The following is a 72,089-nucleotide window of genomic DNA, read 5'->3' as shown; positions in this document are numbered from 1 at the left end:
TACATATAAATATTTAATATCCAGAACAAATACAAAGAAAATTACACTAGAAATATATTCAAAAACACTATAAAATATCAGGATGTGGTCCTAAAAATGTTTAAATACCTTCAGGAAAGTAAGAAGAGAGAAGCAAAGAAATGAGTAATAGAAAAAAAACTGTGAAAATATATTAAAAACAAAGGCTTCCCTAATGTGTCCCATGACCAGTTGGTTTGAAGCTATTGTACTTTATACATTTCTACAATTAGTAATTTTCATGTTATGTTGAAATTCTTTACTTCACACAAAGTTGCTATGCTTCTAGAGGGCAGAAGCCACTTTTTTTTTTATCATCTCATTATTGTAAATGTGTGTCACATAATACTATTTGATTTATGTGTCTAGCAAAGTGACACTGCCAAAGGGTAGCTCTAGAGGGAAAGATTTAGTCTTCTCATATCCCTATCATCCATCCACTTCCAAGCCCAATTAAATTAATCTAAGTTGAAATGTTGAGAGTAGTATTCAAATGCAACTTAAAGAGAATTCCCCTAGCTTTTCTGTTAAAACAAAGTGTTAGTTTCACAATTCTTCACACATAGAATTCACATATAGGAACTCTCAATATGTTAATGAAGTCTTTTTTTTAAATCAAAATGCATGATTTGGGGTGCTTTTCTCGTGCCTAAAAATTAGGTAATTTAAAAAATATTCAGTTAAAAATTTTCATATGAGATTCATAAATCAAATGATAATCTTTCTATTATCTATTACAAATCAGAAGTATGTTGTCTTTGTTCATCAGTTCTGGAGGCTGGGAAAGTCAAATCTCAAGGGTCCCATATCTGGTGAGGACCTTCTTGGTGTATCATCACTTGGTGAAAGGTGGAAGGGCAAGAAAGCACTTCAGCTGTCAGAGATCAAGAGGAAGACAAGCTCAGTTTTATAACAAGCCCATTATCTTAATAACTAACCCGCTCCTGGTATAAGGACAGTCATCTAATTACCTCTTATTAGGCTCCACATCCCATTAGGGATTGATTTACCAACACACGAACTTTGGAGGATACATTTAGACACACGCACACATACACACATACACACACGCAAACACAGGTATACATAAAACATGAAAATTCTGAATTATATTGCTAAGTTTGGTTTGTGCTTTGCTAATCTATCAGCAAATGTGTAATTTGTTCCCACAGATTTCATAAAGTAGACTTTATTAATTTATGGTGTTTTTCTGATGTTTTCATATAGGCAATTAGGTGAAATAAAAAGACATTTTAAAGAGGAAAAATGGCAATGGAGCAGATATTGCATAAATTTGGAATGACTGCTATTAATTTTTTTTGTGAAAGGGTCTTTCTAAGGGATTGGAAATGCATTTTGATATCTTCTATCAACTATTATTTAACATGAATGGCATGATGTGCTGTTGTCTTTATCTTCAAGATCTTTCTCTTTTTTTCATAGCATCAGGGTTCGTTTCATTTTTCCTATCGGCACAAATTTCTATATAGTGTTATATCTCTTGTCTACTGTTGTGAGGCTTGAATTTGGAATAGGTCCCTTTTAAGCTAAATTTTCTGTTATAGTTCAGTATATTAATAAGTTATTTTGTCTCAATATTTCAGATTTAGAATTTTCTATCTTTTTAAAACATCTAAAAATTCTCTTTCCTCAAAGTTGATATTGCTATTTGAAGTCTAAATCTACTCAATATTCATTAATACATTTGACAGTTTCTTTGATACATATACATTTTTAACTTCTTTAAAGTTAAATGAACAAGTCAAAAATTTTAATGTTATATTATCAACAGATGAAATAGCAAAAACAAAGTTTGAGTTTAAAATAATTTTGTGAAATAAATAATTAAAATTAAAGACATTTATTTATTTTTGTTAATGCTGTAATTGCCTTTGGGGACTTCTTCGTAAATTCTTTCCTTAGGCCAATGTCTATAAGAGCTTGTCCAGCATTTCCTTCTAGAATTCTTACAGTTTCATGGCTTAGGTTTAAGTCTGCTATCTGCAATGAGTTGATTTTTGTGAGAGGAGAAAGGTGTGGATCCTGTTTCAGTCTTCCATATGTGGCTATCCAATTTTCCCAACCATTTATTGAATAAAGATTCTTTTCTTCAGTGTATGTTTTTGTCTGCTTTGTCAAAGATTAGATGGATATATGGGGGTGCTTTTATATTTGGGTTCTCAGTTCTGTTCCATTGGTCTGTGTCTCCATTTTTGTTCCAGTACCATCCTGTTTTGCTTACTATATATATCCTTGCTGTATAGCTTGAAGTCTGGCAAATTGATGCCTTCCAATTTCTTCTTTTTGTTTAAGATTGCTTTTGCTAGATGGGGTCTTCTCAGGTTCCTTACAAGGTATAGAATTATTTTTCTAGATCTCCAAAAATCATGTTGGTGTTTTAATAGGGATTGCATTGAATCTGTAGATCACGTTGGGTAGTATAGACATTTTAACAAAGTTGATTGTGTTGACCCATGAGTGTGGTGTGGTTTTCTACCTTGTTGAATTTGTTTATCAATTCCAGTAGTCTCCCGGCAGAATCTTTGCAGTTTTCTTGATATAAGATCATATTGTCAGCACAGAGCAATAGTCTGACCTCTTCTGCCCCCATTTGGATGCCCTTGATTTCCCTCTCTTGCCAGACTGCTCTGGCTAGGACTTCCAGCACTAAGTTGAAAAGAAATGGTGAGAGAGGGCAACCTTGTCTGAATCTAGTTGTGAGTGGGAATACTTTCAATTTTTTCCTATTCGGTATGATGCTATCTGTGGTTTTGTCTCCTATAGCTTATATCATTCTTAGGTAAGTCCCATCCATGACTATTTTGTTAAGCATTGTTATCATAAAAGAGTGTTTAATTTTGATCAAATTAAAAAGCTTCTGCACAGCCAAGGAAGCTGTCATAAGAGCAGAAAACTTACAGAATTGGAGAAAATATTCGCATGTTACACATCCAATAAAGGGCTTATAACCAGAATCTATATAGAACTCAGGAAAATCAGCAAGAAAAAATCAAACAATCCTATTAAAAGTGAGCAAAGGACATGAACAGAAACTTTTCAAAAGAAGATAGACTAATGGCCAACAAACATATGAAAAAATGCTCAACATCTCTAAATCATCAGGAAAATGCAAATCAAAACCACAATGAGTTATCACTTATCCCCAGTGAGAATGACTTTTATCAAAAATGTCCAAAACAATAAGTGTTGGCATGGATGCAGAGAGATAGGAACACTCATACACTGCTGGTGGGACTGCAAACTAGTGCAACCTCTGTGGGAAGTCATGTGGAGATATCTCAAGAGATACAAGTAAAACTACCATTTGATCCAGCAATCCCATTTTTGAGCATCTACCCAAAAGAATAAAAGTTATTCTACAAAAAAGGCATTTGCATTTGAATGTTTATAACAGCAAATTCACAATTGCAAAGATGTGGGAACAACTGAAGTTCCCATCAATACATGAGTGGATTAATAAAATGTAGTATATGTATACCATGGAGTTCTACTCAGTTGCAAAAAAAACAATGGTAATCTAGCACCTCTTGTATTATCCTGGATAGGGCTGGAGCCCATTCTACTAAGTGAAGTATCACAAGAATGAGAAAACTGGCACCACATTTACTCACCATCAAATTGGTATTAACTGATCAGCACTTAAGTGCACACATAGTAATAACATTCATTAGCTGTCAGGCAGATGGGAGGGGGGAGGGGATAGGTATATTCACACCTCATGGATGTAGTATGCACGGTCTAGGGGATGGACATGCTTGAAGCTCTGATTTGGGTGGGGGAAAGGCAATATATGTAGCCTAAACATTTGTACCCCTGTAATATGTTTAAATAAAAAAATTAAAAACCAAAATAAAAATATAATAAAATTAAAGACATTGTATAATAGTCTAAGTAGGAGAATGAACTTGTATTTGCTATTTGATTACAGCCTTGGTGCTGTGACAAGAGGCATAGCAAATCCATTTGTCACAGTACTCTATCCACAATACTTTTTTCTTTCCATTTCTTGATTATACTTATCATGTTCTAAGCTTGGTAACTTTGCATTTAGTGTTCTCTCTTTCCCCATATATATAAATTGTTCCAGTCCTCACTTCTTTCAGTTATCTGGTCAAATACCAAGTCTTTATAGGTGCTATCTACTGATTACCTTTTAAAAACATAAATAATCCTCTCTCTCTCTCTCTCTCCTTGCTTTATTTTATTTCATAGTCATATTTGATATATATTTCTGTATCATATGCTCCCTGCCAGTTAAACATAATTTGTTTGAGGTCAGAGACTCTGTCTACTTGATTCGCTGTGATGTAGTGATGTAAAGAATGAGTGACTGACAGGTATTTGATAAATAAATTGTCCTGTTGACATTATGACTTTTGTAGTTCTATGAATGCAAATCATTTCCTAGTTCTCCTTATTTTGTCTTTTTCTTTTTATAAGAAACTGTTGATCAATCTTGAGGAAATGTATGTCTTATACATTTATCAATTTGTACATACATACATTTATGCCTCAACTATTTACTAAGTATATACCATGTGACAGAACTTGTACGTGTGTAATTCTTAAAACTAGGATTTTTGTTTTTCCTGCTATTTTGTTGAGATAGTGACTGTGAATATTCAGACATGGTTCATGCCATGTCACCTTCTAAATAGAGACCCTTAGTAAAACCTTCTTGGTTGTTCTGTGCATAACTAAAGGGGCATTTTTCATCTACCTATAATGTGTACAACCATACACAGTGGCTGTGCTGTAAAATGTTCCTTGGTTTTTTCATTTTATTTTGATACCATTTCTTCATAATCCCACAGCTTCTTCATCCAACCTTCATCATAAAATTTACTTTAAAGTATAGAAGTTATGTGTTCATTTATTTATTTTCACCAATATGATATGAATAGTACATAAACTTGAATTTGGTTGTCTGTATCTGATTTCCATTGTCTTGCAAATTGCATAGTAGGTACTTTAGAAATATTTGTGAGATGAATAAATGATGTGTATGATCAAATCATCTGCAATAAGAAAATATATATAATTTGAACTTATTTAAAAATATAAATAATATTTCCAGAAGCAGAATTTTAGTCTATTATATTCCATATCTGAATTGAATATAAACTTAAGTAAAAAGAAAATCTCATTGTTGTATTAGAAGCATTATAACAATTCAAACTTAATTTCAATCCGAATCTCCTATCTTCTAACAGTTACCATTTACATATTGTTATAAACTGAATGTTTGTGTCTCTCCAAAATTGATATGCTGAAGCCTATCCCACAATGTGATTGTATTAGGAGTTGGGTTCTTTGGAAGACAATTAGGTTTAGATAAGATCATGGGAGTCCTCATGATGGGATTAGTATCCTTATAAGAGGAAGAGAAGACATGGCAGCTTCTTCTCTCAATCATATGAGGATACACAATCTATACGCCAGGTAGAGGGCTCTCACCAGAACTTGACCATGTTGGCACTCTAATCTCAGATTTTCAGCCTTTAACATTTTGAGAAATAAATGCATGTTGTTGAAGTTATTGGCCTATTGCATGTCATTATAGCAGCCATTATATATCTACTGCAACAGTGTTTCTTTTTCCTTTTGTAGAGCTATTCCAGGGTAGTAGTATATTTTTCAGTAGTCTTGCATCTACATTTAGTCAAGAGATTAGTTCTAGCTATCATCATGTAACTGAAAGTGGCATATGTGTCTTCTGGGCCTCAGCATTTTAAGAAACAGAGGTGTACCTCCCACATTGTGTATTTCTTCTCTTGTAATTTGGTACCCTACAACATAGATGTGTTTTCAGGCAGATGGTTTATTTGGGAAAATTCTCAGAAATACTTATAGGGGAATACAAATTGAGGATGGACAGAGAGGGGAGTTGAACATTTCTCTCTGCAACAGAGGAATGCATCTGCAGTGGAGACCTCAGCCAAACTCACAGTAAGTTCTCAGGCTAGAATGGCCTTTCAGAGATAGTAACACCTAAGGCAATGGGATGGGGTTTTGTAACTTCTTACTGACCAGCCAGCCATTGGTTATGAACAGCTCCTGGGGAAAAGAGTAACTGTGGTGAAGACAGCTTTTTTTCAGGCAAGGGCAAAGTCTGGGAGGCACTCAGCTTTGAGCCTTAATGGCCAACATTTGTGTCTGCTGGAGAAATTTCAATCCTGAAAGGGCAGCACGCTGCAGCATTCACTGTGTATCCCCCAACAACGTGCAGATTGTACAGGGGCTCCAGCGAATAGTGGAATCAGTAACAGGAGGAGTCTGGGTGTCTGGATTATTGTGTTAAGGGAAGCTATCCAGGAATATCCACTTAAATCTAACATGCTTTAGCTAACGGAAGTTTAAAGTATAACTGTTAATTCGATACCCACGTTTTAGAGAAATTTTGTCAATTTTGTTCACAGTAATCTGCTTCTAATGTTGTCTTTTTTTAAGAAAAAAATTCTACCTTTTGAGTTACAGGAATGAAAACTACATAGACCAATTATACAGATGGTGCAATGTTTACCAGTGTTTCCAGGAAACTCCTTTGAGAGGCTGTATTTCACAAGCATAATATCCAATGCCATTGATTTAAAATTATTCACCTCTAAGGGGTCTTAAACTACACAGCACTCTCTGCTGCAACTATTTTCATGTGAGCCATTAAAATCCAGTGATTCCACATATGTATTCATTATGCTAGTGGTGTTCATTTGCAGGAATAAATGTTTATTACTAAACACAACTTTTTAAGCTTAAAAGTTATGATTTAATCTAAAATTGCTCTATGTTTCAAAGGGAGGCAATATATATAGGTATACATAAATGGTTCCTCTTGAGAAATATAAATTCTTATGATTTTGAGTTGGAGCTGTAGAATAAAAATCTATGACTAAAGGAATGAGGTGTTCTTCAGAACCATAGTTTACCACACAAACACAATTCAAGGATCTCAGACAAATAATCATCTTGCTTATGTTCAGATATAATTCAAAATGTGGAATGTTCCTACATTGTAGTCCAAGTAAATCAAATGATTCAGAGATGAGCCTTTATTACATACATTGATATGTTTGGGCATTGGGGAGGTAGAGTGTGTTGACATTAACATTTATGCTTTAGTAACACCACAGATTTTCTTTCTGACATAAATTATATGATTTAGGGGACTAAAATGTCACAGTCCACTTCCTAGGAGAAATTTGGAGGTTTAACTTAATCTTCAAAACTCAGTTTAACCCCCAACTGTAATATAGTCAGAGAAAACAAAATGTACTGATTAGTGTTGGGATTAAGCATGTGGCTTCTCAAATAAGAGTAGTTCTGGACTGGAATCCTTAATAATTTCATGTGACTGTGGATTAGTCACTGAATAAGATTTTCTTATTAATAAAATGGTTTAAATAATGCATATCTCCTGCTGGTTTTATAAAGATTCAATGGTATGTATAAAATTATTTTAACACAATGAATCCTAGTAAGGAAACTTTCAAGGTAATTGGTATTATTACTTCTATTATAATACATATATAACTATTATTTAAGCACAAATAAGTACAATGCTTCTTTGGAGAGTTTTTCAAAAAATATCATATGCTTATTTTTTTTAACTCCACTGTTTTTTATGATTTTATTATAGTTTAGGAATCATTATCAAACATGAAGTAACTAAAGATTTAATCATCAGGTACCAAGAAACAAACAATTATTGACATTGAAAATATATATAAAAGTGATTAGAAATTGTTGCCTCATTTACATAATTCAAAAAGAGCATTTAATTTGAAATAATTTTTCTAATATTGTAAAAGCCAAATGATTAAAGCTATCTAATATTCATGAAGGGACAGACTAAAACATCTGTTTCCTAAGACACAAATATTCCTAAGACACAAAATAACTAAAAAAATAATAGTACATAATAAAGATGGGGACTGGATAGATAATTTAATCATTAGTTTTGACAAAAATATTTACTATTTGAAAGAAAAATAACATTAAACTTCTGCTTCACTGCTATGGTATGAATATTTAAGTCCCCTCAAAATTCATATGTTGGCATCCTACCCCCTAAGATGATGGTCTTAGCAGGGATTAAATCACAGGGGCAGGGGAACCCTTATAAAGGGAGTTAGTGTCCTAGTAAAATGGTCCAAGGGCGCCTATATGTCTCTGGTGCCATGTGAGGGGACAGTTACAAGGCATAGTCCATGAGCCATGGAGCAGGCCTTCAACAGACACTGAATCTGCTGGTGCCTCGATCTTAGACTTCTCAGCCTCTGAAAACTCGAGAAATAAATTTCTGTTGTTTATAAGCCACCCATTTTATGGTATTTTGTTATAGAAGCCTGACTGAACCAAGACATTTGCCTATTAAACAGTTGCAATTCTTTCAGCTTCTTGAACCCTAAATTGCTAAATCTTTGAATAAATGTTTTCCCGGTTAGGATATTCCTTTAAGTCCTTATACCTGGTTTATTCCTAAATACCATTCAGATTGTATCTTGTTTGTGACTTCCATAAAAATGCCTTTCCTGACCCCTCTTGAAAGCCTAGTCTATCTTTTATATTTCTGGCAGTGACCTTGATCCCCCTTCTTTGCAGCATGTGGAAATGGGATTTTCCATGCATTTTAATGAATACATTATTACTGTATTTCTTGTGTATAATTTCATCAAGATATCACCATTTCTATTTTAGCACATGATTTTTCCCCTTGGCCCCTAGCACAGTGCCTGGTATTTATTTGAGTATCAGTAAATATTTATGGACTAGTTAGATGAATAAATAAAGGCTTAAGAGTTAAAAAGAATAAGTTAGAAGAAAATAGTAAGCAAAATGACAGATAAATACAGAACACATTGACAATAATTTATTTTAAAGGTATTTGTTCTTTGAATTGAGGCCTTTTATAATGAAAAATAAAAGTTAGAATCTGTTACAGAATTCAATTGATTTTCCAAACAATAAATAATAAAATGTTTATACTAAAAGATTAATATAAATATAAATAAAACCTTGAAAAAACATTTACAACACATACTACAAGAGTTAATACAATTTATAAATAAAGTATTTTAGTTTGGGCTAGTATAATAAAATATCATAAGCCAGGTAACATATACAGAATATAAATTTATTTCTCAAGTTTTCGGAGACTGAGAAGTCAAGAATCAAGGAAGCAGCAGATTTAGTGTCTGGAGAGGACTCATTTCCTGGTTCATACATGGCGCCTTCTTGCCATGTCCTCACAGGAAGAGACAAGGCAGTTCTCTGGAATCTCTTTTATAAGGACACTAATTCCATTTATGAGGGTTTCCCCATCATGACATAATCAACTCTCAAAGATCCCACCTACTAGTACCATCCCCTTGGAGGTTGGATTTCAATGTATGAATTTTTAGGGGAGATAAACTTTCAGACCACAGCATAAAGAGTACTGATCAACTCTTGAGAAAAACAGAAACAAGTGAAACAAATAAGCAATTCACTGAAGAAAAGACATAAAAGACCAACACATATGTGGGAACATAACATCTTTAAATTTATTCCTGTAAAAATACCAGTAGAAAGAAATAATAAAATTGCTAAGTATTGAGGAAAATGATATTCTGGTACAAAGATTGTGTTATTATTGCTCATTTTCTCAAAAGCAAGTTGTCTATGTAATAATAAAAATAGTAAAAAGGATAAATAATCATCCACATTATTTAGTCTAATTTATGAGCTGTTTTTTCAAAAGGAACACACTATATATGATACCAAACTTTATAAGATGTGCATATCTGAAAACCAATATACATCTTTATTAAAGATATATAACATCAGTGAAAAAGATCTTCACCAGAGAAGTCTTTTAAACTGCTAAAGTTGAATCATATTTATCTTTTCTCTCTCCTCTATCTCCAGCTTTATGTCTCACCAATCAAAGATTTCTTCTCTGTCCATTATATGACAGTAGCCATTCACCCTTAACTGTAACTTTTAGTCCACATAACCTTCTTCATTTCATTCATGGCATTTATCACTTCTTGACATATATTGATATATACAGACTTCTGTCCTCCACAACAAAATATCAGTTCAAACTCTAAAGGGAGAAAATTTAGTTTATTCCAAAATCCAACTCCAGTGAGTTCCTAAATATATAATAAAAATATAAATATTTGTCAAATAAATGAATATATTAATTAATAAGGGAATGTTTATTTATATCAAGACAAATTTTTGTGATGGAATTCCAGGCAATTTTTATCAAAATATTTGTTAGAAATGTCCATGGAAGAGAATTGCTTTATAAAATGTTATCATCATGATTATTAAAAAATTTCAACTTCAAATTTTGTTTTTTCTATTTTTCAATTCTTGAATAAACATGTTACTTTTAAATAAATGTGTATACTTTAGATTACTATATTATTTTTAAATATTTGTCTAAATATTTATAACTAGAGTCTTGGTTGAACTAGCAGATAACCTAATACTTGATAATTAATCTGCTGAAAATATAGGATTATAGGATATTTTCTTATTCTTTAAGTAAAGCAAAATTATATCATATTCTTCTTCATACAGCATATCTAGTTTTATCACCTTTATCTTGATTTTGTGGTTTTCTGATATTTCTTAGTTTTTAGATGTATGCTGTAATTCAGATTTGGATGAATATCAGTAGTTTAGCATGTGACATTTGTGGTCCTGATTTTATTTAAGTGAGATTGATAAAGTAGACAACAGAGTTATAGTAAAACAAAAAAGATTCAATGCAATCTGACAATAACATGGTTATAAAATTAGAATCCTGTCATTGATGCAGTTTTTTTTTATTTTTATTATTTACATAAGTTACCATCCTAATTCAAAAACCACAATTGCTGCTCTTTTTATTATTTTCTTTATATTATAAAGTTTAATACATTAGCTCACAAAATCACACTATAAGTGAAATGAATAGTATAGTCATATTTTAACAATATTAGTCAGGGTTTCTCATCCTCAGATTAGTGACGTTTTGTGCTGGTTAATTCTTTGCTAGGGAGAAGGGACAAGGCTGTCCTGTGCACTGCTTGGCAGCGTTCCTGGACTCCGTCCAATAGAGGCCAGTAGCAACCTCCCATTCCCACCCATGCAGTTGTAAAATATATCCAGACATTGCCAAATATCCCCTGGTGGGAAATCACTTCCAGCTGTGAATGACAAATATAGGTAAGGGAAAAACCCAGTAAATCCAGTCAATGTTTTATTTTGGAAGAAACAAAATAAGTGCTTGTTTATAAATATTTTATGTGTAATTTTTAATCATGTAAATTGAAAATATTAGCATTGAAACACTTTATCAACCTTCCAATGTTTATGATTTATTCATTTATAATTCATATGCACATAGACACTCTTATTCCTCTTAAAATGTACTTCAATTCATGGAAAATTGCATTTTGGTTCTATAATTCAGCTTTTCTTTGATTAAAAAAGATATCTGAAATTTACGAGTTTCCCATAGAGTCAATAGAGTTCATTAAGTAGACATTTTATTTTCCATTTTCTCAAAATAAAGTGCCAATGAAATGAGAAGTTTAATTATGCAGCACACTGATACTTGGGCAATTTATTATTTTGTTTGCTTGCATTTTATTTAATTTTGTTTTACTACAACATAGACCACAACCTGTACTTCAGCATGGAACAAGTTCCAGTACCTCAGAGGCCCTTTTTTTTGTCCTTATTGTAAGCCTGTCACATTCATTTGAACACCGAATGCTTACTTAGAATAGAGGATTTTGCTTCTTACTTTTTGGGCTAAGCTGATAAGAATTGAATATATTTTTTGCCTGCTAGCTTGCTTTCAAGGAAGATTAGGAACACAGAGAACATGTTTAATGTATTTTAGCTGAACTCAGGGATTGAGTCAACTGAATCTCAGATACATCCTATGTCTAAAGATTGCCTCACTCCATAACAAGTACTGATTCAGTCAGAGAAAGGCCACCCTCTGACCAGGTTTGAATAGCTTGTAAAGAATGGAAGAAGAGATTTAAGATGAGGAAAATAATTATAGAATTTTACTATGAGAAGAGAATCCAAATGATTATATAGAATCACATCTCATGTTTCAAATTTTAATTTAAAGCAGAGAGAGATTAAATGGCATACTGAGAGATTAATGACCCACAAAACTAATAAATTGTAAAACTGGAATTTGAAACATATTTCAAAATTATAGGTCATCACCACCTCCAACCAATCCAAAAAGGAGGTTGTAAGTTGCTAAGATTCATTGTAATATCGTTTCAATTTCAGTGCTTAGATGTATAGGCAAATATTAATACTTAGAGGAAAATTCCCTTAATCAATTTGTGCAACTTAGGAGATCAAGCCACTGAATAGCAGCTGATATGACTTAGTAAAATCACAGTCATGCTAGTAATCTTACATGGTTACAGGCCTAATAAATCAAGCATAAGGAACATATGTTTATGTATGTACATGTAAAAATACATATATCGGTATACATATGCACATACATATTTATATATGCTTATGCATATATATGTATAAATATTCTGTTATAAATGTCAGAAGACATTGATTCCACTATGTGTGAACTTACTTTAAATAGTGGAATTGGCTAGGAAGGAAAATAAAATATGCAAACATATCATTAATAAAACAAAGGCAAAAATCACAATCTGAATTTTAAAAAAAGAACCTGAAACATGCAAATAAATGACTCAAAGTAATCTTTTCATTTTGTTAGGTTACATTCTGTCTTATCTTGTTATATATAATACTGTATTATTGTGTTTTACATCTATCTTATCATAATGAATAAATAAACAATTGTAGAGAGTTGGAAAATAGATATCTTTTTGTGTCCTTCAAGTTATATCATAAATATCTATAACTGCTTTTATAATCAACTTTGTTTACAAAATTTTTCACAGAACTGCAGATTCCTTTAAGAGACTACATCTTGTTTCTTTTCACAGTGCTAAAGTGAATAATTGATAGAACTATCACTGAATGGCAATAACCAATGCAATAGGAAGAGAAAAAGTTAAAGTGTGCTCTGGTGAAAACTCATAAATGAAGGTACATGCATTCCCTAATTATCCTAATAAAGTTTTTCTCAATAACATTAAGGGAATTTTGAAAATGCTTTTAAAATCCTTCAAACTAATTAAATTATGGTCTATGTTAAAGGTTATATAATTAAATTTAGTAAAGTTATCATCTAGAATAAAAAACAAACAAAGGAATACATACATTTAACTAACTCCTCTATGCTTCAATTTTCTTACTTATGGATAAGAGAGTTGAAATTATGCTTTATGATTTCTTCTAGTTCTATACTACTTTATATATCTGTATATGAAAATGATTGTTTACACCCTGAAACTCTTTAGCTGTTGCATTCCAGGTTAATGCTAATGAGTTTAATTTAAATTGGATATTTTATTACCTCCCTTTATTATGATAGGAGACTGGAACTTTTGGAATACCTAGATGTGCTGTTTCCTCTTAGTCACCAATCGCTTTTAACTGTAGCACTGTGCTATGAAAAAACTGGATTCCCATTGGAGTTGGAATAAAACTGAAAATCCTTATCATCACCTATGTTATTCATTTGCTGCCTAATTTTCAGTGCCCATGCCTCACTACTTTTCATGTCACTCAAGATTTTCATTTGCAATGGCTTCCTTTCTATTCTTCTGCAGCACCAAGCCCTTTTCCACTTCTGAAATGCACTTGATCCTTTATTTCATTATCATCCTTCAGGTCTTAATGTAAATGTCACCTACTCAGAGAACATTTCCTATATCAACAGAAAATAATTAGTGAGAAAATGGGAAGTTTATTTTGGTTTGTGAGCTACAAATTTCACTGTTAGTCTTTGAATAACTTTATTTCTTAAACTGAATGTCAATTACTGGTGCTTTTCTCCAAATAAATCTTAACATTTTTAGGTAATAGATTATAATACATAAGAGAATTTGATGTGGTGCCAAAAAATGAACCAGCTGAAGCTTTGCATTTACTGGAATGGAAGCTGTAGCTTTTGTAAATCATTATTACATAGATGCACTTTGCTTTTAAATAATTCAGATAAAATCATTATTAATTCCTTAACAAAATATTATCATAGCTAAATAAGGACTAAACACCTATTTCAGAGATAAATCCATGTGAATTTATGACTGTTGTTCAAAAATACTCTTTTCCTTATTGATATTTGAAACTATGAGCTCCGTTAACATTTATTGTGTGATTACAAAGCTTCCTGTATATATAGATGAATTTTTGATGGAGTTTTCATATTTTATTTTTTCACTCAAGTAACACATTTATGTTTGCTTGATGTATTTCAGTTTTTTAGTCAAATAATGAGATCCAAACTATCACTAAGTTGATTAAAAAGCTAAAATATTGAAAACAAGTTTTATGTTACTTTTCATAATAATTCTAGTACCATATAATATTAATTTTAGCTAAATATTTCTGTGAATTAATTTATTACCTTATACCTACTCATTTAATTAATTTAAAATAATAATAACAATGTTAATATTAATTTGTGAACTACACTAAGTATACAATTTGATATACTTAGAGAGCTATCTATTGATATAACAAGAACTATGACAGTTTGCCCTAATATTTGTTCCACTGCCCAGGCATCTTCCCTGAAATTTTGGCCATTGACAAATATTCATTAACATTCTTCTTTTGAATCATTCTACATCAAACACACACAAGTAACCCCCGAAAAGATTTTATGTTAAGAATTAACTAATGTATATTGAGAGCACACTATATGCCAGCTATTATTTTTGGTGCTTTCAGATAAGTTATCAGATTAACATTATCACATTGAAAATAACCCATTGTGAGATAAGAATTATTTTTCCTTTTTATAGGATTTAAGAGATTATACAGTCCATAAGACGGAGAACCAGAGACTAAAAACAGACTCTTGATTACAAGATCATTACTCATTTATTAGTTTAATACTCAATGTTGAGAAATGAGACAATCGGTGACATTACTATTGGTTAGAATAGAAAGACTAAGATTATCTCAAACATGGAAGGAAGGCTACAAAGGAGGGGAGGCACAGATGGGGTACAAAACTGTAGAGATCTAGGCAGATGTTTTATTTGGATTAGAGTTGCCCAAATAAACTTGACATAGGTCAGACCTTCCTGAACTGTTAGTAAATACAGTGTTCTCCCATTGTCAGCCACCTTACCAGATATTTCTTCATTAAAGCAGAATTCCAGGCAATACAACTTGACTATGTGTTTCACTACAACCCCACAGGAAGGTAAAAAACATTTTGCCTATATTAAATTATTAAAAAAAATATTTTTACTCAGAGCATACAATTTTTTAAAATCTTTTTTTGCTTCAGCATATTATTGGGGTACAAATGTTAAGGTTACATTTATTGCCCTTGCCTCCCTTCACCCCTCAAGTCAGAGCTTCAAGCGTCTCCATCCCCCAGATGGTGTGCATCGCACTCATGTATGTATATACCCATCCCCTCCTCCCCCTCCCACATGCCTACACTGGATAGTTTTTTTTTTTTTTTTAAATTTCGGTTACATTTTATATCTTTGCCTCTCCCTAGCAATGGTTAGAGGTTTGCCCTTCCCCTCCCCAATGCTCACCACCTCCAGCAATAGCATTATTAGGCATCTACCCAAAAGAGCATAAGACATTCTATTATAAAGACATCTGCACCCGAATGTTTATGGCAGCACAATTCACTATTGCAAGGATGTGGAAACAGCCCAAGTGCCCCTCAATTAATGAGTGGATTATTAAAATTTGGTATATGTTCACAATGGAATATTACTCAATTCTAAGAAATGACAGCAAATTAACACCGCTTATATTATCCTGGAGTAAGCTTACGCCCATTATCCCAAGTGAGGTGACACAAGAACAGAAAAATGGGCTTCACAGGTACTCACCATCAAATTGGTACTGACTGATTAATACTATGGTGCTCAAATGGTGGTGGTGTTCACCAGGGATTCAGGGGTGGGGGAATAGATCAACATCTGAGAGCATACAATTTAAATGTACAAATTAGAAATTGTCATTTCACTATCACTAGTTAGGTTGATATTTATCTTTTTATCTCCAAATCAAAACTCTTCACTGGAGCACTTACATGTCATGGAAATAGATATAAAATTAATTTTTCTATTGATCAACTTGAAGAATTGTTATTAAAATGCCTCCATATTTTAACATATTGACATGATTATTTATTATTGCTATTTATCTCAGAATTTACCTTTTTCTGTTGTCAGATAGACAGACTTGGAGCACTTGATAGCACTTGAATTTTCATGTTTATGCTCATTTACTTTGCAAAAGCAAAGCATTTAACCCCACATAAATATAGGCCACTGACCTTTGACAAAGGAACAAAGGCAATAGAAGGGAGGAAAGACACTCTTCTCAACTATGGTGCTAGAACAACTGGACATGCACACACACACACACACACACACACAGAAGCTACTAACTCAGAGAAAATAGCTACAAAAGACGTATCTAAGAAAGGATTGTTATCTAAAATATACAAATAATTTGTAAACTCAACAATAAGATAACAAGCAATCTCATTAAAAAATAGGCCAAAGACCATAATAGACAATTCAATAAAGAAAACATACGAATGAAAAATAAGCATATGAAAAGATGCTTGTTATCATATGTCACCAGGGAAATATAAATTAAAACAATAGTAAGATCCCACTACACACCTACGACAATGGCTAAAATCCAGGATACAGACACCACCAAATGCTGGATAGGAAGGGGAGCACTAAGAGCTGTCATGCCTTGCTAATGGGAAAGCAAACACTACAGACATATTGGAATAGTGTGGCTGTTTCTTACAAAACTTAACATACTCTTATTATACGATCCAGCAATAATACCACTTGGTAGTAACCCAGAGGAGGTAAAAACATGTCCAAAACAAAAACCTACACGCTGATGTTTATAGAAGCTTTATTTAAATTGACAAAACTTGAAAGCAACTAAGATGTCCTCTAGTAGATGAAGAAATAAAAAATTTAATCATATGGAAGTGAAATTTGGCTTTCGCTTCTCATCGATCTTCACCTTCTGATAGATCAGATGGTGTTTCTCTGCCTAAGTTCTTCCTTTAAAAAGGAAGAACATTCTCACAATTTTTTTTCTGATATTTCCCTCCGTCCCTTTCTGTAACTTATACCATACCCTTGAAATAAATTACATGTAGCATGTATGAAACTTGCCACAATCATGCCACTCTTAATAGTATTTATCATTGAACTTAAAATATTCCATTAAGTATGCAATCTTACCTGCAAAGAAACAGTCACAGAATCCCAAATACAAGCATTTTCCCCAAATGTAAACATCTTCAAAACTTAGCATTAATTAATAATGTCTGGATTCTCAGTTTAATTTTTTTTTTATTTCGACATATGATGGAGGTAAGATTTTAAGGTTTCAATAAATGCCCTTTCCCCCTCCCCCCACAAGTCTGAGTCTCCAGCATGACCATCCCCCAGACGGTGCACATCTCACTCATGTATGTATATACCCACCCCCCGCGCCCCTGCCCAATACCCTATTACTGTAGTACCTATGTGTCCACTTGCTTATTCCATCAGCAAGAAAAAATCAAATAACCCTATTAAAAAATGGGCAAAGGACTTGAACAGAAACTTTTCTACAGAAGACAGAAGAATGGCTATCAGTTTAATTTTTAAGAAGTAAGTGAAATGAGATGTCTTTAGTCATTTAAAGATAAATGGATATTATAATTGAGTAATTTTTTTCTAATTAATGGGCTAAATGCAATAAATCATTGCAATCATGTTAGCCAAAATCACAAGTAAAGGCCAAATTGACCATATGCTGTGCTCTTGTGTAGTAAATTTTTTCACTATTTCTCATCTAAATATAATCACCTGAGAGTGATGTTTTTATTGAGCCCCCTAAATTATTTATTGTCCTCATGTCCATCCTTGGAAAGCATGTGATCCCATCACAGATTATATCTCTGCCCTAGATATCTTCCTAAAACCTTTATCCCTCTCCTTGTTGACTTTTTTGAAACTAGTAAATTCCTGATAATGGTATTACTCTTTTAAAATATTTTCTCCTTGAAAGCTTTAAAAAATATATTGTGCAATCAAAACAGATAATACTCTGGTTGAAGAACTATAAATAAGATCAAAACAAATTAACAATTAGATAATTGTTTGGATCCTAATGAGTATATCCTTTCAGTAGAGGAAGCATGAACTCAAAAATATGAGATTAACCTTTATATAAAGAATGGTATTCAAAATGCTATTAAGTCATTAACTTTGGTAAATAGGCATTTAACCTTTGTCAAAATGCACCAGTGTTTAACCTTTGTGTTTAAAATAGTGATTCTATTAGGTATGCTTCAATTGCTGCAGATCAAATAGGAAGCAAGTTGCCTCTTGACCTGAAATTTAAACTAATCCTGATGTGACCTTTGCAGGAAGTTAAACCAAAGTTTGTTGAACTTTATTTTAAAAATAACAGTTTTCCTTTTTGTTTTTTTTTTTTTTTTAGGTTTTCAGACCTATGCATAAATCTCACTTCCTGCTGGTTGAGGGTGATTCCAAAATGTTGCAATGAAAAGCTGTTGCTGTTGTATTCGCAGTTTTTTTGAAGGCTGTGAGCAAATAAAATTCTCTTGAGAAAGTATGTTTTAACAGTATTTCCAGACCAATTTTGCAAACTCAAGAGATTCAGATTAACATTTATACTTTTGCTATGGAAAAGTACAATTCTAATGTCTTGCCATTTATTCATTGTTAATTTACAGTCATGAAGAGGAAAAAAAAAACATAATTTGATTTTTCTATTATGAGCACACCAGTTGTGTACAATGCATTGTTTCAAATAGAAAACTGTTTTCCTCTGCCCATTTTCATCAGCCACTCTAGTGATCCACTGATACATTTCAAGTAATTTTTCCTCTTTAATCATAGCACACATCTCTGTCTTCTGTGTTTTTTACAACAGATGCAGAATTTGCAAGTATCTCAAGGGAAGGTGTGTTTTTCTGAAAGATGCTTACCTGCACAACTAAAAGGTTTTCAGCAGCCTTTGAAAATCTAAACTAAAAAGCACAGCTTTTCCATAAATAGGAACAAGTGGAAAGTGAGTGAACTGAGTGCTGCTGTCCTTAATTGCCTTTCTCCTCTGGTGAGCATGTCTTCAAACGAACATTAGGAACCATAAAATTATGGGAGAAAAGGTTTCCATTTTGAGGGAGAATGTGTCTCATTTTCAGAATGTTTCTCTGTAGTACAGTCTTTGGCAATGTGGTGAGTGACACCCATCATTTTACTTGCATTCTACATATTCTGTAAATTTCAGATGCATAGGGTTCCAAATCCCTCAACTTTCAGAGAGAGAAAGCAGGGCATTAGAAGAAAATAACTCAGAGGGTAATACTGTCAGGTTTTAATCTGGAATGTCGTCAGTTCTTAGTGCGCTTGTGACTGAAGAATGACCAGATGCACCAAAGTTAGGCAAGCATGAAGTGAAGTTTATTGAGGGGGAGCAAGATAGCACTATAGAGCAAGAGCCAGACATAGGTTTGCAAAGCTTGATACATACACCAGAGATGATGACCAGACCCCTTGTTGCAGCAGGAAAAGACAGCTTGGTCATGGTCTGAGTCTTGTTTTATGGTGTCTGGATAAGGACCTCCCCCAGATATGGAAAATTGGGCAGCACCAACATGGGGGGAACAGCACCCACTTCCGTCCTTAGGAGGCCTGAGTCCTTCACTATCTACCTAACAGTACTAGTACACAACCACCAGGCAGCACCAGCTCTAAATTTTCAAGTAAGTGAAGTTCAATTTTGGACATTTAGTGGCCTGAACTTTCTGAATACCTGCTTCCCTCAATTTCTGGTTATTTTAGGTCTATTAATTGTTCCTCTGAACCTGCTTTTGATCATTAGTTACTTAAAAACTGTAAATTCCCAAAAGGGTAGCATGTAGATCTGCTTTGTTCAGGCCTTTGTCCCCAGCAACTGATCATTACCTGACTAAGAGTGGCTTAGTAAAAGTTGAATGAAGAAATAAATAATCCTGCAGTTAATGTACCATTGACTCATTGTCTCCTTTTCCAAATTCATTTGCATTATAATGCAATCCAATGGACCCTCAAAGCTTAAGAACTAGAGTGTTTGTTATGGGAAGTTCAGAGAATCAACCAGTATGTTAAAGATAGATTTGATGTCAAGAGGAGAAAAAAGCCAAAAATAATTGCAGGAGAGAACATTTTTAATACTTGGATTATGAAAAACAAAGGGAGTGACCTATTTTGTCTTAGAGTAAAAGGTATTTTACAAGAGACCCATTTTACAGAGACCCAGAGATCCTAAGTAACTGGCAAATGGAGGTGTGTGAAAAGAAAAGAGCCCATTTTTTTGCACATTCATTTTGAGAATCATTTAGAGTATTTTCTCCAAAACACTTTTCAGAGGTGTCTTTAGAAAGCTAAAGAGTACATTTTTTGTAAGTGTTTTATATTTAGGATAGACTCTAAATATGAAATTTTGTTAGGATCCACTCTGTACAGATGCAAAAAAATTTCTCATGTAATTGTCAACTATAAATGGATTTTGCACAAAATATGTGAATATCAACAGAAAAAGTAAAAAAAGGTATGTATACTCTATATGAGCCATATCATCAAGCTAATTTTTCTGCCTTTGCCCTTGATTCATACAAATTTTTACCTTTAGTGGCAAGAATATTCTTGTCTATGTTTGAACTGTGTTCAGGAATGTTACCTATTACTTATGGAGCTGGTAGTGTCAGTCCTCCAACTTTGTTCTTCTCTTTTAATATGTGTTGGCTCTTCTGTTTCAACACATATTGAAACTTTAGAATTATTTTTAAAATATTTACATAATAACTTTCTGAGATTTTGATAGGGATATCATTGAATCTGCAAATCAAGTTAGAAATCAAAGAATAATAAAGATAATGTAATTTTAGTTTGATATTGAAACATGTAGAGGTTACTTTGATTTGTTTATATCTTAAAAGAAAAGGGCAGGTGTCAATATTGATTATTTCTGTCCACGAATATAAAATATCTCTACATTTATTTAATTCTTTGATTTCTTTCATCAGAGTTTTATAGTTTCTCACATAGATCTTATATATTTTGTTAGATTTATGTATATTAAATAAGTATTTCATTATTGGGAATGCTAATGTAAAGGGATTTGTGCTTTCAATTTCAAATTTCACTTGTTCTTTGCTGGTATATAGGAAAATGATTTACTTTTTATATTTACCTAGTATACTGCAACTGTGCTGTAACCCATTATTAGTTAATTTGCTTATAATTAAAGTCTTTTTTTAAAATCAGTTCTTTTAGATTTTCGATGTAATTTTGTCTTAGTTTATGGCCTGGAATGTGGTCTATCTTGATGAACATTGGTTGCATTTTCAGTAGATTTTGACATCATTTATGAGTATCTACCACTAGAATTTTTTTTATTCTTTGATTCTTAATCATCAGAAAGATATAAAAATAAAATTTGAAAAATACAAATTTTAGTTAAAATTTTTTTTCTAACTTAGTTGCACTCTGTCAATGTACATGTTCAGTTTGGTATATGTTGTTATTGGTTGTGACTTGATTATCAACTCTGTTACCAACTGTTAAAATGTTCCATGTTTGCTATAGAAGAATATGTATTTTCCAATTGTAGGATATAGATTTCTATAGACGTTCAAATCTTCTACAACCTTATGAGCATTAGATCTTTTTGATATTTCAGTGATTATAAGAAGCAGATTATTAATTATATTATTTATAATGTATAATATAGGCACATAATAATTTATATAATATATAAAATATAATGATTGATTTGTCAATTTCTCTTTGTACATATATCGGCTTACATATTTTGAGACTGTGTATTCAAATGAATGCAAATATAACTTTTTTATGGCATCCTTGTTGTTGAACTTTTAATGGTTGCATAATGACCATCTTCATCTAATGATTTTTAATTTAATTTTATAAAACATTAATTTAACTCCACCAATTTTGTGAGGTCATTCCTTACTTCATATATTATTTCTTATTGTTTTACTTTCAAACTATCTGATTCTTTATATGTTATGAATTTTTTGTAAAAAACATTTAAAATTGATTCCTCTTTATCAAATTAAAAAGTCACTATCTGACTGGACAGTTTGGTAAATTTGCATGTATTGTACTTAATTTTGAAATTATTTTTTAAAATACTTTATGCTTTCTTTTGAATGATTTTTTTCTGCCTTTGAACTATCACTTTAAAAAATTACATCACTTATGTATTATTTAGGTTATGCCCCTTTTTAATTTTAAAAATATAATTTAATTTTCACAAGAAATATTATTAAATAGGAATCTGTACCCTCATCATGTATAATGCAAGTTCTTAACCACTTTCATTCTGAGTACCTTTATGTAGCTATTCATAGTTATTCATAACTTTATGTTTAATAGTATCTTATATTTTCTTTCATGCCTATGTCTAAAAATTGCCATGATATGGAAGAGATGATTAAAGACATGGAATGAATATTGTATCTACTTAATATTTACTTATATTAACCCATGTGTTTCTTTTCCTTTTTTATTGTTCTTTCTTGCACCCTAGTATCCCTTCTGGAATCATTTTCCTTTTTCTTGATGTTCATTCTCTATGAACTCATTTGATGAAAATTCTCAATATTGTGCTTATTACATGATATTCACTCAACTAATATCCATTTGCTCAATACATTCTTAATTATATTTCTCCTCAGAATGATGCAATTGCTAAAAAAAAATAGCCAAGGAAGTGAAGATCTTTAATTGTATGTATGTGTTAGATTTATAAAGTATTCAAAGCTAGTATGTTAGTCAAATTTTCTATAAAAGAACATAAGAGTAAGAACTTCAGAATATTTAGTAAATGTCATGCTGCTATATGTTTAAACTATGAGGAATGTCATTATGCTCTATATTTTAACTACAACTATATTTATTGCAAAGGGTGGGGGAACGGTTCTCCTAGATCTAGATTATGTGATTCTATCTGAGATACCTAAACTCTGTGCCTCAGTTTCCTTTTCTCAAAAATTAAGATAGAACAATAGCACCTACCATATAAGGTTATAGGAAAGATTAAATGAGTCTATACATTAAAGGAGCTTGGGAATGCCTGCATTGATAAAGCCTTGTTAAGAAAAATGATCCCAAACTTGATAATAGATAAATAAGAGGACTGCATGGAACATTGTTTAACACTCTCCAACTATGGTTTATTTACTTCTCTATAGTTTGGAGGCCAGAGGATGCATCATTGAGTTACTATTTACCGTTTATTAAGGTCCAAAGTCTGTTATATTGGATGTTAATTTATGTGTTCTGTCCAGTAATTATGTAAGTGACTTCTGCTCAGTAAATTGTATAATCCCAGAGATCATGGTTTTATTACCCTTTAAGATTTTAGTTTTGTCTCTGACTGGGCAAACTTATTTCAGCGTGCCATTTAAGACTAACTATATAATCCTCTCCACTTTGAATTGTACTTTTAACCAGCTTTACTTTCCTGCTGGTTTTTCCATTAATAAATTGAATAAATATTTGACACATGTCCCTGCTATATTTATATGTCATGTTTTTAACTAAAAAAATTATTCTTTGACACATTCAGTAAATATTAGCTATTGTATTACCATTGATCTTTCTAGATTGATAAACTTAGCTGATTAGACTATGGCAAAGTAAATATTAGTTATTTTATTACCATTAATCTTTCTAGATTAATAAACTTAGCTGATTAGAGTATGGCAATGAGATAATCGCAAACTCAATTTCACTTCATTTGATTTGTATTAATAAAAAGTATGAAGTTGTCTTTCTATTAACTTCCTTTTAAACATATCTGTTATTCATCCCAAAAATATGGTTGTAGAGAGTAGAGACTTCTCAGCACAACAGCTTCTTATTTGGAAGAAACCCAAAATGTTGTCTTCTTGAAGTTTAGCATTATTTCCATGCAAAAAAAGATTGTTAACATGTAATCATAATAAACTGCAAGTTAATTTAAAAAATAGTGTGTAAACATAAGTGAAAATATGTGTTTTTTCTGGAATATGTTGAAATTAAACATTAAGCCATCACATAGAATTTGGAAATAATAGCTGTAATTATGTGAATTAGGTGAACTAGATCTGTGTGCTTGGCTTAATAATAGCATCAGATAGAGTGTTGGATTAGTGAGACCTTCCAACCAGGAAATAATCTGTGTTATTCTGACAATTGATAAAATATAAGAGCTTTCTTGTCTGTCTAATAATTAATTAAAAACTCAGCACATGGTTTCTTGTAACTGGAAAAATTATCCAGTCTCTCTTTTGAACTAATTATATTTAGTCTTTAATTACTTAAAGTGTTGTTAGTAAGAAGTAAACAAATGGAATAATATTGATCCATGTGAAAGGTGCTACTGAATGCCTGTTCTACTCCACAGCCCAAGATAATATTGTATCAAACTGAGGTCTAAGGATTTTGACTGCCTATATGCAAGGCCTTCAATAGGATGACTGCAGTATTAAGTAATAGAAGGCAAACGTGTTGTACGTTTTTGCTACAATGTACCAAAATATACTCGGTTACAGTCAAATTGATCATTCAATTTCTTCTGTGTTTGAGATAGAAATAGTATATATTTTCTTGATTCAAAATAGTTATCATACAATAATGCATGATTACTAAACTAATTGGTATACATTTAGTGGAACCTTTCGTTTGGGGGATTTCAATGCCTTCTCACTGGATAATATTCAAACTCAGATAATATTCAAACTCCCAATCATAGCCTGTGGAGTTGGAGGAAAAAGGACTTTTGCTTTGTTTCTTTTTCTGCCACATCAATTCTCTCACTCGTTCTCCAATTTCCAGTAATACCTGCAGGTTTTTCAATACTTTTGATTCTCGGAATGTGTCAAGCTCATTCCTACCTCCAAATCTGGCTCTTGGGTTTGCTGTGCTTGTAATGAGCAACTCCTAAATCTATGGACACTGGATCTCTCTTATTCTTGACATCTCCACTTATATATCACACTGTTAGAGAGTTTCTTGTATTGCCCCATGTAAACTCACTCCAGTAAATACTATATTACCCTGTGTACTTCCTCCATGGTCTTCAGCACAGATCACTTCCTTGTTTGCTTCCTTGTTTCTTCTCCCAACTAGACTGTAAGCTCAATGTGTCAAAAGACCTCTTTTTATTATTTTATCCTCAGTGTCTGTCATATGCCAATTACTCAATAGCTATTTAATAAATGTTGAATAAGTTTAACAACAATTTTTATAAAAGCTACACTTTTAATATGACAGTGATGATTATAAATTGTGGCACTTTTATATAAATTTTAGGAATACATGCATTGATTTTGTTTTTAGCAAGGTCAAGATTATTATTTATTTTTTTATTTCAGATTATTATGGAGGTACAAACATTTTGGTTGCATATAATGGCTTTGTCTTTCCCAAGCCAGGGCTTCAAGCTTACCCTCCCCCCCCCATATAGTGTGCACTGCATGCATTAGTTGTGATTTTACCCACCCCCGTGACCCTCTCCCACCTGACTGGCACCCAGTGAATATTACTTCCATGTGAGCAACTGATCAACTTAGTGTTGATCAGTTAGTACCAATTTGATGGTCAGTACATGTGGTGCTTGTTTTTCCATTCTTATGATACCTCACTTCAAAGGATGGGCTCAAGCTCTACCCAGGATAATATAAAAGGTGCTAGTTCACCATTGTTTTTGTAGTTGACTAGTATTCCATGGCATACATATACTATATTTTATTAATTCACTCATGTATTGATGGACACTTGGGTTGTTTTCACATCTTTGCAATTGTGAATTGTGCTGCTATAAACATTTGAGTGCAAATGTCTTTATTATAGAATGTCTTTTTTTCTTTGAGTAGATGCCCAGTAATGGGATTGCTGGATCAAATAGTATTTCTATTTTTAGCTCTTTGAGATTTAGCTCTTTGATACTTTCCACGGGGGTTATACTAATTTGAAGTCTCATCAGCAGTGTAAGAGTGCTCCTATCTCTGACGAAATGATTTTATATCTAGAAAATCCCAAGAATTCAACCAAGAGACTCATGGAATTGATAAATGAATTCATGAAGTCTCAGGATACAAAAGCAATGCACACAAATCCATGCACACAAATATGGCATTCATATACGCAAATAACAGTCAAGCTGAAAATCAAATCAAAGACATACCTTTCACCATAGCTTCAAAGAAATTTAAATATTTAGGAATATATTTAATGAAGGACGTGAGAGGCCTATATAGAGAGAACTACATAACATGGAGAAAATAAATTGTAGAAGATATAAACAGCTGGAAAACTCTACCATGCTCATGGATTGGCAGAATCAATATTGTTAAAATGTCCATACCACCTAAAGTGATCTGCAGAATTAATGCAATCCCTATCATAAAGATTATTTTTGACAAAGTAAGCCACACATGTGAAATCAAAGAATAATAAAGATAATGTCATTTTAGTTTGATATTGAAACATGTAGAGGCTACTTTGATTTGTATATATCTTAAAAGAAAAGGGCATATATGTTTAACTTTTCATAGCCAGAGCTACTGATGTCTTAAAATTTTATTATTTATAGATTTTGGATCTTGATTATTTTAATTTACGTATGAAATAGGCTGATATAAGTGAAGTTCAGATTGTTAAGCAAATTTTGAACTCCAGTCTTCTCAGAATTATCTTCCTAACTAGTTATGAATATATAAGATGCTCATTTCACTTTATGTTTACTATCCATCTATCATTAGACTCTGAATTCCCTGAGGGCAGGCCTATCTTCATAATACACTATACTTTATAATATTTATTGGTGTGCTCCAGGTGCTGTGTTGAACACACCCACTCCCTCATTACTTTTCATAGAAATGTCATAAGTGCTACTCTCACTATTCATTTACCTACAAAAGAGGAAACTAAGGTTTATACAAATGTAAACATCGCTTTCAAGTGTTCAAGCACATTAACATTACCGATATATGTTTCTGGCATACAACATCTACACAAAAAGTGCATATTAAATTAACTTAGAAATGTGAACAGGTGTGTCTGCTTGTGTTTGTGTTTGGCTCTCTGCCTATCTCCAATTTCTGTGTTTTGCTCATAAAGGCCCACAGAGCCTGTGTCTTATTCTATTTTGTGCTTCTATAACAGAATACCTGATAATGGCTAATTTATAAAGAATGGAAATTTATTTCTCACAGTTATGGAGGTTGGGAAGTCCAGGATCAAGGCAATGGCAGGTTTGGCATCCAGTAAGGGTCTGAACGTTGCATCTTCTAAAGCAGCAGAAGAATTTTCCTCACATAGCAGGACAGCAGAAAAGTGAGAGAGCAGCTGATCTACTCCCACAGCCCTTTTTATAATTGCATTAATGCATTCATGAGTTCAGAGTCTTTGTGACCTGCCTTCTCCCATTAAGCACCCACATAACATAGTTGCATTGGGATTAAGCTTCTGTAAAGAAAAGTTGGAGGGGACAAAAACATTCAAACCATAGCAGCTTTAATTATGTATGTAATTGTTCTAGAAAGTGAGCTCCTATATATGAGGATAAGGAGTTTATAATTAAGAACTTTCAGGTTCCATAAGAAATGTAAAATTATTAATTTTTATATCTGTGAAAAATGATGTTGGTATTTTAATAGGGATTGCATTGTCTCTGTAGATCACTTTGGGTAGTATAGACATTTTAACAATGCTGATTATGCTGACTCATGAGCATGGTATGGTTTTCCACCTGTTTACATCCTCTGCTAAGTATTTTCTTTGTTGCTATTGTGAAGGGAATTGTCAACAGAACCAGAGAACACCTCATATAGAAAAAGCAATCCTAGGCAATAAAAACAAAATGGGAGGTATCAATTTACCAAACTTCAAACTATGCTACCAGGCTATAGCAATTAAAACATCTTGGCACTGGCACAAGAGCAGGGACATTGACCAGTGGAACAGAACTGAGAACCCAGATATAAAACCATCCTCATATAGCTGTCTAATATTTGACAAAGCAGACAAAAACATACACTAGGGAAAAGAGTCCTTATTCAATAAATTGTGCTGGGAAAACTGGATAGCCACATGTAGAAGAGTGAAACAGGATCCACACCTTTCACCTCTCACAAAAATCAACTCAGACTTAAACCTAACATGTGAAACTATTAGAATTCTAGAGGAAAACATTGGAAATACTCTTCTAGATTTTGGCCCAGGCAGAGAATTTATGAAGAAGACATCAAAGGAAATCTTAGCAACAACAAAATTAAATAAATGGGACCAGATCAAATTAAAAAGCTACAACACAGCAAAATAAACTATCAGCAGAGCAAACAGACAACATACAGAATGGGAGAATATTTTCACAAGCTACACATCTAATAAAGGGCTGATAATAGGAATCTATTTAGAACTCAGGAAAGTCAACAAGAAAAGGTTGACCAAACCTATCAAAATGTGGGCAAAAGACATGAACAGAAACATTTCAAAAGAAGACAGAATATTGGACAACAAACATAGGAAAGAAGGCTCAACATCTCTAATCATCAGGGAAATGCAAATCAAAACTACTAGGAGATATCATGTATCCCCAGTGAGAATGGCCTTTATCAAAAAGTCCCAAAACAATAAATATTGGCATGGATGTGGAGAGACAGGAACGCTTATACACTGCTGGTGGGACTGCAAACTAGTGCAACCTCTGTAGAAAGCAATATGGAGACACCTTAAAAGGATACAAGTAGATCTACCATTTGATCCAGCAATTCCACTACTGGACATCTACCCAAAAGAACAAAAGACATTCTATAAAAAAGACATCTGCTCTCGAATATTTATAGCAGCATAATTCACAATTACAAAGATGTGGGAACAACCCAGGTGCCCATCAATACATGACTGGATTAATAAAATGTGATATATGTATACAATGAATTTCTACTCAGCCACAAAAAAAAATGGTGATCTAGCACCTCTTGTATTATCCTGGGTAGAGCTGGAACCAATTCTACTAAGTGAAGTATCCCAAGAATCGAAAAATAAGCACCACATGTACTCACAAGCAAATTGGTTTCACTGATAAACACTTAAGTGCATATATAGGAATAACATTTATGGAGCATTGGGCAGATGGGAGGAGGGAGGAGGAGACAGGTATATACATATATAATGTGTGCAAAGCGCACCATCTGGGGAATGGTCACACTTGAAGCTCTGACTCTGGGGGGAAGAGGGAAGGCAACATACATAACCTAAACATTTGTACCCTGTAATATGCTGAAATTAAAAAAGTAAAAAAGAACTCTCAAGATCCTAAAATCAGAGGACCAAAAACAGAAGAACAAAGTAAGCTAAGATTAAACATAGGAAACCAAATTTAAAGAAGCCACAATAGTTCAGAGAACTGGAATATGGATTTGAGGTTTATGGAAATACAAAAAAGAACAATCTGATAAAGACTGAATAGGAATATAATCCAGGGTACTTTCTTCATGGTGTGAATGGTGGTAATGATAATACCAGCAAACACTATAGCACTTACTATGGGCACTTTTTTTCCAAGTTCATTTAATTCTCTCAACCATCCTCCATAGCAAATAAAATGATTGTTTTCCATAAAAGGGGATAAGAAAGACAATGGAAACAATTACTTTGGAGTCTTCCACATATTAGAATATTATAAAATATTATATATAAACAACCAAAAGTATTTGACTTACTGATGTAATTCTATAACTTCAGTGTTACATAATGAAGGAATTAAAACAATTCTACAATTAAATAAGATATATTTTAGTACTTTATAACTAGAATTTTTACTCAAAAAATTAATACAATAGTATAATGGCTGAATACAATTCTATTTGCAAAGTAGTGAAAACAAATAAATGCAGAAAAATAACACTTTACCCATATACACTGGTTAAGTGTTTTAGAGAAAGTTTAATTTTATATAAACATTTTACTGCTTTATAAATATGAATTTTCAATCAACTCTTGGGGGAAATATTAAATTTTGCATCTCATCTTTTATAGGAAAAGTAGTCACTTATTGGCATGGAAGATGAATACAATCTCTATTTTAAGCAAAACGCATATGCCTTGAAAATTCAGCAAATTTTTACTACTACACTCTCTCACAGATTAAGTTTCTTTGGTGGCAGTCAGGGAGGGTTGGGGAGATAATCAAAAAGATTTTTTTATATATCAATTTCCTTTCCAGATTCATGTATTTATTTCCTTTCCAGATTCTATTTACAAAGCAAGGCTCACATTTTTTTTTTTTGATATAGAGTTAAGTTTTCCATGATAGTGGGAAAGTTTTTGCTATACTTCTGTAAATATAGCCTTCTAAATCTGATGAATCTTGATTAGACATGGGAAAAATACATTGTCTTTCACACACTTCTGTGCTAATAATTTGGGCTACAGAGAAAATTTAGAGGCTAACTCCTTATGTAAATTTATTTATTCTAAATAATTATTAGACCTCATTTTGTTGACTCATTATTGATCATTTAATAAAACCAGTTGGGGATACAATAATTCTCTATGTCTCATTAGTTTTCTGTGCCATTTTAGTCTATAGCCAATAGAAAGAAAAATATATAAATAACATTTATCACATATTCCATTAAGTCTAACATATGCTAGCTGAGCATACTGCAGTCAAATTGTTCACATATCTGTGCGTGTGCATGAAATTGGTGCAACTCCTTCACTAAAAAATATCTAGTAAATGAAACTATAGTCCAACAAGTGGAGTTACTTTAGCTTTACATTGAAAGGATACATATCTCAGTTCAGAGCCCTCTTTGGCTGAAAAGTCCACACTTCACAATCAATGCATTATTTTGGTTTATGTTGCTCTTCCTTCAGTTTTAGGAGGTCTAATCAACACAGCACACAAAGAAGACATTATGTTAATTTAATGCTAAGCAATTGATATACTAACGAAGCAGTTTGTAAGGGAGAAAAGCGCTATGTATTAGGCTTGTAAAGTCGTGGCCATCTGGAGTATCAGCGTGAAATTTGGTCTCCATGTTTGCATAATGCCAAGGTTAGCTGTATTTTCCATTTCTAAACTTCCTCTCACAGAGAATTAAACATACACATTTCTACAATCTTTTCACCTCTCGTGATAAGCATAAAGTGTAGTAACATATGGATAGGGGACAACATGATAGTCAAAGCAATTATTTATTTGTGATTTCTGTCTTCATGGGAAATCAAATGGCGATTGAGACATTAAAGACATTTCCATTGGGGTCATCTTGCTGTTGTACTGCTATGAGCCAAACACTTCAATTTTCAATTCCTTAGGATAAGGCATCTCAAAATATCTGTGACAAAGGATCATTGAAAAAAATTCAAATCTCTCAGAAATGGATACATTTGTGAATTACAATGAAAATGAATTATTAAATATAAGTGGAAAAGCCCCACAAAGACATGCAATGAACAAGTTATATTTTGTTAGTGTTAAATTCAACAGACATGAAAGTACAATGTCAATATACTCTAAATATTTCAAAATGTTCACTCTCAATTTGGACACATAGATAAATCTGTTTAATGTGCACTGGACTCATACAGGAAAATATTTAATAACACAGATTTTTGACTTATCCATGGTTTCACAAAAATTGCTCTAATAAAATTTGAAAGATAATCACAAGCCAACCATGCTTTTGAAAGACTGAGTATGTACCTTCATAATAAAAATAAAAAAGAAGTGTCACTGTGAAATGTCAGAGGTATCAACTGTCAAACTTAGTACTTAAGGAAATCAGATATTTTATAGTTAAAAGCCTAATATTTCCTAATTCTGGATAGCACTGTAAATTATATTCTTAATTTTACTTTCTAAATCGTTCATTATAACATAATCTATTACTGTATATGAATCATGTATCACTTGACCTATCTAAATTCATGTTTAATAGTTCTAGTAATCTTTCTCTATAGATTTAGACATTCTATACATTTAATTTTTGTGGACACTGTGTATTAAAGTCATATTGCCTTTTAATGAAAGACTTCCTATCTAAATATTGGGAGCACTCTTGGAAGTCAGTCTGCCAAGTCAGGCAAGCCTTTTTAGAGATTCACTCAGCTAAAGTCAGTCAATTTGCCCAAAGGTAAACCCCTTCCTGAGGCAGTATAAAAGTTTGGCTACCTTTCCTTAACTCTAAAATGGCATTTTACCTCCACAGATACCATGGGGCTACTTGAGTCTTTGATTTTTTTTTTAAGTCTCACGAAGGCTTCTTCTCCTACCCAGTACTGTTTTGTACCCTTTCCTGCACAAATATTGATTTGAGAAGCATTTCCTCAGTAAAGTTTCTGCATGCTAAACATCATCTAAGAGTCTGATTTCTAGGAAACCTAATCTGAAAGAATGATTTTGGTTTCTATGAATGAAGAGGTTTTCCCCTTCCTTTTAAAGCTATATATCATGTATCTCTTTTTTATTCCCCCTTATTGTGCATGCTAGAGCATCTTCTCTAATATCTAATTGAGAATGTGAGAGGTAATAAATATATTTGCCTTGCTCCTAGTCTTCGGGAAAAAGTGTTGTCATTCAATTTTGCCTGATGCTAGAGGTAGGTTTTAAGTAGATTTCCTTTATCAAATTAAGAAACTACCTTACATTGCTTATTTCCTGTGCATTTTAGCATGAATTAGTTATTCAAGTTAACTTGTTTAATCTTTAAATATTTGGGATTTTTTAGATATTTTTTATAATTTATTAAGAGCTGGACTTGGTGAAGATTATGCTGTTGAATGTATGGTTGCGTTGTCTTCCTTTAAAATGTGTTGACTTTTATTTTGATAGTCAGTTAAGTTAAATGTGGATCAGCCTTAGCCTTTCAAAGCCTTGTTTATGATGTTTGCTTTGGAGGAGCTATAACTTTACCTCTTGAATTTGTTTAGCTTTACTATGAAGTTTAAGTCTTCCACAGATTGTACTGAATTCCCTAGGTTTTCAAAATGTTTTCTCAAGTCTGCTTAGTTGAAACTTAAATGCCTACCAGCCTTTTTTGAGTTTTAGGCATTGCTCAGCTTATAGCTCCACAGAGCTTTCCATTGTCTGGCCTTGTGGAAATTCTCCCTCCCAATGCTCAGGCTACTATTCAATAAAAGACTCAAGGCTAACTCCATGCGTGCTTTTGTAACTCATTCCCTGCCTTGCTTCATTTGCTTGGTACTATGATCTGCATATTCTAGCCATTTCAGCCTCCCTTATCTTTAAACTGTTTCCCCAACTTAGTGAAATCACAGTACTATTCATTTTCTTTCTTTGTGTTTAGGTTTCCCATCCCTCTACTACAAGTAGAAACACTACCACACAGAAAGCCAACAATACTGTAAAACTATCCCATATTCTCAAGAATCACTTGGGGTTTTCAAAAAATGTAAAATTGTGTCTGAGATTAGAGAAATAATTTAATTTCTGTGAAGCTGTCTTAGTGTACAGCTGTCAATGTGTGGCATTATCATATGCATGTTTCAAACATTTATATTATTATATAAATATAATTATATTATACATCAAATATTTATTAATATTATAATGTATTAATATATTATATGTTAATTAATATATTTGTATATTATATAAAATTATTTTTAAGAAATGGAGAGAATCTTAGAATGTTGTGAATGTCCAAAACTTAATTTATAATCAGTTATTAATTTCATCAATTTTTTTTACTCAAAATATGAATGTTGATTTTTATAATAGCCATTTTTATGGGAATGTAAATGCCATATAAATTTGGTATCCTAGAGGAAGAGTAAGAATCAATGAAGATAGAAAAGCAAGCTTTTATTTTTATTATTGTTGTTGTTGTCATTACTCCTATCTAAAAGTCTTGCCTTAATCCTTCTTTACTTTTTTCTTCAACTTTCTCATAGCCTTCATAGGACATTCACATTTATTTTATTTTTAACACCATTGTCAAACTCTAATTCAATGAAAAGAGAGAGATACAAGAGTTATGACCCTTAGTTCTAGAGTCTAAAATATACTCTACTTGAAAGAACACACAACATACCTCAAATGTTAGATTTTTTTTTAAGTTGGCTTTATTTGATTTCCAGCTGAGTTCTTCAAGTAGATCACAGAGAAGTCGAATTAATTGGTGCTTCTCTGAACCAAATAGCAGTGCCTATGTCTAGTTGCCCTTCTCAGATCATTGTGGCACTGAGTCTTATGATGCTATTGTGCAAGTGTTCTCTGGTGGTGGCTGTCCTGGGTCATAACCTGATTTTGAAAGCAACAATCACTGATTCTACAAAAGTCAAGATTCAGACTTTATGTATTTTCTGACATTTATGTACTACTGAAGAATAGCTTCAGAAAACAGTCATGAAAGAATCTTCATTATTAATAGTATATTTGAAGATTTGTTATTTTGAGATACAATTGAAATAATAATTGCCAAACTGAGGAGGAGGCTGTTAGAATACCTTTGCATGTTTTACATTAAATAGATTTAAAAAACAGGTAAATTTTATTTCAAATCTAAAGGTGAAACCAAAATGACATGAATATACACAAGATAATATTTTAATGGCTCCTTCATAAGCAGTCCTTCCAAAGTTTTAGCCATCTCTCAGAAATTTGCTGCATAAGTTCTAGAAGCCTTTCGAATTTCTTAAGATTAAGGCAGCAAGAGGAAGGAATAGTTGCCACTTTTGCTCTACAAATTTCTTTTCAGAAAGCTACTTCATCCCCCTTGAGAACTGGTCTTTGTCACAACTACCAATTTTTCCTTAGACAAAAATATCATAAGCTATCTGATTTTAAAATTGAGCAAAATACTAGATTATACAATTTTATAAAGTAGAATACATATGGCCAAAAAGTATATAAAAAGGTAATCACAAAAGTCAACTCAAATTAATAGACTTAAAAGCACAAAACCATATGAACTCTAGAAGAAACTGTAGGAAAAACTCTTATGGACATCAGCCTAGACAAATAACTTACAAAAAAGACCCCAAAAGCAATCACAGCAACAACAAAAATAAATGAGACCTGATTAAATTAAAAAGCTTCTACACAGCCAATAGAACTATCATTAGAGAGAATAGACAATCTACAGAAAGGGAGAAAATATTTCCAGGCTGTACATCCAATAAAGGGGTGATAACTAGAATCTATAAAGAACTCAAGCAGGTGAGCAAGAAAAAATCAAATAACCACATTAAAAAGTGGACAAAATGCATGAACAGAAACTTCAAAAGAAGATAGAATAATGGCCCACAAACATATGAAAAAATGCCTGATATGTCTAATAACCAGGTAAATGCAAATCAAAACTACAGTGAGATGTCACTGAAAATATCTCCAGTGAAAATATCTCTTATCAAAAAGTCCCCAAACAATAAATGTTGGCATGGATGTGGAGAGATAGGAACACTCCTACACTGCTGGTGGGACTGCAAACAAGTACAACCTCTGTGAAAAGTAGTATGGAGATACCTTAAAGAACTCAATGTAGAATTACCATTTGATCCAGTAATCCCATTACTGGGCATCTACCCAAAATAACAAAAGACATTCTATAATAAAGACATCTGTCCTCAAATGTGTATGGCAGCACAATTCACAATTGCAAAGATGTGGAAACAATCCAAATTCCCATCAATACATGACTGGATTAATAAAATGTAGTATATGTATACCATGGAGTACTACTCAGCCATAAAAGAATGGTAAACTAATACATCTTGTACTAACCTGGGAGGAACTGGAAATCGTTCTTCTAAGTGAAATATCACAAGAATGGAAAAACGAACACCACATGCACTCACCATTAAATTGGAACTAATCAATCAACATTTATGTGCACATATAGAAATAACTTTCATAGGAAATCAAGCAGGTTGGAGGGGTGGTGGGAATGGGTAAATTCTTACCTAATGAGTACAGTGCACACTATCTGGGGAGTTGGTCACACTTATAACCTATGCTCAAATGGTACAAAAGCATTTATGTAACCAAAATGTTTGTACCCCCGTAATATTCTGAATTTTTTAAAAAGATGGTCAGTATCACTAATTATAAGAGAAATGCAAATCAAATGACAATAAAATATCAGCTCATACTTAGGATGGGCACTATGAAAAGAACAGAAAATAAGTATTGGATGCAGACAAATTGGGACCCTTGAGTACTGCTGTTGGAAATGTAAAATGATGTAGACATTACAGAAAACAGAATGTAGCTTCTTCAAAAAAATTAAAAATAGAATTACCATATGATCCTGCAATCCCACATATGTGTATACATATATATGTGTGTGCATATATATTTGTCTATATCAAAAATAATTCAAAGCAGGATCTGGAAGACATTTGCAGATCCATGTCCATTACAGCATTATTAGCAAAAGTTGAGAGGTAAATCAACCCCAATGTTCATTGACAGATGACTGGATGAAGAAAATGTGCTATATACTTACAATAGAGTATTATGTAGATTTAAAAAAGAAGCACATGCTACAACATGTGTATGTCTCAATGACATTATGCTAAGTGAAATAAGCCAGTCACAAAAGGACACATGCTATGGTATCTTTTATATAAAGTATCTAAAGTGGTTAAAAATCATAAAATAAGATAGTAGAAAGGTGGCTGCCAAGGGCTCGCAGAAAAGGAGTGGGTGAATCAGTATTTATTGGGTATAGAGTTACACTTTTGCAACATAAAAAATTCTACAGATCTGTTGCTTACTACTAAACTGTATACTTAACAATAATTAAGGGAGTAAATTTACTGTTATATTTTTTATTATGACAATATATCATAAGCTCATATGACAAATAAAAATTATCATAAGAATAAGGATAGGTTAGGAAAACACTCAGTAGGGGATAATACTTGATACACAATTCTCATGTATCACTTTTTTCTCCAAAATCTATTAAAACAAATACTCTAAATAAGGTACAAACTCCTTAACCTATCTTTCAATCTTGCTCAATTTACCTCCTCATACCCTATCCTCAAGCATAATTGAATTCTACAAAATTAGCTCTATGGGCCTAAAAACTCTTGCTTTGTTTATGACATTTCCTTTATTTAGAATATTTCTCTACTGTCATATGTCCAAATTCTACTCTCCTTTAAACCATCAGTTCACATCAGTCAGAAAATGGATGGCAGACCAACCTTCAAATTACACATTGTAGGAAGTCATTCCTCTGCCTATACCTTCTATGGACTTATTGTGCTTATCTTTTGGTGAAAATATCCTATAACAAATTCTGTGACTACTTCAGGGTCTAAGTAGTCTCCTTTCTCCTGGTACTTAAGCTGAAAAAGAAATTTCTTTTATACTAAAATCTGTATCAATTGATGTATCTATTTTTTTCTCATTTCAATATCCTGCTTTCAGCTTTATTACTACTCTTGTGTCTAATTTTCATGATTAAATAATATTCTACCTCCTACTGTGTTGTAAATAATAGAAAAGTGAGAAATTTAAACACACGAGATCTGAAAGTAGATGCCTAAGGAACACATGTGGATGCACAAATGAATAGACCACTCCCCAGCTCTCCCCAAATCTCATTCTCAGCAGTGGACTTCAGCTACTTCCCTGAGAAAGCAGAAGCATTTGATTGTGAGCTCTCATAGCTTTATACTGCCTCACCCTCTTTTCTTTTGATCTCCTTTTCTACTGACCTTTCCCCCAAAGATACTTTGTTGTACATCTTCCAAAAGCTCTATCTTAAAATTTCCTTCCAGATTAGCTACTTTCTTTTTAAACTACTTATCTTCTCAAGTCACCTTCATCTTAAGTAGAAAAAACAAACAAATTGAATGCTTTACAATTACTCCTGAATATACTATCTCATTTCTATGAATATCTTAAATAAACATTAGATTTTTCCCATGCTGTTGTATTTGCTATTCAATTAACTTCAATCTCCTTTCTTATCAGTGACATTAGTGAACCACCTTACACCAAAACCTCCAGTGATTTCTAATTACCAGACATTTAGAATCTTGTATTCTATTCCAAAACTGTAACATGTGACATTGTTGTTTACCACCCATTTTCTGAATTTTCTCCTTTTATGACAAAACTGTATTCCTCTTTTTCCTCTGACTTGTCCGTTCCTAAGTTTTACTTTGTTGCTTACCATTAACTTTGCCAAACAGACTATCTAAAGAAATGGACTCTTGTAATGGCGATGGGAATGCAAAGCAGTGTGGTGCTTGACTTTGATCAAATTCAACAGGAGACAGCATTATGAGTGCTTCATAGTATGTATCATAGGACAGCTTGGTAACCCTTTCATTTACCAGCTGTGTGACCTCAGGCCATTTAACTTTCTCTTCCTCATCGTAAAATACCACAATAATAATAACATCTGTATCATAGGGCTAATGTGAAAATTACAAAATAAAATATGTACTGTGTTCAGAACAATGATTGGAACACAGTAAGAACACCTTTTGTAGATTATTAGTTGTAATGTTACATGCAAAGTGGAATAGAAGATAAGTGAATGTAAACATAAATTTCAAATATTTAGAGATTATTATAATAGTTCAGTTCTCTTTATATTGGGACATTCCTCAAATTACTTCCTAGCTTAGATTATGCAGATGCTTTAGATCATTATATTGTTGAAGCCTCTCATTTTTTAGAAGATGAAACTGAAGTAAAAAGAGTAAAAATATCATGTCTTGGTCCCATACATACATAGTTCTGTGGTTTTTCTATGTGTAACCCTTCTTTGAATGGGAAATATATGCCAACCTGCTCACATTTAGATAATAGTGTAAAAGTAAATTAATGAATATACTTACAGTGTCATTATTTTGGGTCAGTGTATCCCTTTTTTTATGCTGTAAAGAATTTTCTAATTTGTATTTAACTTTGACTATTGCAGGGATTGAAGGGGTTTGGGAGAAGAGGAGATTGAAGAAGCTTTCATCTACTAAAATTCATTGAAAAAAAAAGGAGAAATACTAAAAACAAAAAAAAAAACCTCTCATATTACAATCTTTTATTTCTAATCTTCATCAATTTTCACTTCCATTCCCTATTAATGGGAGTTAGAGACATTAAAAAATAAAAGGCAAATGACTTATTTAAGAGCAATGTTATAAGCAACCCTAATTCATAGATATTCCTGAAGATCCATGTATTTGCATATCCTTAGAGACAGTGAGACCACTGAAAGGTTCACTGCCTGTTATGTTGGTTCTTGTGGATGCCATTGCCGGTCCAGATAGGGCCAGTTAGTCATGATAAATACCCCGGGTGGAATGATCACAAAACAGGAGCAAAAACGTGACATCTCAATGTTTCTGTTTTTGTTTGTACTTTTTAATGACAAGGTTTTGCTATAGGAAGAACAACTATAGGAAGGACAACAGTGTGCAGAGTTGCCAGGTAAAAGTCTGAAAGGCTTTTTTTGGTTAGGAGGGTGTCATCCCCAGGGTCAAGACCAACTGCCTGCTTCTGTCACAGCTGACAATTGTCATTTCCTCTGCTGGAGAAAGCTGTCATTGAACCTAGTGCTGCATATTCCTTTTATTGCCTATGAATAATGCAATACCATAAGTAAAATTATCTTTTAAGAATTTAATAAAATGCAGAAAGTAAAAGAAAAATGTCTTTATGCTCAGTCTTGACTTTAATGCATAATCCAAATATATTCCCAACCAAGTTGTGTTACACTATGTTGTTAGCTTAATTTTTTTTTTTCTATCTATGGGAGTAGGTGGATGGTACAGTTATTACCAGATTCCATTTTTCAAAAAAATTAACATTAACTTTACAGAAAAGAGAATGTAAACTATAGTTTTTCAGAAATATAATTTGTGAAAAAATATATTGATGTTACCAAGACCATGACACAATTTTGCATTTTATCCTTTTCAAATAAATATGAAATTATAGCCAAATCCTATTGGAAGGGAAAATGATATAGTATAATTTTCCTTCAACTATGAAAAGGAGCTTTACTAACAGCAACTTGGAACTGACTTCTGGAAGTTTTTGTAAGTTTAGCTAAAGAATAGGAATATATTCTAGCTGGTTAGAAAAAAATAGTGATGCAAGACAAATTAACTTACTCAAATTGGTATAGTATTAAAAAAAAACAGACCTCATGTTAAAGAGTAATAAAGTAAAAGTTTTTAAAACATACACGCTAATATTATTCTAATAAAAATGTTTAATTAATTGGACAAACTTTTACTGACTAATGTAAAAGCTGTGACAGTAGCTGCCAAATACTACAAGCCATTCAGAGTTAGTATTGACACATATATTTAAAGCATGGTCATAAGAGTGAAGAAATCACGGGCTGTATAGACAATGTCAACTTTAATAGCAATCTCCTGGATATTTGATATATTCAACAGTATTTGTCACAATATGTCTTGAAACTTGAGATATTTGAGCTCATAATTTCATTCAATTTAATAAAAATTGATTGACAAAGTGTGCTTTATTTTTGTTAAAAATATACTAATACTCTTGGAGAGTTCAAAGATTTTATGTTTGTGACTAATGCTGAATAATTTGTTTTTTAGACCTACTTTTATAATATAGAAGATAAAAGTATGATATGAATGATAATTATTTCTTAATAATACGAGTTAAATTAAGCACAGTGATTTTTTTCTCAAAGATGTCTCTCTTAATCTTTGACGCCTTTGCCTTCTGTCATAATTGCAAAACAGATTTTTCCCATTATATTCATCTGCCTCTCTCAAACCTATAATTTTTTTGTCTTGAACAAATGGATTCATTATCAACACTAAAGTTGAGTATTAAGGGAGAGATTTAAAAAGTGGCATAGATATTACAGAATTAATTTGATTTTTATTAAATTATGATCTCTTCAGTAGATGTATTAAAAGTGGATTTAGATTTATGGAGAAAGAAAGAAAAAGAAAGAAAGGAAGGAAGGGAAAGAGGAAAAAAGGAAAGGTAGGACAATAGTGTGCACAGAGTTGCCAGGTGAAAGTCTGAAAATATGAAACAAGACTTGTAATGGGGGTACCCTATAAATGTCTGTTTCTTTGAATTCTAAAAGATGACAGAAGCAACTTAATGAAAGGCCATGCATTAAAGTAATAATACTCAAAGAGAAAGGAAAGAAACCTTTGTAATTAATTTGAATAAAGCAAATAATTTGAAACTCTTACACACTTTTACATAGAAATCACGTGATAGCTATTTGAAAATTTGATCGATAGGAAATAAATAGTGCCAAGGAACCACAACGGAAGTTCACAATTGTTAAGAGCCAACTTGACCACGAGGACAAAGGGGTAGAGACAGCCAGGCAGGGGTATCAAGCTTTAGCTGAGACCAAGACAAGCTTGGAGCCTAATCACAGAATTCCAGCCCTGGAAAGGTTTACTGAGTCAGAGGCACAGTCATATATGAACTTTGCAAATGTGGGAGAATGGTGGGCATAAGAAACAGCACAGTCGGCCCAAAGTAAATGGAATTTTCTTAAAACATTCTACATACCTGAGTTACAGTAAAAATACTAAATCTTAGTTCTTGTTACAGTGCTAGCGCAATCTCCTTTGTAACCAACTCATACTGTTAGTGGACTTTTATTCATAAGGGTATTGAACCAAATAGACTCTCTGTGCTTGCAGTGAAACATGCAGGTTTTATTAGACATAAAACTCACTAACTGTTGAAAACATGGGGACATTTCCTTTGTTTTTTGTTTTTTGAGACAGAGTCTTGCTCTGTCGCCCTGGGTAGAGTGCAGTGGCATCTATTTTCTTCTTTTCTAATTCAACAATGCTTTAACTGAGTTGAAGAAGCCATGCATTCCAACCATGTTCTTCCCTTGTTATGGAAGATGACTCTTGATAAACGACTATTACTTTTTTCCCTAATATTATATTTTTGGAGTGTTGTTTGGTTTTGTAGTATCCATGTTGAGATAAATGGTGAGAAAATTCTCATTTAAAAAATGAATCACAGGTCCAAGAAAACTACATACACTGCTAAATAAATATAACATTATTTTTTTCAGATATTGACCACACAGCAGAAGAAAAAAAAAAATTAAAAAAAAAAACAACATTATTTTTTCTTCCTTTAAAAAATTGTTTAGTTTATACCATAGGTAAGGCTCTAGACTTAGGATGGTATTCAACAATATATATCATCCAGGAGAGTGTAGGCTATGCTATGTGATCAAACAACCAATTATAGCAGTATAAAACATTAGTTTATTGTTTACTCCCACTGTATGCTTGTCAAATGTAGACAGAGGGAGCCAACTCATTATAGTAATGCAGTCATCAGGGCATCCTTCATCTGAAATGGTGCCCATTGCTGTGCCAGAGGAAAAAGTGCTCTAGAGAGTCTTATTCTTGTAATTTAGTTCTTGGTCAAAGAGGTGACACACATCACCTCTGCTTATAAGGCATTGGTCATAATTAAACATAAGGGCACAATGTCCACAAAGTAACCAGGAAATGCGATGCTACCATGCGCCTGGAAGGCAGAAAGGCAGGAATATGTGGGTAGACAGTACTCATGATTTCTGTTATAGAAATGAACAAAATAGGTTTGATCTCTTTTTCTCTAAAATTCATGATCTACTAGGAAAGTCAGAAAAAAACAGGCAATCAAATAAACCCACACTTTTAAGTTATTATGAGTACTATGAAAAGAAACAGTTATTAAAAATACTGGGGAAGGGCCCATTTTAGCTAATATCTCTAAAAACTATATTTAACCTAAAATCTGAGGGGTAGCAGAAATTTATTGAATGTAAATAAGACAACTCATGAGGGATAAGGCATATAATAATCCATATAAGATGTTAAGTGCACATGTAAGTACTTGAGATTTTATTTTAAATGACATAGGAATATTTTTAAAGCATAAGTATTAAGTATATAGACTGCCAATAACAACATCCAAGAAAATTTAGCATAAAAAAGATTTATGAGCTGTTGATTTAGAAGCTCAATGATGTCATATCTCTGCATGAAGCAATTTGCATACCTCTTAGATTTTCCTTTATCATAGAGGCCATACTACACCATCTAATATCCCATATAAGACTGAGCAACTTACTCCTTCAGCACATCAGCTATCTACCCTCTCTGGTAAATGGGAATTACTATCAGCTCAAAAGACTCATCTTGCTTAAAGTCCTAACACTTTCCTGGGGCAACGTGCACCCAATGGCTAATGGATACGTAACTAAAAAGTCTTGGCCCCTCTTCACAGCTAGGGAAAGTACGCATAGCTGTCTTAGCTTTAGATCTCCCGGTGGGATTGGCTGAGGCCTTGTTGAGACTGCGTCACACTCAACTTTCCCGCTGAGCAGTCCTGCTTCCCATCCTTATGCCACAGGTGCTGATCCTCAGAGGACGTCCTACATTTTATGTCCTGCTAAAGTTCTTGCATATATCTATCTCAGAGTCTGTTTTCTGAACACCTGATCTTTAACAATTGTTTCCACTGTCAACAATGGTGAAGATTCTGAGATTTTTATCTCACGTTCAAACCAACAATTTTGCCTGCCAAAATTTTATGGACGTTGGCAGAAAACACACCAGTAGAAGGACAAACACAAAGGGCAATTCATTATTCAGAGCAATGACAGTAGCCAGTTATCAACATTTATGCTCATTCTCCAAGCCCTATTCCCACAGGCTGTACAGTGAATGCCAGATGATATATTGCACTCACAGTGAGGTGCATCCCTTGAAGAAGACGATAAAATGGATTTTTACAACTGGATTATCCTCCAGCTGACTGGCAATTATGACCGTGGACCTAGACATTAGGTAGCATTGCAATTATTAAAATATTCATCAAACAAGAACTGGGATTTTATACTGGTGAAATTACTTGGATTAGCAAGTTTAGTATAAGATGCTATAGAAATATGGATGAAGTAATTGCAAATAAAATGGAATTGGATGTGTTTTGCTCAGAGCACTTGATGCTTTGGATAAATATTATGGAAGGCTAATGGAGATAAATCATTAATTAAAAATTTACGGTGGAAGCCAGAGGGCCTACTTGACAGCATCTAAAGAGATTTATCTCTTGCAGTCAGCAGGCAGACTTATCTCCTACAGTCAGCAGGCAGAGAAAACTGAACCCTAATTTTTAGGCACCAGGATGGTAGAACTGATAGTCATGTCTGCTGTGCCAAAGTCAGGGTCTTGATTAGGAAATAATTAGACACTGTCATATGTGATTGGAACGTATGAGTTGATACAGTCGAAAATCTTAAATACTCAGGTTCTCCTAAGCCTGCAAATATAGCCTACACATATCTATTAAGATGTGGTTATTTCTCCTCCGTTAAAAATGATGCAAGACAACACCTGCCTCTGCCCCACCAACTCAGCCTACTGCCCCCTAGTCTTTAACCCCCTATTTTAGGTTAAGTCAGAGTCAAGGAAGTGCTGGGACTAGGGGACAAAGGAAGAAAAAGTCTTGTATTCTGAAGAAAGAAAGTATACAGCCTACCCCTACTAGCAGAAGGCAGGAGAGTGAAGCATATGGACTGTATTCCGATGATGCTGAATCAAGTGGGCAGTGGAAGGGAGTAAAAGATAAGGTGGAAAAAGGGAGAATTTATCAATATGAGAGCTTTTCTTTTTCTTTTCTGGAACTAAGAATCTAATGCCCTGGCAAGAACCTTTGGAAATGAGGAAACATAGTATTTGGATAGCTCTTAGAAGCTTGCAAAATTATATGGGCTAAACTAAGTGAATTGGAGATGCCAGGACTGCTGTGGCAGAAAGTTAAAGAAAGGAACAAAAGACTAAGAGGAGTGGGCATGCCAGATTGCATATGAATGCAGTGAAGAAAAAGAGGCCAGAAAAATTTTTTCCCTGGAGGAGTTGGAGAACAATCCTTTTGCCAAAGCAATGAAAAATGTACTATTGAGAATGATATCAGCATCACTGAGAATCTCAGTTGTGACTGTGTTTTCTAGGCCAGGGTTGAAGGTAAGAAATCCTGTTACAGAACTGGGTCTCCTCATAGCAGTGGTTATAAAAGCATCCTCCTAAAATAGAGGCTGAGAGGTGGTACTTGACCATCCAAAGCCAGGTTAGCACAATTATCAGAGTAAGAGGCAAGGTTTATGGCAGGCAGCCTGGCTCTCAGAGGGGAAAAATTACCACCATGGTTCAATAACAAGAGTCCTATTGAACTTTAAGCTATGGCAGCCATCTGGACATTTTGGATTCCTCATATCAAGGGACTGGCAGTCAAGAAGAAAAAGTTTTATCTTGGCAAGGATGATTAACCCTGATTATCAGGAGGAGGTAGGGCTGCTCTTAAAAATGTGGTTAGGCAGGAATAATATTATGAACTTAAATGATTCACCTCAGTATTTCTTCAGACTCCATGGCCCCATTTTGATATAATGTCACCAGTTCAGCTGCCACAGCCTGAGGACAGCACAGTGATCTAGAGCACAGACAGCTCAGAGATGAGGCTCTTGGTTATTCCACCAGGTAAGCCACTCAGAGTAACAGAGTTGTTGAGATGGAAGGAAGTCTAGGATGGGTAGTAGAAGGCAACAATATTCCTTATCAGTTATAGCCTCAAGACTAGGGTTTGCTATGTGCTGGAGAGAACTAGCTAGCACTCTCGAAGTCATGTCTTCTTCTAGAGGGGAGCCTGCTATTACTAGCTGATGCATGTAAGGGCCAACTCCCTTTGCCCCAACTAGGGACATCTCTGAGAGCCATGCCAGCTTCAGAGCTGCGGTCCTTTTGTAACAGCATTGCAGCTCAATGTCTCTATCTGACCAGTCTTGTTTCTTCTTTTCCCCTAAAATGATCTTCCTGAGATTATGCTCCAGTCATTTTTCTACATGTTAATCTCTGTCTCAGAGTCTGCTTTGTAATGAATCCAACATGCAACATCCGTCAAGGACAAAGATGGCTATGATAACTCCAAAGATCATGTTCTCACAAAGCCACTTTCAAAGGCAGAAAAAATGGGGAGTGTTGGTTAGAGTGGGGAGATCAGTTAGAAAGCTGTTGTAACAATCCACAAGAGAAAAAATTATGGCTTGGAGCAAAGACCATGTAGATAGAAATGTAAAAATGGAGATTTAAGGCTGATTTGGAGAGATATTCGATTAGAAACAATGTATAAATGAGTGATAGGGTGTGAGGGGTTATGGATGTATTTTTAATCAAAGACAAATATTTTCTCATAATAGTACAGCTCAGGCCGGGCTCAGTGGCTAACGCCTGTAATCCTAGCAGTCTGGGAGGCCGAGGCGGACAGATGGCTCGAAGTCAGGAGTTCCAAACCAGCCTGAGCAAGAGCGAGACCACGTCTCTACTATAAATAGAAAGAAATTATTTGGCCAGCTAATATACATAGAAAAAATTAGCCGGACATGGTGGCACATGCCTGTAGTCCCAGCTACTCGGGAGGCTGAGGCAACAGGATCACTTGAGCCCAGGAGATTGACGTTGCTGTGAGCTAGGCTGACGCCACGGCACTCACTCTAGCCTGAGCAACAAAGCAAGACTCTGTCTCAAAAAAAAAAAAAAAAAAAAAAAAAAAAAAAAATAGTACAGCTCATATTTTTTGCCTTTTCTCTTGCCGATAAAAATATTTTTGTGTAACAAGAACAATAGTAGTTGTAATAATAATAATAGTGATAATGAATAGATTCAGACTTCTTCAAGATATACCTCTTTGTTAGGAATTCACTTGTCATGTACATGTCAGAGTATCTTCCCGTGAGTTCTCTAGGTAATTAGTCTTATGGAATATTGTCTTATTGGCTTGTCATTCTTTTTCAGCATACTTGTTATTATGTGGCAGGTATGCTTGTCAATCCTCTTACTAGCAACCTTCTCATGCATGTTTCTGCTAAGAAATTCAATTAGCAGGAAATGCTATAAAATGAGCCAAAAGCCAGGAAATTTATATTAAGGACTAATTTTTTTTTTTTTTGTGGTGGCTAATCCTTAAACTGTTTATGGCCTTTATCTCATTCATTATAACTGAAAATGCAAAGACCTCAGTTAGGATCATAGCTGGTAGTTATTTAAATCTGCTACTCTAATTCCTCTTTTGTGTGAAAGTTCATGTCAATGCTAACAACAAATTGTGACTTCTTAGGTTAGTGTCCATTTATGATTCATTTAAATTTATCTGTAGATTTTTTTGGAGTGCAATTAACCTAAAGAATCATTTTGTGAATCCCTAAAATTGGGTCATGAATTGTTGATGATTATACTTCATTATATCAAAGTGCATGGTTGACTGAGTTATAATGCTGCTAGATTATAAGTCTTGGGATTTTTGAAATCCAAGTCACTTTATGGCCATAGTTTTGCAGATAAAACATCAAATTAGAGACTTATCATCTTACGTGTATTAACTTTAGCACAATTTATTTACTAAAATTAGTGATCAATTAACCAATTAAAACTGCATTTTTTCATTTTGATAATGAATGTAAAATGGATGAGCTACCATGAGATGACACTTTAGGAAATGCAATTTTATGTCTATGGTAAATTGGCACTTTAGCATCTGGTCCTAGAGAATATGATTTCATCAATTGAGAAAAAGAGAAAAGTAAAGGCCAGAGTTGTTAGCCGAACTATGAAAAATAAAGCATTTTAAGCTGGCAATTAAAATGATTGTTTCTTAAAGATATAGAGATGTTACTGGAGCAATAATACATCATATTTTAATTTATAATATTATGAGTTTATATAAATATCATAAAATCAGATTAAGAATTTTAGAAAGCAAACATGATTTTGCAAATTGCTGTTATTATAACATCCAAAAGTAAAGATGAAAAATAAAACACTCTTAGAAAATGCCCTAATATTTTTACACATTTAGAATTTTTACAGTATGCAGTACAATATACAGCTATGTGTATGTATAACGGGATAACATCATAGTGGAAATGTAAACATTCTTTGACCTCAAGGGGAAGGAAATGAATATTTCAAAATGCAAAATAGTCTTTCTCTGATCCCTCATTCATTCCAGCTCTGGGAAAGTTGAGTAAATTGGCATCTGAAGATCTTTAGAAGGAATTCTGTACTTTTTCTCCATTGTATATACTTTGCAGAGGAAACTCACCATTCGTCCAGCTCTGCTTAGAAAATGAAAAAGCGACTTTTCTAATTTTGTGGTTTTGTGTTAAGATGGCTTGTTGTCAAAAGCCTAAAAAATGGTCTCCAACAGCTCACTCATTAACAAAATTGACAGAATAATTTGATCCTTACCTGTATACCTCCTGTCAGGGTTCTGCATTCTTGAAGAAGGAGGGCTATAGATTGAGTATTATAATGGTGACTGGGAATGTGGCTGCTAAACTCAGTTGTCTGGGTACAAATCCTGACTCCCCCGTCTTACTAGACCTGAAAATGTAGTCAATTCACTTATGTAATTTCTATTAATTTCTTCACATGTAAAATAAGATTTGAACAGTACCTGGCATTCTCAGACACATAATGAGCCCTGGAAAAACATCATCTATCTCTATAAAGTATGTTTCATAATATCAGTAATAAGATCTTTAAAATTCAAAAATAAGTTAGGATTTATTATGTTTAACATAACAAAGGAATGGAACAAACTCTTTAAAATGTTACCAACATATATTGGGACAAAAAGTAATTTCTAGATGTTTTCAATTTACTGGAAAGTGTGAGTTGAGGAAAAAAAACTGATTCTCAGTAATCTTCAGTTAAACTTACATTTTATTATTTAGGAGAAAAATAAATATAATTCTCTGAGATTAGCTAAGGACACATAAAAGAGTGATGCCTTCTAGTTAAAAGCTTTGCAATATGACACAACCCAATTTACCTCATCACTTTGTGGGCTTTTTGAATAAGAGAAAATGTGAATTGATTTTTTTCTTTAAAATAACAAAAAAGGCTTTTAATAAATGGAATGTGTGAAAAATTTTGAGGTTTTAAATTGAACATTTTCACAGTAAGATCTAATCTCATCACCAGTTTCACACAGCAGAAGGTAGTTTAAATATATGTTAACTGTGCTTAAAATGGCAGTCTTAGAAAATAATAACAATGTCTTCCAAAATATTTTTTTATCAAATTTGGGATGTTTTCATGGAGGGCGGATTATATTTGCTAAATTTTAAAATGTAAGTGCATGCAAAAGCAGAGATGTAAAAACATTTAAAAATAAGTCTATTCCAAAAGAGTGAATCTGTTCTCTAAATACTGTTTTTAATTCATATTTCATGCTTTGTGGAAATTTTTCATTTTTCAACAAAATTGAATTCTCTTCAAGATAAAATGAAAGAGAAGATTTTTTAATTAAAAACTAATTTCTATTTCTTGGAAACTTGTAAGGTATTTCCTCCCCATTCCCTTTTCAAAAAGTAGTATATTTTGGGAAACATATGTAAGGCATTCTTTCCTCTTTTAGTTCCGTCAAACAAGAACTCAACTATTTTTTTTTCTTGGTTTCAGTGTTACAGCAGGCAAATGTTTCTTGTATCAAACTGCAAAAGTTAATAAATTAATATAACAGCTTGTCTACCATAAATTTAAGAATAAGTTCAATTCTCCAATATAGTTGTCTGACAGCAAAAGAGCCTTTAACAATTCTATACTCCCTTCTCATTAACTGAATGATGTGACTATACCATCCATAGTTTTATAATTAGGAACTAAAATATATAAACACACATATGTGTGTGTGTGTGTATATATATACATATATATGAAATCTCCAATGTAACTTCTGTCACATGGTTGCTCTAAAAATGTCTGTTAATTCAATAAGTAATCACAGTTTTGCTCCTGAGTGGGCTGTAGATGCTTCAGCCAGTCAGCACTTCCACTGAAGTCTACTATAGAAGTCAGATAAATATAAAACATTATGTTTTTGAAAGCAGACAGAGTAGGAATTGGCTAAAACTATAAATATTGTGAACTATGGGTAGATAATCTGAACTCAGCAGCTGATAACTGCCTTGGGAGTAGTTCAGAAAATATGTAAGGACAAGAGTCAGAGAAACCAAGATGACACAGCTGGGGACAGAAAACCCCACAGAGCTTTTCAGGGATGCCTGGGGTAGGGCAGTCATAGTCTGTTTTTTTCCTAGGACATCTGCTGAAATGTGAGGCTTCACAACTTGAGCAGGAAGCTAAGATCCTAAGTGAGAAGACATTGAAAGCAAAGCAGAATTATTTTCAGTTTTAGGAAACAAAAGCTAGAGGACCATAAAGAACATTCAGCACTCTCATTTGAAAACACTTGAGAATGAGTAGAAACCCGGAGGTAGAGTAGCATTATCAGTGCTGCAATCCAGCCGGGAGCCAGCATAGTCTCTGCCTGGATTAAAGGTACTGAAAAACACCCTATCAACTCTAATGGAGGGAAAATGATACTTTCCCTGGGAGAATATAGCATTATTTGGGGCCTTCATGTTTTCTATACAAAACATACTGTGTGAAAGAAAATAACAAAAAAGCAAAATGCTAAGAGATAGGTCCACATGAGCAAAATCCATAACAAAATCAAGCCCAAGAGAAGAATAATTCCAAAATTTATTCAGATATTAGAGATCAATGAAAGAGACATTAAATATCTATGATTACTATTTTCATAAAATAGAACAAAAGATGAAGAACACAGCTGAAAAATGAAGATTTTTGCCATACAATTGGAATATATAACAACAAATCAGATAGATATACTAGAACTTAAAAACAAAGTATCTGAAATTAACATCTAATATGTGACTTTTACAGCAAATTAGACTCCACCAAAGACAGAAATAGACTAAAAGATGTAAGAATATCAATCAATATCAATTTTATAAACTGAAACACAAAGGGGATGTAGGAAAAAAATATATGACAGTGTCTTAAATACTTATGGGGACCCAAGAAAAAAGCCAAGCATACAGGTAATTGAAGTTTCAGAGGGGAAAAAAAAGAGCAAATGGAACCAAACATCGTTTGATGAGATGCATTAATTTAAAAAATTCCCCAAAACAGCTGAAAGATAGTAACACAGATTAAGGATGTTCCTGAAACTTCAAAGAAGGTAAACAAAAAGATAACTGCACCTAGGCGTATAATAGTAAGACCATTGAAATACGAAGCTGAAGAGAAAAATCTGAAAATCAGCAAGAAGTAGTAGTAGCAGTAGTAGAAGGAAAAGTAGGAGGAGGAGAAGGAGGAGAAAAGGGGAAGGAAAGAAAGAGAGAAAAAGGAGGAAGAAAAAAGGAAGGGAGAGAGGAAGCGAGGGAGGAAAGGAGGTACATGAACATAAAAGGAGTAACAATGAGACTTATGTCTGACTTTTCCATAGAAATAATGGAAACTATGGGCAATGGAATAATATGTTCAAAGTGCTAAAATATCATTAATTTATAAATTGTATACCCAATGAAAATATTCTTGAATATAATGACTCTATAAATACATTTTCACACAAACAGAGAATTCATTGTTGGAAAGGAATGGAAAATGACAGATATATAATTATGCAGGTAAATTAATAAGTATATTAACTTAGCAAAATAATAGTAATCTATTAAAAATATAACTCTTTCGTTTAACAGTTTTAATTTTCCCCCAGAAATCTCTGTTCTAAAATGAAAAGCCTTTAAGTAAGAAACATTACTATTGATTTTAGTGGACAATCTTTTTCTGTATCCATTCCCAACCAAAGATACTAAACTGGTATTCACATGTAGAAAAAAAAATCAATTAAAGAATGACACATTTCTAAAAGTGTTCAAATTTTGAAAGTAAATAAATGCAATGTGTGAATAAAATAAAATGTGAAAATTTCATTGTACTTGATAAAAGAACAGGAGACTAGATAGTGGATGGATGCTAGTGGCAAATGAGGGCAGGACAGAGTCATTGTTATAAAGGCAGGAGAGAGTGGGAAGACCCACATCCAACCAGACATTCAACACCAGAATCAGACGTTCACAATAATAATTTTCTTTGCTTTCAGAATAAGCAGATAATACTTAACTCATTATATTTGCATCATACATCATTGTGTGCTTCTTAAATAATTTAAATCACACATGATTTGTTTTAAATACTCAATTATCCATCTCATGTTTTCAGTATTCTAGTGTCACATGGGGGGCAGAGCTCACGGTTATCTTGTTCTAAAATACCAATTAAATGTATAACATAAAAATCACTTGGGTTGTCATGTAAGTTCTTTGAAATATAACTCATGAATGCAACAGATGAAGAGTTACAAAAACATATTTACTTTTTATCTCAATTTTGAACTGCACCCAAAATTTCAAATATTTATTCAATATAATATTTTTTGCTTAGAAACTGTTGTGTTGAGAGAATTGATTAATTTTTTAACCTGAAACAATAACGTTAACATATTTCTTTCTGTGCAAATAACATTTAAAATTCCATTCAAAGATTGCTGTAACTTTTCAAAATCTATTAGTGTGAAATGTCTTTAACTGAACAATCCATTATGTCGGATACATATAAATTTGTAGATAAAAGTTACATAAGAAACAAATTGCAAAAGTACATGTAAATGGTCTTTACTATTTCCAATATTCTAGCATTTCCAGAAGACAAGTGAAAATAATCATTGTTATACTATAATCAGTAAAAAGTGCATATGGTAATATCTAAGATAATCACTAAAAAATAATAAAATTATTCAAAACTAACAATACAGGGAAAATTAAATAATAAAAAATAATAAAATTTTTTGATCAAATAAAATATTTGATCAAAAAAAGGCCAAGAAAGGAGAGAAAAAATATATGCATAAATAGAAAACAAATAGTAGTATGGTAGATCTATAATTACCTATATTAATAATTACTAAAAATTAATAGACAAAAACCTAATTAAACATTTTTTAAAATATTTTTTTTGGTCAACTTGTGAGATAGTTTCTTTTATCATTTTCAACCCAGCATTCTAGTATTCAGGGACATCAGTGCAACTCTGCAGGCAGCACAGGCAAGATGCCTCCATTTGTAGAATTCCATTGTAGTCAACTCTCCCTTGTAGCCTTTTCAAAAGCCCAAACTCCGAGGGTCCACAAACTTAGAAATGAGATACACAATCAGAAAAAAAAAGTTTACGAGTTAAGTAGTAACTTCTTCATACTGGTGTGAAAGAGACAATAATGGAATTATTAAAGTTAATTAATATACTTTAATTTTAAAGCTATGAGCTATTCATGAAGAAAGAAGACTTTCTCTAACCTCATACAGTGTCCCATGTGTAATACTGAGGAATTTATGTCAGCTGTGAATTCATGGCATTAGGGGAGAATTGACCTATTTGTCATAATTCAGTATGTAAGAAAAAAGGGAAGATGTCTGATGATTTAAAGACACCTCTAAATAGGCTTTAATTTGAATACCTAGTAGAGAGTTACAAATTAATCACCTATAATTTAGATTCTATATAAAGACTTTTAAAGAAAATTTTATGGATACATAATAGTTGTACATACTTATGTGGTATACATGATATTTATTGGTAGCATTTCTATATGTCAACAGGGAACAATCTGAAAAAGAAACCAAGAAAGCAATCCCATTAACAAAGCTATAAAATATATAAAATAGCTAGGTATAAATTTAATCTTCACTTTAAGAAGTAAAAGATCTGTACAAAGTAAACCATAACACATTAATAAAAAATTTTAAAAGGACACAAAAGATAGATACATCAAGACTTTTTCAAAATTGCACACTAATTTTTTTATTTGTTTATGAATTTGTCATTTTATTTTATTTTTGAAATACTACCACTTCTTAAACATTTGGATTTATCTGGTAAAATTTTTAAGATTGCTTTCTCTTTAAATTCTGAAAAACCAGCAAGAGAGGACAGCATTCTTCTTTACAATTGCTTACAGATGAGCGTCCCTGTGTCTTGAGGGGTCAATGTGCTTTGCCATTAGCCACAACCCTCATGACTGTCTATGGCCACTGATAATAAGACCAGCCAAGTGTAAACTGTAATTTATCATTTTGATTACACTGTTCTTTTTCTTAAAGATTTTGTAACACTTTTTCTTTTTATATATGACTACAAAATGTGGAAAAATAAAAGCTAGCTTAATAGAGCACAGATTTCAAGAATAATCCCATCCACTTTTATCATTGAATTTCTACTTACCATGTGTACTTCCATCTGTTTATCAAAATACTATTTAGTTAAATTGATTTTTTTTTCTTTTTTTTATTTCAGTGTATTATGGGAGTACAAATGTTAAGGTTATGTTTATTGCCCATGTCCCCCTCCCCCCTCCCCCCTGCCCGACCCCTGATAAATGTTATTCCTCTATGTCCACTTAAGTGTTGATCTGTTAATACCAGTTTGCTGGTGAGTACATGTGGTGCTTGTTTTTCCATTCTTGAGATACTTCACTTAGTAGAATAGGTTCCATCTCTATCCAGGAAAATACAAGAGGTGCTATATCACCATTGTTTCTTAAAGCTGAGTAGTATATATATACTGGTATATATATACCACGTGGTATATATATACCACATTTTATTAGCCCACTCATGTATTGATGGGCACCTGGGTTGTTTCCATACCTTTGCTATTGTGAACTGTGCTGCTATAAACATTCAAGTGCAGGTGTCCCATTTGTAGATTGTCATTTGATTTTTTGGATAGATGTCCAGTAGTGGAATTGCTGGATCAAACAGTAGATCTACTTGTATCGCTCTAAGGTATCTCCATATTGCTTTCCACAGAGGTTGAACCAGTTTGCAGTCCCACCAGCAGTGTAAGAGTGTTCCTATCTCTCCACATTCATGCCAACATTTATTATTTGGGGACTCTTTGATAAAGACCATTCTTACTGGAGATAAGTGATATCTCATTGCAGTTTTGATTTGCATTTCTCTGATGATTAGAGATGTTGAGCATTTTTTCATATGTTTGGTGGCCTTTATTTTGTCTTCTTTTCAAACATTTCTGTTCATGTCCTTTGTCCATTTTTTGATAGGGTTGTTTGATTTTTTCTTGCTGATTTTCCTGAATTATAAATAGATTCTAGTTATCAGCCCTTTATCAGATGTGTAGCTTGTGAAAATTTTCTCCCATTCTGTGGGTTGTCTGTTTGCTCTCTTGACAGTTTCTTTGGGTGTGCAGAAGCTTTTTAATTTGATCAGGTCCCATTTGTTTATTTTTGTTGCTGCTGTGATTGCCTTTGGGGTCTTCTTCATAAATTCTTTGCCTAGGCCAATGTCTACAAGAGTATTTTCAACATTTTCCTCTAGGATTCTAATAATTTCACACCTAATGTTCATGTCTGTTATCCAGCGTGAGTTGATTTTTGTGAGAGGTGAAAGATGTGGGTCGTGTTTCAGTCTTCTACATGTGGCTATCCAGTTTTCCCAGCACCATTTATTGAATAAGGATTCTTTTCCCCAGTGTATGTTTTTATCTGCTTTGTCAAAGATTAGTTGGCTTGATGAGGATAGTTTTATATCTGGGTTCTCTGTTCTGTTCCATTGGTCAATGTCCTTGTTCTTGTGCCAGTACCAAACTATTTTAATTACTATAGACTTGTAGTATAGTTTGAAACCTGGCAAATTGATACCTCCTTAAATTGATTTTCTAAATATTTTTAAAAGTTTAATAATATGTCAATTCTTTTGTATTTGTGATCATTCTGTCTACAAATACAACTTTACATATGTTGTTTGCCTTCTCATACTACATCACAACTATTATTATAATGATGAGTAATTCAAGATTAATGGCCAGCTTAAGAAAGCATGGAAAGAATTGAGGGAAAGGAACAAGGGTTTTATGTTCTTAAGATAAATCACATCCTAAATAAGATGAATGGTTTGAAAAAATTATAAATTTTCCTTGAAATTTTAATATTATCTCTGAGATAAAATAATAAATAAATAGAGCTGTTTTTAGAGATTATCTCTTATTTAAAATTCTACACAAGCAACCACAAATTTCATAAGAGTAGAATCAAAGGAAATTTAAAATCCTGATGATCATAGTTAAAGGCTAGTAAAAAGCAGCAAGGCTTTCAGTAAACCCCTGACATGGCTTACTGAGTGTCCCAGAAAAATGTAAAGGATTATATTTTTTTTCAGAAAAAAATGTAACATTATTACATCTTAAATGCTATTAGAAAAATATTTTTGTAATAAAATCTAGAATGGTTTTCAGCCAGGTAAAAATATTCTCTCTAAATAATGTTCATTCAATTTTCAAAAGTAGACTTGTATGTCTGAAAATGATAAATATTAATAAGAATCTATCTGATTATAAAAAGCATTTGAGTCAATTGTGAATAAATTTAATTGCAATAGGTGGTCATTTTTGTTGAAATAAAAATTGGTTAGAAGAGACTTGTACTATGACACAATCATACAGGTTCCATAATACTGTAGCTCTAAATATTAATTCTCTTTCAATTTTATACAGTCCAGAAAATTACAGTCCTAGAAATGTACTTTATAAATTATTAAGTCAAAAAAGAAGTCTTTGCAGAAACTATATTATTTAATCAATAAGTATCCATATAAGAGCTTCTCTATTGAATTTTAAAGCTATAGCATGAACTAAAAAGTTTAATGGAATGGACAAAACAACTACTTCAATTGAAACAATAAAAGGATTTGTCACATGAAAAGTTTATTACAATAGTGACTTGCTTAAAATTTTATATTATGAAAGAGGCCAAAATTCAGCCTCTTATTTAATTAAGGTCTTTATTCATAGAAATGATAAGGTTAAAAATAGACAAATGGGATTACATTGAACTAAAAAGCCTCTGTACAGCAAAGGAAAAAATCAACAGTGTAAAAACAAGCTACAAAATGGGAGAATTGCAAACTATATACCCAGTAAAAGGTTAATATCCAAATTATATAAGGAACTTGATAGCAAAAAAATAATCTTATTAAAAATGCATGAAAGACCTGTATAGACATTTTTCAAAGGAAGACATCCAAATAGCAAAAGGTATATGAAAAAATACTTGACATCACTAATCATCAAGGAAATACAAATCAAAACCACAATGAGATATCACCTCACATCTCTTAGAGCTATTATCAAAAAGACAAAAGGTTAACAAGTGTTGACCAGGACGTGGAGAAAAGGGAACACTAAAACATTGTTGGTGGCAATGTAACAAGAGACTTGTACAGTCACTTTGGAAAATAGTATGGAAGTTCCTCAAAATATTAAAAATAGAACTACCATATGATCCAGCAATCCCACTACTGGATATATATCCAAAAATAAATAAAAATAAAACATTATGATGAAGAGATATTTGCACTCTCATGTTTATTGTGGCACTATTCATAGTAACCAAGGTAAGGGATCAACCTAAGTGTCTATCAGCAGATGAATGGATAAATGAAACCGTGGTATATATACACATTGGAATGCTTTTCAGCCATCAAAAGCAATGTAATTTTGTAATTTTCAACAACATGGATGAACCTGGAGGACATTATGTTAAGTGAAGTAAGCCAGGCACAGAAACACAATTGCTTCATGATTTTACTCATAAGTGGAATCTAAAAAGTCTGATCTCATAGAAGGGAAGTAGAATGGTGATCACCAGAGGCTTCGGTGGTTATAGGGCAGGAGGAGGTCAGGAGACATTGGCCAAAGATATCTAGTTACAGTTAGGTAGAAGAAAGTTTTTTGTTTGTTTTTTTTAAGTCAAGTGCCCATCAATTCATGAGTGGATAATTAAAATGTGGTATATGCTCACAATGGAATATTACTCAATCCTAAGAAATGACGGTGAGCTAGCACCATTTATGCTATCCTGGATTAAGCTTAAGCCCGTTATCCAAAGTGAGGCGACACAAGACATGGAAAATGGGCTCCACATCTACTCGCCATCAAATTGGTACTGACTGATTTAAACTTCGGTTTTCAAATGGTGGCAGTGCTCACCAGAGATTCGGTGTGTGTGGGGGGGGGCCCAATCTTAGGGATGGGATGAGCACTTTGGAGGGGGGGGGGCATAACTCTAACCCTTCTTAGGGAGAGGCAAAAATATACAATGTAACCAAAATGTTAAAAAAAAAAAACAAAACTTTTTAGCAGGTGATGGGCAGGTGGGAGCGGGGAGGAGGAAGGGGGTGTATGCTTCCATAACGTGTGTGATGACACCACCAGGGGACTGGACATATCGGGGGGAGGGAGGGGGCAGGGGCAATATGTGTAACCCTAACAATACCTGTACCTCCATAATATGATGAAATAAAAGAATAAATAAATAAAATTTAGAATATGCATAATAAAAAAACAATTTAAAATATAACATTGGTGTCTAATTTTAAGGGTACTGCAGATAAAATCCCTGATGCGTGGCCTAACTGCATCACTAACATGATCTTGGCAAAAACATACAGGTAGGACACAAAAAGGAACGATAGCCTTGAAGCCTATGATAGCCCTACACACTTCCAGATAGACTGTATACAAATGCCCCAAGCAGTTGGCCATGAGTATGTTCTGGCTATTGTTTACTTATTCCTAGGGTGAATTTAAGCTTGCCTGTCCAAAGGGTATAGCCCTAATGGTGGTGATAATAATAATAACAATAATAATTGCTTTATTTTGTTTTCTCCATCTGGGGAGAGGTGGGGATGGTGAGATTTAATTTTCTCTCCAGGGCACATATTTCACTGTCCTTTTCATCCAACATCACCAGCAAAAGTGGAGAGAACCACAGGAATCTTAAAACTATTATAAGCAAAGCTCTCAGAAATCCTTGAAATTTCAAGGACTACAGTGTTACCATTCAGACTTGACAGCAACAAGACCAACTCCCTCAAAGGCTCAAATGCTATTTACTCCTGACTTAGTAACAAGCCATCCCATGTGTTTGAGAAGTTCATTTTTGACCTCAGAGCCTACAATTTGCAAAGTGATGTGCTTGAATACTACAAGGCGCTCACATGGTCCCTCCAGCTTCGTCACCAACTGGTTCAAGCTCCGTTCTCAGAGCAATTCCCTAAACAGCCTTTGCATGATCTGAAGCCTGAAAAGTTGGTGCTCAGGGAGAAACATCAGAGAACTCTGCCCTTGAATCATGATGGAAGGAACATTATCATGTACTGCCAACAGCTGAAATGGCAGAAAAACTCCAAGATATTAATCCTTAGATTCATGTTTCCCAATTAAAAAGACATACAGCATTTACAATACACTGCTGGGTGTCCACCCGTTAGAATTTAAACTGAGGATTCTCAAAATCATCCAGCAACAGACAGCTACAGAGGGTAAACGGTGCCCTCCCAAGACTCTCTGCAAACACAGACTGCTTCCATCCAAGACAACAGAACAAGGAGAGGAATAAGTACACACGTGATCCAGATGGTGACCTCCAAATTCTGCCCTGAGATTTCCTGAATCAAGTCAAAGTTGTTCACTTGACTAGAAAAGCCATTTTGCTAATACGTTTGTGGGGAAAATAGTTTATATTGACAGCGATAAACTCTGATTACTTTTATGTGAAGGTTTCTTCAGTCACTTTATAAGTAAGATTTCTCAGATAAGTGGCTTTTGACTATTTCCATGAAGTTATAAGGGTATAGTTTAATAAAACCACTTTTTAGTATCTTTCTCATTTTAATAATTTCATGGAGTTCAACAGGTCACAACGTGGCCAGGTATAGTGTCATGCAAAGAACATGAGTTTTGGGAGCAACAGATGTTAAGTTACCAGATCTCTGAATTTGGACAATTTACCTAACATTTCTATATTTCCTGACCTGTGAGAGGTGGTAAAGACACTTGCCTCAGAGTGTTGTAAATACTAAACAAGGAAAATTAATAAAATAATGCCTGCATGTTTAAAAAAAACAAGAATAGGTAAATATCTAGGAAGAGGAAGTAGATAAGTGATTGCCTAATGCCAGGGGATTAGGTAGATAGGATGGAATATGGGGAGAGAAATGAGGAATGACAAAAAATGGTAATGGAGTTTCTTTTTTGGGTGATGAAATTGTTCTAAAATCGATTTTGGTGATGAATGCACACTGTGAACATACTAAAAACCCTTGGATTGTACTCTTTAAATGGGTTAATTTTATGATTTGTGAATATCTCAATAAAGTTGTTTATATAAAAGAAAATTTAAAGCTGATAATCTGAAAGTTAAACACATTTTAAAAACCTGTTATTAATAATGAAACACGATTTGTCACTAATTAGAATGAATGAAGCCTTCTCAATAGAATTAGCATTTCAAATTTGATACATAAGTATTATTAGTATTTCCCTGTGTCTGTAATGATTTTATATTGCTTTTCCTTTTTCTCTAACTTGTTAATATCAGAGTAGATCTAGATTTTACTATACTAGTTATCTAAATTATAACTAAGAAATTCAAGTAGTTGCTTGGATGGTCTTATACTTTATTTGTGTACATTTATATATGTAAATGATCCAAGGACTGTATTAAATATTTAGGTTTTGGAATGTAAGAATTAAGAATTAGAAAAAATGTATTTTATTTTCCTAATATACGTGGATACTTTCATTATCATCTCCATAAGTAGCAATTATTTTGCCTGGATTCAGTCAAGGGAGCAATCATTACATTTATTTCCTTTAAAACCCATTTTTCCTTTTACAAAGGAAATATTCAGTATTTTATTGCTTGATTTATAATACTATTTTTTCCATTGAACAATTTAGATTTAAAGAATAATCTTTAACTATCATCTCCAACTTCAGTCCCCTCCTTATCCTCCCTTTTAAGATCACCTGTAAGCATACAGAGATCATTTTAACATAACTAAGGAATTATTTACTATCTGAGTAAAAGTTGTACATGTGAAAAAGTATTTTTGTAAGTCTAAGATATGTTTTCACAGGGAATTGAATCCCTTCCTTCTGTGAATATTTTAAAAATGACAGAAATACTGTTTTTTAGTGACTCAAATATTTCTGCCTAAGAGCAAGAAAATGAACTCTATGCTTTTTAAACTTCCTTCAATCCTAGCAATTAAACCTTCGAAAAACTAGGAACAACTGCCTTACTAAATCAATAGTTATGTAATAGCCTGTATGTAGCATTCCATCATAATTAGTCATTTTGGGGCTTGCTCTCTGAAAGAAAGAACAGATGTATTTTCACATTAGTTCAATTAATTGCTTTCATGATTTTCTTCTTTCTACTCCTTCCTCCCTCCTTCCTCTCTGTCAATTTATGCCTCTTCTCCTCCCAGCCTATTACCTTACTTTCATTACTTTCATCTATTTCTTTCTTAACTAACTCATGGTTCTACCTCATTTGAAATCAATGAGATTAAAAGTTTTATTAATTTGAAACATAACCTGAATATTTTATAGAGTGTTTTGAAAATATTTAAGGGGAATTTGAAATTATACTCTTATTTTCAATGATGTATTCACATATAAATCTAGTTAGGAGAAATAATTTAAAATTTCAGAGTTCCTGTGTCAATCTTGGACTAATGAGACTTTCAAAAATAATGTATGAAGAATTTTATATATAAAATAAAGGTATTCTTATTTGTGATAATAGGTTTTATGGATGTGTGTATAGTGTGTGTGTGTATGTGTATGCTCACACATATTTATTCTCTGAATTTATTGGATTTATATATTATTATTCAATGTAAATTAACACAAGGCCATTGTCATCAGAACTTAGCCTACCTCATATTTAAATAAAATTGTGTTTATTCTTCTCTGCATTCTTTGGGGGTTCACGTGCTTATTCCAGGATTTCTATAGATTCTTCTGTGCTTACATTGTCATGGTCACTTTTGGGATCAATTCATGCATTTAATTCCATTTCAAAATTGAAAATTATTATTTTATTTCTTGTTCATTTTGACTTAAAATATTATAATAACAGGTCTCTTTTCACTGATTAGCCTACTTCCCAAAGAACATATTATTGGGACCACTTTGAAGAAGTGGTGAATTTATTATTGCATTCCATTCTTGTCTGAGAACATAGTAAGTAATATTTCTCTTTAAATTTTTTAAGTTTATTTTATGACATAACATATGGCTTTCCTAGATATTATTCAATACACACCTCAGAAGAATATATATTCTATTGGTACATTTGATGTTCTATATACATCTGTTAAGTCTACTTAGTCACAATGTTGCTCAAATCTTCTACTTCTTTGTTGAGCTTCAGCCTATTTTGTCCATTTGTGAAAGTAAATACTTACATCTCCAAGTAACATTGTTGAGTTGTCTATTTCTCTTTTCAATTCTGAAACTTTGTATCATGTATTTTGATGGCCTGTCATCAGGTACATATATGTTTATAATTGTTATTATGTCATCCTGATGGATTGACCCTTTTATTATTATAAAATATCCCTCTTTATCTCTGTGACATTAAAGTATATTTTGTCTGATGTTAGTATTATTGTACCAGCTTTCTTGTGGTTATTGCTTGCATGATATATCTTTTCAATGCATTTTCTTTCTGTCTATTTTCATCTTTGTATCTAAAGTGTTATCTCCTGTAGATAACATGCAGTTGGATCTTGTTTTTCTTTCCTCCAGTGTGACAATCTCTGCCTTCTAAGTGAAGTCTTAATCAATTTTTATTTAATGTTATTATTGGTATAGTTGGATTTATGTCTATCATTTTTTCAATGATATCAATATGCCTATTTCTTTTCACCCTCTATTTCTCTTTTACTGCTTTTCAAAAAAATAGGTATTTTCTAATGTAACATTTTAATTTTTAATATTTCATCTATATTTCCCCATCTTCCCTTAATTATTACTCTTAGAATTACTATATACAGCACAATTTATCAGAATTTAATTTCCCCTGCCAATGTTCTGCTAGAAGAATTTCTTTCAGATGTAACAATTCTAGGGAGATGTATAAATTTTACTTCTGTATAGTCACTTCCCCCTTTTTGTGCTATTATTGCTGTACACATTATATCTATGTACATGACAAACCCAGCAATTTATTGTTATAGCTATTATTTGATGCTGTGGTTTGAAAGTTTTTGTTCCCTCTAAAATTCATATTGAAACATAAACAAAGTTTATGAGGTTTATGAATTTACAAGACAGTATTAAAAGGAAGGGACTTGAGAAGGTGATTAGGTTCCACCCTCACGGATGGGATCAGGGCCTTATGCAAGGGCTGGAGGGACCTAGCTAGATCCCCGTGCCTTTCCCTGCCTTCTGCCATGGGAGGACACAGCATTCATTCCCTCTGGAGAATGTAGCAACAAGGCACCATCTTGGAAGCAAAAATTCAAGTGATCACCAGACACCAAATCTGCTGGCGCATTGATCTTGGACTCCCAGACTCCAGAACCATGAGAAATAAATTTTTGTTCTTTACAAACTACCCAGTTTCAGGCATTTCATTATAACAACACAAATAGACTAATACTCTTGCCATAATTTTATGTCTTTTTAAAAAGATGAAAGAGAAATATGGTACATGTATATATTTATAGTTTTTGTTGCATTAATGATCTTGTTTGCTATTTCTGATCTTTTCATTTGTTCCTAAAGGTTTGACTTATTGCTTGCTATAGTTTTTTTGTCCATTAGAGCTTTGAACCCAACTATCAACTTTGTGATATTTTTGGCAAATGTACTACATTTCTATATATTTTAAGCCCAACAATACAATCGTATACATATTGCTTTATCCCATTAGAGCCCACTGTGGTACTTGGAAATGTACTTTAATAATTTTCCCCAAAATATGGTAATTTTCTGCCATTACTTCCTTGAATAGTTCATGTGCTTCTGTCTTCTCCTCCCGGCATCTCCACCATGTGAATGTCGGTGTGCTAAATGACACGCTGCGTTTATCCATGTCCCAGCTCATTATTTCGCCACTCTTTCCTATCTCATTCAAATCACATAATCTTCCGCAATTTATCTTCAATTTTGCTCATCTTTTCTTCTGGCAGTTCAAATACATTGTTAAGACCTTCTTAAAAATTTCTTATTTCCATTATTGCACTTCAACTGTAGAATTCCCATTTGGTTCTTTTTTTAAAAAAATAATTTCTCCTTATTGATATTTTCTATTTGATGAGACTTTGTCTTCATACCTTTCTTTTCTTCTTTAACACAGTGTCCTTTAGTTTCTGAACATAAATATAAAGGCTACCTTGAAGTGTTTGTTAAATCCAATATCTGGTGTCCCTTATGAGAAATTTATGTAGACTGGTTGTTTTTATTTTTTTTTCCACAGTAATGTATTGAAACAACTCTGGCTATTGGATGCTCCTGCACTCCTCTAGAGTTAATTACCATTGTTCGCTTATTTATTTGTTTATTGACTGGATGGACTATTTTACTGAAATCTACTTCCCCTGCAGTGTGGGGTTTCTGATATTTCTCCCCAAAGGTCCGTTTAGACTTGCGCATGGCAACTTTAGCTGACAGTGGTTTTAGCAGGGCTCCCTTTGTCTGTCTCTATCCCAGACTACACCAAGATGATAAATGTTGCTAATTGCAGTTTGCTCTATTGTTTTAATAATGGGCTGGTATATAAATTTCTTCACAGATTGAATTTACTGTGGTCTCCTTTGCAAGGATATTTATTGACATCAGTATTGAAAATATTCTCCTGACACCAAGAAGGCCCTTCTTATCTATCTCTTTACTGGGTTATTTCTGGTAAACTAGCTGATCTGAGGTTCAGCTTATATCTCTAATAAAGTACCAATTTCTCTCATTTGCTTTTTAATAATCCACTGTTTTTTTAAAGTACTCACATGTTTGAACTCCCCAAAATTCTTCCTTTGGGAAGGGCTTTGTAGCTCTGTGCTGTATGTCTTGCCCCTTCCTTTGGGCAAAGTCTCTGAGCCTGGGCTCTGGTGATTGGGGCAAAAAGAGTAGCATGCTCCTCTCTGAGTGACACTCCTGCTTTGAGAGCTGGGCACTGGGATGGGAGGTTAGTCACTGATATTCTTAGTTTGCTTCTCTTGGTTTTGGAAACTTTGCTTTACAGACACACCAGAATAAAGGCAATGAGATCTCAATGTTCTTTCTCAGTTTGCTGTACCCGAGATAGAGCCCCCATCCCAGGAGTTAGAGCCCATGGGAAGAAGCGAGTTCCTACTTCTTGGCAGCATTCCTTTGCAGCTTAACCTTAGGAATAGATGGCAGAGGAGGGGATGGGGTTGAATGAGAAATTTTGATGCCTTTGGATTCTCACCTCTGCAGAAAATTGGCTTATCGGTATATTTCTTTCTTCAAGAGAACTCTGCTAGATATTCAAAATTTTTTTGTTTCATATTTCTATGTTTGAAAGATTGTTCCAGTTGTTGAACAAGGAACAATATGGAGATGAACATGAAACTCTCATAATATTTTTATGAAAATGATCTTTTAGTTTAGAGAGTTACGATATATTTGAGTGCACATAAAGCTTTGAAAAGAAATGGATTACATAATCAATCTCCTTAGACATATAAAAGCACATGACATTTCAGTTTTCCATAACTTTCATTATTTGACTTCCATGTTCAAACAAATAACTTCCAACCATTTGTCAACTTATTTTTGCAGTTAATTTCATTATTTATATATGTGTTGAACAGATTTGTTTTAATCTATAGGGTAAGTACTGATAAAGCCTAAATCTTAACAAAGTACAAAATTACTTTGGTACCTATATATTTTTCCTTTTAAACAAAATTCTGAAATGGTAATGAGTCTCTTCTAAAGTATAGCATATGGAAAGCACTTTTTTCCTCATTATTAAATGTATTATTCAGAATATAGCAAAACTAATTGGCTATAAAGCAACCTTTAAAAACAACACAGTTTATAAAATATATAAGCACTATTAGTAATATGTAAAACCCCACAGTGCTAACTTAACATTTTTTATATTTATATTTAGTCTTTAAACCTTAATTCCTACTATCTAAGCAACAGATATAACTCTATAAACTAAAAGTATGAGATAATTAAATTGCTCCTGACATCCACCTTTTATGATCATAGTAGGAGATGCTCCTTTGAAAAAATAATTTGAAAATTGTCTGGTAAATGGTATTTTCATATGTGGGTATAGGGCTTCATTTTCAAAACAAGTTCTCACGTATCGAAGGTAAGTGTTTTAATTATCTTGTAAGACCATGTCCTTCGTTGCCATGCTGTATGCCACTGTTTATACATGTTAAATATATTTAATTTTCATTTAACTCATATAGCTGATATTCTTATTTTTGAGCACAGATTCTACAATAATTCTTATGGATTTTGGTGGAAAGTATGCTAAAGAAAAGATACTGTTGGAATAAGTTAAAAATGGAGGATAAAAGGAAAGAACTGAGCACAGGAGCTGGAACCATAGAAAGCAGTGGCACACTCCAGTTCCAAGCATGGGTTTATCAAGCTCTGATGAGCAAGGAACCAGCAAATTGAATTCACAAGACACGGAAAACAGAGGGAGGAGACTAAGGAAGAAATAGACATTTTTTAGTTTTGCTTTTTATTTGTTTTCTCATGAATATTGTACTCAGGACAAGAGTGTACCAGTAATATAAAAAAGTTTTAGGGATGAAGCCAGAAAGGGAAGTATATAGAATATCTGGACCCTGGATATAAAATGAATATTTATTATATTGAGTGTCCTGGAGGTAAGATTTCTGTCAAATCAATTCTAAGAACTATTTTTTTTTCTATATCTGTGAAAATGATGGTGGTATTTTAATAGGGATTGCATTGAATCTGTAGATCACTTTGGATTGTACAGACATTTTAGCAATGCTGATTCTGCCTACCCATGAGCATGGTATGGTTTTCCACCTGTTTATGTCCTCTGCTATTTCCTTCCTCAGTGTTTCATAGTTCTCTCTGTAGAGGTCTTTTACCTCCTTAGTTAAATATATTCCTAGGTATTGTATTTTCTTTGTTGCTATTGTGAGGGTATTGAGTCTTTGATTTGGTTCTCAGTTTGACTGTTATTGGTGTATAGGAATGCTACTGATTTCTGTACATCAATTTTGTAACCTGAGACTTTGCTGAATTTTTTTTTATCAATTCTAGTAGTCTCATGGCAGAATCTTTGGGGTTTTCTAGATATATGATCATATCTTCAGCGAAGAGGTTTGACCTGTTCTGCCCCCATTTGGATGTCCTTCATTTTCTTCTCTTGTCTGATTGCTCTGCCTAGGACTTCCAGCACTAAGTGGAATAGTGATAGAGGACAACCTTCTCTGGTTCCATCTCTAGGCGATAAAGCTTTCAATTTTTTCCTGTTCATTATAATGTTGCCTGTGGCTTTGTCATATATGGGTTGTATCATTTTTAGGTAAGTCCTTTCTATGCCTATTTTGTTAAGCGTTCTTATAAGAGTGCTGAATTTTGTCAAATGCTTTTTCTGTATCTATTGAGAGTATCATATGGTCTTTGTTTTTGCTTCTATTTATGTAGTGAATTACATTTATAGATTTGCGTATTTTGAACCATCCCTGTATCTCTGGTATGAAGCCCACTTGGTCGTGATGGATTATTTTTTGATAAGCACATGAATTTGGTTTGCTAGAATTTTGTTGAGAATTTTTGCATCTATGTTCATAAGGGTTATAGGTCTGTAGTTTTGTGTTTTTGTAACATCCTTTTCTGGTTTTGGTATGAGGGTGATGTTGGCTTCAGAAACTGTGTTGGGGAGGATTCCTTCCTTCTCAATGTTGTGGAATAATTTCTATAGGATAGGTACCAGTTCTTCTTTGCAGGTCCAGTAAAATTTGGGTGTGAGACTATTTGGTCTGGGACTTTTCTTAAAAAAGATATCTGTACTAGAATGTTTATAGCAGCACATTCACAATTGCAAAGATGTGGAAACAACCCAAATGCCCATCAATACATGAGTGGATTAATAAAATGTGGCATAAGTATACCACAGAGTTCTATTCAGCCACAAGAAACAATGGTGATCTAGCACCTCTTGTATTATCCTGAATAGAGCTGGTGTGCATTCTACTAAATGAAATGTTGCAAGAATGGAAAAACAGGCACCATGTGTACTCGCCATCAAATTGGTATTAACTGATCAATACTTAAGTGCAAATATAGTGATAACATTCATCGAGTGTTGGGAAGATGGGAGGATATGGGTATATATAGGTATATATACACCTATATATGGGTATATATAGGTATTTATATACCTAATTGGTGCGGTGCACACCGTCTTGGGGATGGACACACTTGAAGCTCTCATTTGGGTGGGGCAAAGGTAATATATGTAATCTACACATTTGTACCCCTATAATATGCTGAAATAAAAAAAACCAAAATAAACAAAAACAAGAAAAAGAAAATATAACAGCTTCATTCTTGTGATTTCTAGTATGCCATCATATATATGAAGTTTTTCACTTCTGTTAAGTAGGAAACCAATGATGATACTGCTTACTGAAAACCATCTGTCCATGTTCATCTATATCAACAAACTTCCGGGCAATTTGCATTAGCACAAGCTGTTATTTCTGTCTTTGCCAATGTTTAATAATGTCAGGTGATTTTACTTCTTCTCAGGAAGCATATTATATGAAATTCTCAATGACATATTTGATATTCCAAGAAGATATTATTTTTATTCTTTGCAGAATAGAAAATGCATTACAAATTCTAAACCTTTATCAGCAAAATATGTGCACCAAAATGATTTCAATTTCATATATGAATAATGTTGATAATGGTTATCTAATAATCTAAAAGATTTATATTGTAATTAGTATTTTACTTAATACTTTGTATTTTTTTCTTTTAATCAATCAAAAAGGAGGTATTACCTGTTCAAAGGAAGCTAAGCCATGTATTATGCATTTGGAGTCTACATGTAAGAATTCAGTGAGCAAAGAGTTTTAGGTATTAAAAAGGGGCATTAACTTTTTCTGTAAAGAATTGAAGATACAAAGTGAGAAATTTAAAAATCTTTAGTCTTAGATATTTCAGAATTAATACTGGCAAACTAGAAGATACATGGATAAAAAGTGTCTATGAGGATATTAGAATGAAATTATGATTAAAAGAAGAAAATACTGTGTTGAGTGAAAAATAAGACATTTTTCCCTAAAGGAGTTCTTAATAGAAACAAATCATATAAAATCACATGACTTATTTATACATTAAAAAACCTATTGAAACTTATATTTTCCTAATTGATGAGATTTTTATTCTAAAAAGAAAGGACTATAAGGCAAGAAAATTAAAAAAAAAAAACACTTTTCTTTTCTTATGTTTATCCAAAAAGAATTTACCTTTGAAAGAATTATATGTTACCTCTGAAACTCACAATTTGTACTATAGTTACATGTAGATATTTATATATTATAGTTATACAGTGATACCTCAGAAAAGCTGAAAAATCACCAAGATAGAAATCACTTCAGATTAACATGATTTTAATGATCAATATAGCTTTTTATATTTACAAGAAAGCTAAATCATATTGCATATGAAAGCTAGTTTTCTATATTTTTATTCCATGGATCATGCAAAAATTCATGCTAGACAATAAAACGATATCTCATTTTTTCCTTCCCTTTGCCTTATTACCATTTTTCCCCCTATGCTCAATCCCACCTTTGATATAAAGGTTGGAAAGATAGAGAATTATAAGAATTTCTCAACTTTCTTTCCTAACCTCCAGAGGCTGTCAATATATGGATGTTACCACACTCTTTTAATTCCCATACATTCATTTATAATCTTACTGAGCTGTATGCTGTTGTGAAGTCTAAGGTACTAACCAAATATGGTTTGTAACATCATATCAACATGGTGCTCTTGCACAATATATGAGAAATTCCCCCCAGACTTTATATATATATATATATATACACACATATATATATACATATATATATTTCAGAATATATATTTCAGCACATTACAGGAGTACAAGTGTGTAGGTTACATACATTGCCTTTACCTTTCCCGATTCAGAGCTACAAGGGTGTCCGTCCCCCAGACAGTGCACACCGCACCCATTAGGTGTGAATATACTCATCTCCTCCTCCCCACTAGAAAATTGGTTTAAAAAAATCAAAAGTAGAAATACATCTTGTACATATTTGAGACATACTGCTACAATTTTTAACAAACAATGTATTATTTATTTAATTAGACCCACAAAATGTTTACCATGACTTGATTACTCCCTGCCCACCAAGGCTCCAGACAAGTTTCTTCATCAGCCTGTATCAGAATTAAGACACACGTGAATAAGTGATTGTGAATTTCCTTTTAATTTTGGGGTACTCAATTTAATCCAGTCAAATTACCTCAAGAATATGCTTGTAGTGGTCATTGGCAGTGTTCTTAAAAATGATATATGAAATTATACAGATATCTATAAATTCTACATAACACCCTCTTTTCCTACCAGCATTTTAAAGTAAGCAGAGAAGGTTTCAAGTAGGTAGATAAAATGAAAAATAAAAATGCTTTTACTGCTTAACTGTACATTTTGTTACGTGATAAATGCCACAAATCCACTTGATAATTTCTCTGAATTTTTGTTTCGTATTCTGAAAATATATTAATATTGACTCTAACTGCTGGTTCCCTTTTATTCTTTCCTAATAATGTCTTTTTTTTTTTAATTATCAGTACCAAAAAAAATTCTTGATTCCTAACACATTTCTGGAAAATTCTGCTGACAAATTAAGTAAAAGCTAGAGCAAGATAAAACTTAAAGGATTGATAATGAAAAAGATGAAGCCACATTTGTTATAAACAAGTCACACATTGATAATATATCATTACATAACTATTTGAGAGTCTCTTTTTTTCCTTTATGAAGTAATTGACATCAAGACTGAAGCTACTAAGTATATTTCCATCTACTAGTTTGTATAAAATATATTTATATCGTTTTGAGATACGCAGATGTTTACACTGACACTGTCCATGGCTGCAGATGTTATTTTCATATTATTTTAATCCTGCCTGATAATTGTGGATAGCAAAATACATCTATCTTTCTATCTATTACCTATATCTTATCCCCACTTCACAAACAATTTAAAGATGCTGAATGTTAACCTTAATGGTAAATGAGTCTTATAAAATTATTTTTTGTTTCTAGAGAAAACATATACAAAAAAATCAAAATATATTTTTTTCTTCAAGGCATTGGTATTCTCTTAGATATGACCATATACTTTTATTTCTACTCAATTTTTAAATCTACTTTTTAGGAAATAAAAATGAAATCTTTCTCTTAAATCCATCTTTCTTTTTGTTAGAGGATTCTGTTTGACTCTGCATTAATAAAGTTGATTCTCTCATTTTTAGTGCCATTAGATATGAGGAGTTTTAGCAAAGATGCTAGAGCACCTGCTGTCTACCAGGTTGTGAAAGCAATGACATGGGCACTGTAGAAATGGACCATTGCTGTTTGCCTTGCCAAAGCTCCTTTACACATGCACACACACACGCACATATTTGCAAATATATATATATATATAAATATATATATATATATATTATACATACAGTCTTTGGCTGTGACTTGAAATCCACAGCAAGAGGCATATCACAAAACAGGAAGCACCAAAACTCTATGTATAACAAGAAATGAGTTGGATGCACAGTTCAGTTAATGTTAACAGAGTTCGTATCCCATAACGATCTCTATACAGCCTGCAGCTTCAGTGTCTCTTTAATATAGTAAAATTTTCTTCTGAGAGAAAAGAGACCTTGATTCTACTATTTATGCATGCTCACTATAAAATTTTACAAATATAGGAAGAGGAAAGACACTAGTATTTTTTGAGCATCTCTTGCAAGCCAGATATTATCCTGGACACTTTAGAGAAACCATCTCATCTAAAT

This window comes from Microcebus murinus, chromosome 3 (genome assembly GCF_040939455.1).
Source record: "Microcebus murinus isolate Inina chromosome 3, M.murinus_Inina_mat1.0, whole genome shotgun sequence".
Classification (NCBI taxonomy): Eukaryota; Metazoa; Chordata; class Mammalia; order Primates; family Cheirogaleidae; genus Microcebus; species Microcebus murinus.
Note: the sequence above shows the minus strand (reverse complement) of the source record.